We start from the raw sequence: 72,089 nt of genomic DNA on the forward strand, positions 1-72,089 counted from the left end.
ATGGATAGGCAATACATCAGTTTACTCTTCTGGTGTGATATTAGCTATTAGCTCTTACCTGCAGTAAAGTTGTTTGTAACATTGAACTAAGTTTTTGTTGATTTGTTTGATTTTTATATTTATGATTTCATATGTATCCTGTTTTTTAAAGTAATAAAATGGGGAAAAAAATGACTGTTTCTTCGGTGTCAGCCGATCAGACTTTACCCTGGGTTTTCAGCAAATATAAAGACAAACGAGTGAAAAACAGTTTTATATTTATTATGTGCATGTTTTGGGGATAATATATTGGTTTGTAAACTATGCGTGAGGCTGATAATATATACATGGATGTGTTATATACAGTAGCAGCACAGTACAAAATCTTTAAACAAAAAACATAAAAGCTTCAAATTTAAAAATAATTTTTTGCTGAAGGGGTTACATATACACTACTGTTCAAAAGTTTGGGGTCACAAGATGTTTTAATTAAAGAAGTCTCTTATGCTCAACAAGGCTGCATTTATTTGATCAAATGCCACAGTAAAAAAAGTAATTTTGTGAAATATTATTACAACTATTTCCTATTTATTCCTGTGATGCAAAGCTGAATTTTCAGCATCATTACTCCAGTCTTCAGTCACATGATCCTTCAGAAATCATTCTAATATGCTGATTTGATGCTCAAGAAACATTTATTGTCAATGTTGAATTCTTTGAGGAATTGAAAAAAAATTGAGGAATATATTATATATAAAAAAAATTAAAGTAAAAGCTTTTTATCAATTTAATGCAATTTAATTGCTAAATTAAATTCATTTCTGTAAAATTTTGACCCAAATCTTTTGAACAGTGGCATAGTTGCATATACGCATCTGTGCAAATATGTAGGGCCTGGACATGCCCAATACTGAGCTCAGCTGCCCCTACTGATAAAAATGATTGACCCTTTTATCCAAGCCATTTGTGCATTGTCATTGTCACAAAATGAAATTGCCATAATTTACTCACCTTCATGTCTTCCTGATAAAACTTTTTGGTTTGTTCCTCATGCAACCTATTATATGACTTTTGAAGACATGGAATATAGTGCATATAGAGTTTATAGAATAGGGTTTATAAGAATAGACTTATATGGTGCTTTTTAGGACAGAATCCATCTCCATTCACTTTTACTAAATGGAAATGGCTGATCATATGAGTTTGGAACAAAATGAGGGTGAGTAACTGATGAGTTCTTTTTATGTAGTGTTTCGCATTCAGCATTCAAGGCGTTTGCACATGCATCGAGAGCTTATGTTTGGACTACTCTATACCTCCTCTTCATCTTCACTAGCCAGGGTGTCCAGCTCTTTGTCTTTGCACCGGACGTGTTCAGCTTTGTATGCTTTCTGTAAGTTCTCCAGCTCTCTAATCTCAGCGCGGAGGTGTTCCAGATGCACGGCGCGACGGTTTCGTAGCAGCTTCATGGGCAGTGGATTCATGTCATTGAAGGCAATGCTCGTCAGCTTTCTGTGGAAAAGGAAGATGAGGTATATCAACATTATATATAAGAAAAACTATACAGTAATGAACTAGCTGATATGTTTATTTCCTGCAGAAACATGATTTGGAAAGACTCCCAAAGCAAGCTTTTCTTTGTGTTTTTTAAACGATGCCAACCTAAAAGCAGGAATGAGCCGATACACGGCAGGCATACATAGTATCGGGGCGTATGTTTAAAATAGCCACACCACAGAAGCATCTGACCCATATTCTGTTTCTATTTGTGTGACTGCTGCTCAGACATATGCAGGCTGTTTTGTTTTACTATGACTCAATGAATTATATATATATATATATATACATACATACACACAGTGTATAGCAACACCCATGCTAAAGTGGACTAAAAAGAGGAATAAAAAATCATATTTTGGAAATTGATCTTAATGCCTTAATTTAAAAAATGAGGAAAAATCAAGCCTTTAATGACACCAATTTTCTTTGTGAATGAATAATGTATCATAAATAAATAAATGTTCTTCCTTAAAATACAGGGTGCATAAGTCAGGACACCCCTATGTTAAATTCCCATAGAGACAGGCAGATTTTTATTTTTGAAGGCATCCTGAAGGCATTTTTGTAGGCATACTATGCATCCTGATAAAGTTCCCTTGGCCTTTGGAATTAAAATATCCCCACATAATCACATTCCCTTCACCATATCTAGAGATTGGCATGGTGCAATTTCATGTAGGCTAATAGCTGGTATGATTTGCATTGAGAGATGATCTTATGGAAAGTGCCCCATGCCAATCTCTAGATATGGTGAAGGGAATGTGATGATGTGGGGATATTTTAATTCCAAAGGCCAAGGGAACTTTATCAGGATGCATAGTATCCTGGATCCATGAAATATTTGGCCTTTAAAAATAAAAATCTGCCTGTCTCTATGGGAATTTAACATAGGGGTGTCCTGACTTATCCAACCTGTATTTTAAGGAAGAACATTTATTTATTTACGATACATTATTCTTTCACAAAGAAAATTGGTGTCCTTAAAGGTTGTTTTTTCCTCATTTTTTAAATTAAGGCATTAAGATCAATTTCCAAAAGAAGTTTTTTTATTCCTCTTTTTAGTCAACTTTAGTCAACAATTTTTGTGTGAAAATACTAACATGCCTTTTGCACAGTGGTATAATATATATACTGTATATGGTGATGTCTGACTGTGGTGAAAAAAGCTTCACTGTCACTGTCTACAATACCAGGAGCTCTTTTGAAATTAAATGGAAGAGAGAAAGAAACAGACTATATATATATATATATATATATATATATATATATATATATATATATATATATATATATATATATATATATATATATATATACCACTGTGCAAAAGGCACGTTAGTATTTTCACACAAAAAAGTCAGTAAATTATATATTTTGTGTGAGTAGCATTCATTTTGACATTAATTGTAATAATCCAGTGAGATTTTTGTATGCACAATGAGCCTGACAACAGCAGGTATGATCCTCACTGAGATCTGATCTCCGTTGAAGATTTCTTCAAGCGTCTTGGAGACGTTTTCACAGTTCTTCTGGATTTATTCTGTCTTCGTTTTTCTCTTTCTTCATGTAATCACAGACAGCCTCGATGACGGTGAGATCAGATCTTCGTGTGGAGCACCGGGTGTTGTCAGACTCCTCGTGAATACAAAATCTCACTGGATTATTGCAATTAATGGAAAAATGTATGTTTGGAAATGCAAACTGATATTTCCTACTGACAAATAAAACACATTTTTGGGGTGAAAATACTAGCATGCCTAAGACTTTTGCACAATAATATATATAAATATAATATAATATATATATTATAATACTAGCCTATATGTTTAAAGAGAAAAAATGCATTAAAAACACCAAATGTAATGGTATGTCGTGTTATAATTCATCCTTAAAAGGTGTAACCATGAATACTGTTATATGGTATAGTGTAAGGCTTTATAAAAACATACATTTATTGTATAATGTCTTAATACTTTTAGAATGCATCAACTACAGAAAATATTACTATTCTACACTGTAAAAGAAATTCCTTTGCTGTACATTACTCTATATTCACTGTATATACACACTCAGTTTATAATACTTCATCTCACCTTCCATCTGCAATGGTCATGGGGAAGATGCGGAGATACTGGTACATTTCGACACTGTCTTGAATCTTCAAGATGTCTTCCTCTCTGTATTTGAAAAGAGCCAGTGCATATCGAAAAATCACCTATGGAAAAGATGAATGGGGGATTTAGTCCACAAAACTATAGCAGAATGTCCCGCAGAGTATTCAGAAACGTCAAACTATTATTAGTTTGTAATCGGTTCAGTAATTCAAGAGAAACCCAGTACTGATCCATACACTATTTCCAAGAATGCTCTGTCATAGATCCAAGGTACCTTGACGCCTTCATACAGGAAGGTGTCCCATACTTTAAACAGTATTCGGGTAGGCAGACTCTCAACGAACAGCACCAGGAACCATTCAACAGTGATGAGTGATACGTCTACTTTTAGCGCTTCCAGATGGGCTGTAAGTCGAGGCAGTTTCTCCGACATGAGGTCCTTTAGAACACGCTGGTCAGCCTGGATAGATGAGAAGAAGAAAGATAGAAGTAGTATGTGAGAGAGACAGTAAAATGAAGACGGGCCATTTTAGAACCATGGGTTATTTTGAGGAAAATACATTACTGCTTTAGGGTCAGTTTTTTGTTGTCGTTGTTGTAAAAAAATAAATAAATAAATAAAATAAAATAAGAAGCAAACTGACATAATATTACAGAAAATGACTGGTTTTACATAAGAAACTTACCTCAAACTATTATAAAAATTAACAATCTGAGACCACTGAAAATCTACCATTGAAAATCAAATTTAAACCCGACAATAAGCATCAAGTTTTAGGATTAAGTATTAAAGTAAATTTTAAGATTCACATAGATATTTAAGATATTTAAGAAGTTCTCACCTGACAGCCCAGCAGGTCTTTAGTGTAGTAATTGTGAGGCATGATGTACTCCACCACCACTACCAGACACCAGAAGGCATCCTCCTCATCCTGCAGTACCAGCAGAGCAATGGCCGCCAGTCTGAACACAGTGGCATAAAAGCTGGTATTTACCTTTCTTTTTGCATATAGGTGTCATGGTAAACCTACCCCTAATCTGATGAGCCTGAAAGTTGTTGATCAACAAATGACCACTAGATGTCAGTATATCACATGACTTGGTCAATATAAGGTTAGCATGATGTTAGAGCTAAATAGCTAGTTGGCACTTCAGTGTTCAGCATGGCAGACAAAACAATAAACACTTTACATGTAGATAGGGGTGTTAAAGGGGTGTACTCAATTATGACATTAAATGTAAAATTAAGCTTGTAAAAAAAACTTTTTTTATAAATTAATAGACATTTTTAAGTAAATCTGGCACTCTTTGGTTTAGTAATGTGTTATACACAATTCCTCATTTTTTTAAATTTACATTTTTTTTTTAGGTGTAGTGGCCAATATTCAGCTAAAAAGTTATTGTGATGACTGCAACAATCAAAGCCATTTCTTTCTTTATCATGTCTATTGTGGCTCTGCACCAATTACCATTTGTCGCTTGGATTGTGATTACCTGTTGAGTCCCTGCACGTAGCCGATGGTGGGGTTTTGCCATGAGAACGCTTGCAGAACTCTCTCCAGCTTCTGAATCAAGGGGCTCGAAGGAGGGGAAAAGTATTGATTGGTGGTCAGCGTACGATCCAGGTCCAGCTGGATCTGTCTGGGTACCAGGTGAGGCGAGGTTCTGCTCTTCTCGCACAGCTCCTGATAGCGGTCGGGATGACGCTCTCTTAACGTCTTGGTTCTAGTCTGTATCATAAAACGCCAAACCCTCACGCGGTATTCGCGTGGCAAGCCTGTCCGGAGTAGACCTTTCAATTCTGTTGATGAAGAGAGTTCAGCTTCAGGAAGTCCGAACAGGAGCTGAGCGCAACGAGCCAACAGCGGCCCATCGCATTCCTCGTGATTCAGCAGGTTTTGGGATCGGATCTCCAGGGCCTGGATCTTAGCAAGGAGCTTCAGGTCCTCAACTTTGTAGTCTACAGCGATCTTAAATCCATATTCATCGTACTCACTGTAGAATTTTGGGAATTGTGATTTTTTTTCCAACATAAACAGCATTTCGACAAACATTAATATGGCAAACTGTTCTATGACTGTTTACACTAATACATGTTATTTAATTGAAGCTCTACATTCTTCTAATATCTTTTAGCAGAGGCCTTATCTAAGCAAAAACTGAGCTATCTCTTTATAAATCTCAGTATGTCTGTGAACCGGAGTCATTTATCTGGAATGGTTTACTATTCCAAGTGTGAATGAGAATTGAGAACTCCAAAGAAGATATGAACAGGTGAACTGATGGGACTGTACCTGATGGGGTTTATTTTGATGGCAGCTTTCAGGTCTGCCTGAACTGCCTCTTTAAGCAACTTCTTGATTGCTTCCCTCAGCTCCGGATTCAATTCCTCCCTCTCCTGGAGTTTCTGGAGGATTCCCAAATATCTGCTTTCCATCTGACAGTTATTGGCCTCTAAAACAGCACACTGACACACACAGTAAAGCTATAGTAAATCTGGTTTTAAACATGCCATAAGAATGGAAATTTCCCTTAAAGTTGTATGAGCACACTCTAACTTTCAAAACTCAAATCTCTCAGTTCATAAAGACCTACTCAGTGTTCAGATAAAGAGGTTAGCCAAGCAGAACAAAATGTAAAGACGTCTTTAAAGTACAGCAGCAAGAAAATATGCCAGTTTTGGTGCAAGAAAACTTGACAGAAAAAAATTCACCTTTACTATCAGACTTTGCTCCTGTTCTGAACTTTTTCTCCAAAGAGTCGTCAGCTGGTAGATCTCAGAGTTTAGGTACTGGTTCTGGGTTTTATATGCTTTCAAATCATCCTGAAATAGAGATATGATCATGCTTGTGTTTACAGTAGAGCTGTAATCATGCTTGGCACAGCCATTTCAGAATCTGACAAACTATTCATAAATAATGCAGATTTAGAGTATAATATATAGTCCTGTCATGGCAAAGCCATATTTGCAGCATCATTACTCGAGTCTTCAGTGTCACATGACCCTGCAGAAATCATTCTAAAATGATTATTTGATGAAAATAAAGTAAAAAACTAAAAACAAACAAAAAACTGCAGAGTAGAATATAATTTTTTGTATCAATGTCAAAGTCTTTCCTGTCACTTTTGATCAACTGAATGCATCCTTGCTGAATAAAAGTATTAATTTATTCAAAAAGAAAAATAATCTTACTGACCTCAACATTTTGAATGGTAGTCATGTTTGGAAGAAAACAAGACGGAAAATAATTCTGCTTAATATTTTTGTGAAAACCTTAATACATTTTTTTTCAAGAATATCAATGAATAGAAAGATCAAAATAGGAAACTTTTGTTACATTGTAAATGTCTTTACTGTCACTTATATACAGTATGTGTGTGAATGGAAAAAGAAGCCATATATATCTATACAGTAAATATAGTGAAATGTTTATTTTCTCACTTTCAAATGAATGTTCTCCAGTGTTAGCTGTTTGAAGGTCTCAGTTTCCAGCCCATTGGTGCAATGCTGGTCTTCCCCACAGGCTGCTAACTTCTCAGATAGTTTCAATATCACTTCCTGTTTGGCCTGGCTCTTGTGCATCAGGAGCTGGACGCTCTCTTGGAGTTCAGCGATATGAGAGTCCCTCTGGTTCAGATCCCTCCGTAGATTCTCGTTCTCCTGCTGCAGGGACTCTATATGGTCTCTCAGTTTGGCTGCGCGCCGTTCACCGTGTCTGAGGAGCTCCAAGCGCTCCTGCTCTCCCTCCGCAGCCAGAAACTGAGCACAGGTTCGTTTCTCCAGCTGAGCATCTTCCAGCACTTTGTGTAACAGCAACACCAACTCCTGACAAATGATACATATGCAGCTTTTAGTAGATTATAATATTTAGTAGAGTAAGTGGTGGTTAATGTCCTCACTTTACCTTCTGTGCTTTGACCTCTTCAGCCAGGGAAAGTTTTTCATGTTGAAGTTGAGATCTGTCTAGTTCTAAAGGTTGGAACTTTTCTTTGGAACTCTTCCTGTTTTGTGACACTGTGGATAGATGATTTTTGTGCAGGTCCACAGACCTGGCATTAGAAGGGGATTCTGGGGTTTGAGAAGATCCGGGTGTGGGAACTGATAAAGCTAAGGAGGAAGGTGGCCATGAGCATTTGCATTTAAAATAATTGTTTATTATTGTTTCTGGTGAGAAAGTAGTAGCGCTTACTGTGTGTCTTAGATGAGGGTGTTTTTTGGGTGTCATTTGGGTCCTCAATATGGAAAACACTTTGTCTAATTTCCTGTGACTGCCGTTTACGGAAACTGTGCATTGTGTTCCTGTAAATCAAACACATAGACACCTCTGAAGAAATTACTCACAATAACAACTACATTTTTTGAAGAAAAAGGCCAGTGTAGACATTGCAACATGAAGCTAAGCGTGTTGTGGGTGGTTGCCAGGGCCTTGTTATGTGGTTGCTAAGGTGTTCTAATTGGTTACAAGGATGTTATTAGGTAGTCGTTAGGGTGTTCTGTGTGGTTGTTTAGAATCAGAATCAGAATCAGAAAGAGCTTTATTGCCAAGTGTGCTTGCACACACAAGGAATTTTCCTTGGTACTGAGGCTTCCAGTGCACAGATACAACAAGTAATAGTAATACAAATAGTAATAGAAATTCTACAAATAAAATTATAAAAAATATGAAAATACTATAAAAATATATGGTCACAGTTGGGTTTTGTCAGAATGAACATTTACAGATAATGAACATATTTACAGTATTTTGTATAGTATGAATAAATATAAATATAAATATCACCTGAATTTTTAAGATATTGCACTAAACAGTGGGAGTATTGCACTTACAGGCATATGCCTTGGGAGATATGTTAACTGTTCAGAAGGGAGATGGCCTGTGGGAAGAAACTGTTCCTGTGCCGACATGTTCTAGTGGCCAGTGATCTGAGTCGCCGTCTTGACGGTAACAGTTCAAACAGGAGGTGTCCAGGGTGAGTGGAGTCTGTGATGATTTTACCTGCTCTCTTCCTCACTCTGGAAGAGTACAGGTCCTGGAGGGATGGCAGGGGGCACCAATGATCCTCTCCGCAGTCCGGACTGTCCGTTGTAGTCTCCTGATGTCTGATTTGGTAGCTGAACCAAACCAGACAGTGATGGACGTGCATAAAACAGACTCAATGACGGCTGAGTAGAACTGAATCAGCAGCTCCTGTGGCAGGTTGAACTTCCTCAGCTGGCGAAGGAAGTACAGTCTCTGCTGGGCCTTTTTCACAGTGGAGTCAATGTGATTGTCCCACTTCAGGTCCTGAGAGATGGTAGTGCCCAGGAACCTGAATGACTCCACTGCTTCCACAGTGCTGTTCATGATGGTGAGTGGGGGGAGTGCTGGGCTGTTCCTCCTGAAGTCCACGATCATCTCCACTGTTTTGAGGTTGTTCAGCTCAAGGTTGTTATAACTACACCGGACAGTCAGCTGTTCAACCTCCAGTCTGTAAGCAGACTCGTCACCGTTTTGGATGAGACCGATGACAGTGGTGTCGTCTGCAAATTTCAGGAGCTTGACAGTGGGGTCTTTAGAAGTGCAGTCATTAGTGTACAGGGAGAAGAGCAGTGGGGAGAGAACGCACCCTTGGGGGGCACCAGTGCTGATTGTGAGTGTCTTGGATGTGTGTTTCCCCAGTCTCACTCGCTGCTGCCGGTCCGTCAGGAAGCTGGTGATCCACTGACAGATTGAGGATGGTATGGAGAGCTGGGTCAGTTTGGCTGTGAGAAGTATTGAATACTTCTCACAGTATTCAGAGATTCAGAGATACCAAGCATGATGGTATTGAAGGCCGAACTGAAGTCCACAAAGAGGATCCTTGCATAAGTCCCTGGTCTGTCGAGATGTTGGCGGATATAATGCAGTCCCATGTTGACTGCAACATCCACAGACCTGTTTGCTCTGTAAGCAAACTGAAAGGGATCCAGCAGGGGTCCAGTGATGTCCTTCAGGTGGAAAAACACCAGTCTTTCAAACGACTTCATCGCCACAGACGTGAGAGCGACAGGTCTGTAGTCATTAAGTCCAGTGATTTTGGGTTTTTTGGGGACAGGATGATAGTGGAGCATTTGAAGCAGCAGGGAACTTCAAACTGCTCCAATGATCTATTGAAGATCTGCGTGAAGACCGGGGCCAGTTGGTCAGTGCAGGCTTTTAAACAAGCAGATGAGATGCCATCTGGGCAAGAGGCTTTCCTAGTCTTCTGTTTTTTGAAGACTCCGCTCACGTCCTCCACACAGACCTTAAGCTCAGGTTGGATGGCAGGAGGGGGGAGGAATGGGAGTGCAGGAGGTGATGGTGAATGTGTGAAGTGCAGATCAGACCGGGTGTGTGGTGTGAATGAGGGCTTTTCAAACCGGCAGTAAAATGAATTTAAATCGTCAGCCAGGTATTGATTGTCCATAGATAGGTTGTTGGATGAAAACTGTTTTTTCAATTTATCAGAGTAGTTCCTTTTAGCAACTCTGATCTCCTTTGTCTGGATCAAATTAACAGAGCCCACTGAAGTATCTAGATACAGCTTGGTCTCTTCAATTTCATTCTGAAGGTTTTCATTGCCAATTTAATCAACCATCTGGTAAAATGTGTAAGTCAAATCTCTTAAAAAAAGTAAAAGCAAAAATCTCATGATTTGGATCAAGTCATGCTGGACAAGCAGGACAAGTTATGCTGAAGTTTAATTCTTAGTATTGATATTGAAACGAACCAATCATAAGTATGAGCTATAGTAAAAGATTGCCTTTCATATTTCATTTATTAACATACTCCTTTGTGTGTATATTATGTAATCAAATTAATGATTTTTGACATTGCAGATGATGACGAAACAGTGTTTGCCATGATGTGTTTTATTCACAAATAGAAGCAACTTACCACATCCTTATTGAGACAGACGTGAAACTACAATTACTTCCTAATCTTATATTAGATAGACTATACGTTCCAATGCCTACATAATTCAGTAACCAAACAAACAAGCCAATTTTCTTGGTTCATTTTGTATCTTATATTTTTTACTTAATACGTTAGTTTATGAACCCCTCATAGGACAGCTTGGTCACTCTCATACATATAAAATGTGAAGAAGTATACGTGTGTGACAGAGTAATGATTGCTTCCCTAAAATAATCATTCTAGAGAAATTTAGATAACACCACTTTTTTGGAAATTCTACACAGATTTTCATTGTGACGTATTTTTCATTTTACTCTAAAAATGTGCCATGATGCCAGTATCCATTTTGTGATTTTTTAGAACAGACAGAGACAACATAATAAGTAAATGTACTCACTGCAGCTCAATTAGTGGATGTTTGATTGACATATTGAGGGGGTTGTTTAATCCTGGTGCGGGCAGACTGGCAGCTTCTTCACCCACCAGGCCAGAAGGAGTCTTCACCATGGGCAAGAAGTTAGCTGTGTAAAAGAAAGCAGAAAGTATGTTCAACAAACCCATTGTGTTAAATACATCTGACAGTCCAGTATAACAAGATGCTTTCAGATAATGAAACTTCCTTGTTTTGTAAGAAATTCTTTTTTTTCATGTTTTCAAAAGAAGTCTCATGCTCACCAAGGCTACATTTATTGAATCAAACCAGTATTTTGTGAAATATTATTACAATTTAAAACAACTGTTTCCTATTTAAAGATATTTTAAAATGTAATGTATTCCTGTGATGCAAAACTGATTTTTCAGCATCATTACTCAGAAACCATTCTAATATGCTGATTTGGTGCATATTGTTGATCTTGTTAATACCAAAAAATAGTTGAAAATAGTTGTGCTGCTTAATATCTTTATGGAAACTGTGATATTCTGCTCTTTCTTGCTACACCTAGTTCTTTTCTAATGACACAGCCACACAATGTACATTTATCACAGGGTGAGGTACATGTCTTAGCATGCCTAAAATTCCTGATAATAAGAGAAGTGCTGTTTAAAAGATCCATATGCTAACCATAGGTAGCACAGAGTAAAACAAACAATATGATTTCGGTCTCTAAGAATACTTTTATGTTTTATTTGGCTGGTGGTGCAATATTTTAGACTTTCTACAGATTCAGCTGCTCAGACATTCAATTCCTCATTTCCTGCACTTGACTCTCATCCCACAGCTGTTTCCTAATGGCTGGATAACAGAGCTTGAGGTTGGAAGGGGGTGTCCGTGTAAAAGGAATGAAAGTGCTTTTAGCGCAATGACAAGCCCAAACCTACTTGTATTCCTGGAAATGATGCATTTAAGCATTGTAAATTAGAAGAGATGGGGATAAGAAGGGAAGTGAGCAATTTGCAATATTAATAAGTCATATACTGTAGCAGATATACATTTTAAAGCAATTTTCTATCAAATTACTGCTGCCACATTTCTACTGTAAATCCCAAAAGGTTTCTGTGCCTCAATAAATCAGTTTAAATTAAATGTCAGACTATAAGATAACTTATTTTTTGATTAATTTAAATGTTAGTACATATTAGTTCAAGACACTTAATGTAAAGCTAGAAAAGCTAGTAAAGTTTTGAATTAACTTTTATTTTTGTACTTTCAGTTTTCATTTTAATTGTAGCTTTAGAATATTTTGTTATGTGCTTCCGTCATTTAATATTTCATTTTATTTCATTTGAAATTCATTTCATTATTTCTTTTGAAATTCATTTCATTTTTTTTTTGGATTTATTCTTTATATTTTATATATTAATTTATATTTTATTCTATTTCTGCTTTATTTCAATAAATGCAAATGAAATCGTTTTAGTTAAAATAACAACACTGCAGCAAAAATACCAAAAAGCTAATTTACATGTGAATATGTTATAAGTTTGTCACAGGGGTTTTCACACAGCTCTATATTTTTGTAACTCAAGATGTACTAATGTTTCTGGTAATACTTTATAAGAAGTATATATACTTCTATATTTGTGTCATGAATAACTGATCTGTGAAAGCATAGAAACAGAAAAGGTTTCTCTCGCAGATGAGAGTGGATAATGGCTTTTAAATGTCTCCTCTTAGGTTAAGTGCACAGGGAAACTGAGCTCAGCAATCATTTTGTGTTCAGTTCAAACCCCAGATTGTTAGCTAAGTGATACTGCCTGCAAACCAGAGTAAGTTGCATAGCTGTCCTGCGAGTGAATAAGATGTATATCAACATCCATCCCACCCTTTTCCAGAATTACTAAATGTTTAAAGCTTGCAGATGATTAACATTTCCTTTCCTGTCACACCCTCCTGCTGTGACAGATAACAGAGTGAGTAGATCTGCCAGACAATACCTGCACAAACATAGTTGGAGACTGTATGTGTACTGGTTAGCATACTACAAATAAGCCCCTTGGGCTAATGATGACTAAACTAAAATGCAACCAGCTGAGTAACGTGCTATCTGATTGGTCGCTCTCAGCTGCTCCCTTTGCGCTAATCTTGTGCTTTCCTCCCTCTATCCTTGGCTTTTCCGTTCTCTGTCTCTGGCCTGTGCTCACGACCAGAGCCTATGGTTTAGTTACATTGTTTAGTAACAATTGGGATGTTATCTTGAACACCAAATGTACGTAGCAAATAGTAACACATAATAGACTCAGATTATCATCTGAATGAAGGATTTATTATAGTTTGAAGGTGAAGAAACTCCTCCGTCAATAAAACATTATTTTGATGCACAGATTCCAAGCATTCTGGAATAATCCTCAAGTTCTGACTGGGTTGATCTTTCCCTTTCTATTAACTTAGTATCACATGACTAGCTAAAAAACTAGACTTTCCTTTGAAAAACGAAGTAAATTCCCCCTCAGATCATATTTCATAAACTGTGTAATTTCCAAGGTGCAGTAACTGCTATTTAAATGTAACTGTTTTCAAATGAGGAATGCTAGGTTTCGTATAGTCTTCCTCTTACCAGGGCAGTTTGCTGATGGTGTGCTTTCCACCGTTAGGTTGTCTGGTCTGGGCATGGACTGATGTTCAGCATGCTGCTCCCTGAATAGGGCACGTCTCAACTGCAGCTGTTGCAACCAGTACATCTGAGTATCCCTGTTAGCTGCCTGAAAACAGAATGAGGTTTGAAGACAGACCGTATGGGCGGATTGCAGAAACTTCTAAGGCTAAGCTTACAAGTTACACATCAATTTTTTTTCTTTAAAACTGCTCATAGCTTTTTTAAATCAGTTAAACGTAGATTAGCCTTATTTGATACCGAAAACTAAGACTGACTGCCCCTGACTAACTGCTAGTAGGTCACACCTTTTTTAACATAATGGCTGTGTTTATGCAACTGGTCACTTTTTAAAGTTTTCTAAAGCATTGTTGTCTTACTCAAAATGCTCGTCCTTTATTCCTCCACACTTTACCCCAATGTTAAATAATCAAGTGAGGAGGAGAGACTCTTTCAGAAGTGCCTTTTATGGAAGTACCACATTATTCGATATTCCGGCAGGCCATAATTTAAACATTTAAAAAACAATTCTGTTCAGAACACACTTTATCAAGATATGTACTGCAAGCAGCTTTTTCTCTCTGATCTAATTTCAGCACTGTTGATTCTCAAGAATGTGATGTGTAAGGACAGTCTGACTCTAATGATAACAACAACAAGCTTTTTGGAGACAAGAAAGAAAGAAACAGAAAGATAGAAGAAAAAATAATAAGTAAGGCTTTATATTCCTCCCTCATTTATTCGCCTGAAGCTTGTTTTTAGAACAGCAACTGACATTTAAAATCTCCAATGTTTTAAATCATGAACTTTCATTAGACAATGGTTTCACTTTTGTTTTGTTTTTTTCTTTCATTTTAGTCCAATAGATGTTTACGAACATTCCCAGGACCTTAACCTAATAACATTTCATATTTATCAGAAGATAGAACACATGAAATGCATTGACATTTATTCATTAGTTTCACAACCACATATTCCCTCCAATTTCATATTATTTCCCCCCCTGTATAGTTGCCATGTTCCTCTCATTGATTTAGCCTCAATTACCATCCCATCCCTAGCAGCTCGTCCCCCTTTTTTGCTTCAAAAATCAGTTTATGGAAGCCTGTTATCTCAAACCAAACCATGTGATAACATTACCTTGAGAATGAAAGTGCGCTCTGATGTCTGTATATGAAAGGTTCCCTCCTCTCCGTGCAATGGGTAACTGAATGTGGCCCGAGACAGATCCACCTTACCCAGAGGATTGATATCCTGTGCCATGCGGTAGTAAAACAGCTGACAGCTCTTCTCCTCGTAGGCAAACCAGCGGGACTTCCAGGCTTTGAGAGGTCCACCCTGCTTGTTGAGGTAGCCACACAGTTTACTGCCGGTCTGAACGGGTGTCCTTCTGCAGGTGGCAGAGGTCCCATCAGGCTGAGAAGCATGGATATTGGTGTCCTCTTCAGCCTGTGCTCCATCTGAGAGACCCAAACTCTGCTGTTGATTCTCCTCAGCGCCGACACACTCATCCACAGCAGATACGTGCATGTCTGGTGGTGGAGGTAGTGTGCTGGAGCTTCCCTTGCTCTCCATCTGCTGATCTCAACAAACAGAATAAGTGACATCAGACAAAATGTTGTCCAAGTAATTAAATTATGTCCATCAGCATAGCCACACCAGAAGAATATGATCAAATAGAGCTTCAGTAAAATATATACATACTATACTAATACACTAAACCAGGGGTAGGCATGTTAGGTCCTAGTTTGGCTCCAACCCTGAAAAAAAAACCTCACCTGCCTATAGCCTTAGTGATCCTGAAGACATTGATTAACTTGTTCAGGTGTGTCTCTGCAAGACAGCGGCTCTCTAGGCCCGAACTTGCCTAGCCCCGCACTAAATGACCAATTAGGTTAAGAATCATTTATAGATTCTTATTAATGTATACTTGTTATAGTATACATTAATATATAAGGAGTATACTTCTTATATATATATATATATATATATATATATATATATATATATATATATATATATATATATATACATAAAGAGATTTTCATTTGAACGGTAAGTTAATTCTGTGTTTAATTGCCAATATTATCATTGAAGATGTCATAATAGCAACACTGAATTCAAATTGAAATTAATTAGCTTACCTTAGTCTATAGTCTATAAGTTTTAATGAATTGCAAAGATGTCTGAAATACATCCAAGCATGGAATTTAATAATAACAACCCCATTAATTACTAAATATTTTTACTTCAAAATAAAAACAATATTTTTCTTCATAAATCTAAAAACATTAAAGGACAAGTTCGGTATTTTACAATTAAAGCCCTGTTTTAAGATCGTTTCTGATGAAATAGAATGGTTAAGATTGAAATTTGGACAAATGCTGCTGTCCCGAGAATTGCATTCCCGAGTTTCTGTATTAGCACCCCCCTGCATCGCCCCTTCCCGTGATTGTGTTTTGGGGAGTGGTGCCAACACAGAAACCGAAAATTCTCGGGACAGCATTTGACAGCAGCAAAGATAGCACACTTCTATTTGATGTGATATTTACATCTGGAAGACGTATTTTTAAGAGTGTTTGCTCATCTGCAATACGTCTATAGGACGTTTCCTGTCAGATGTAAAATAGACGTTTAGAAGATGTCAGTTTAACATTCATTCTAAATCATTACATCTTGAAGACATCTTCTAAACGTCTATTTTACATCTGACAGGAAACGTCCTATAGACGTATTGCAGATGAGCAAACACTCTTAAAAATACGTCTTCCAGATGTAAATATCACATCAAATAGATGTGTGCTATCTGGGTAACGATCTTAAAACAGGGCTTTAAGTGTAAAATACCGAACTTGTCCTTTAATGTGTTCATGAATCCCTAATTAATACATAGACACAAAAAACTTTGATATTCAATCTAATGCAATGTCACATATAATTTTCCAAAGACAAAAAATCAGAACAAGTAACCGTAAAACTGTTTTGACTTAGTAAATCTTACAAATTGTTTTATGTATGGTCAAGGGAAAATATTAATGCGAGGTTATCTTGGGACATCTTACCCCATATTAGAATTGTTCGTCATAAAATTCCACTTTCAAACGAATTGCACAATACAGTATGCTAGGTTCATTTCAGTTTCAACCTAAACATATTTCACAATTAACGTTAAATATTACCAACATATACAACGCTAGGTAATGCTTTAAAGTAAACTGTATTAATAATTTATTAACAAACATTATGCTTCAGTAAACCACACATTCATAGGTTCGAATTGCAAGCTACATGCCATTTTTTTAAATTATTTTAATGTACATTAATAGACTGTTAAACATTATATAATGTATGTTAATGAAACAATGTATAAAAATGGTAACCCATCTCTTAGGTAGGCTAGTTAAGTTACACGCGAGCATGGTTCGCGCTGTCAGTTGGAATAAATGAACTGAAACAAAACACACTAACTTAACCCAGCAGATGATAATAATTATATAAAGTTACCTTGTCTTTAAAAAGCTTAAAGGTTCTTTAGGTCCATGTGTTTGTCCAGGGTGCGTCTATATGGCACTATAAACAACTCGCACTCAGCAACACTTCCTTCGTGAGTGATTCATATTTCTCACAGAGACTCCCAGAATCAAGGATATCAGGAAATGTCACACATCAGGATTATGTAAATGTGGGTCGTATTGCGGACGTTAGGCAGGCGTGTCATGAGGCATCACCTTCATACAGTGATTTAAAGCACTGCTCCTTTCAAGCTGGTTTCAAATTCAAGGAAGACTTATAAATTACTGTTGTTGTCATTTCTAATAATAGTCAGGGTTATTTTGATTAGGCCTAAGCCATATAATTAAAGTCTACGGGAGAATGACCGATGTAACACTTTAAATACAATGTCGTTTGTTTTGTACATACAATGAAATACTATATAATTTAGTCCGACTCGTAGTCCGTCCGACTCGTAAACGAATCGGTTTGGTCGGATCTTTTCATATCTTTAATGAATCAGTTGAACCGGTTCACAAAACCGCATTTTCAATCATGTACAATAGTAATTAGTATCCAATTAATCAACCAATAAGTGAGCTAATCGAAAGAGCATTCATATTTACGCCTTGAATGAATTACATTTTTTTCAATATTTATTCACAAACACACACGTTTGCATATTGAACGTTGAACAATTCTTTGAAGAGCACAGTTCATAAGAACCGATACAAGGAAATGAATCTGACATCTGACACAGTTTCCTCCACGCCGCTAGGGCGCGCATCTGTTCATGTCACCGCACAGCGACAGTTTTTTCTACGATGTCAGAGACTGCAATGACAACAACGTGCGTGTGTTGTGAACGTGAATCGATATTCCACAAATTATAATATACCTCATATAGAAAGAATAGAAAATACAACAAGGTAAGTATAACTTATTTTAGACATACGCTGACTTGATTATGTGCCATAATAAAGACAAACGTTTACTTTACGTTTTATAGACCTATAAATGATTCTCAAATTGAAATCAGTTATTTATTGGATAAATAAGGGCATGTTGTCTTAAACATATCTATTTTATCCAATTTAGTGGCACTGCATTGAGAAATTATGATACAACCATATCTTGTATTTGCACCATGGCAATAACGTGTTTTTAGACATGTTTTTTTTTTCTCGAGTTACCTTGTAAATACCATGATGCATGAATATAGTAATCACTTACCATGGTATACACTACCAGTCAAAAGACAGACTTTATTTTGTTAGTAAAGGGAAGTGAACAACAAATCTCAAGCATAAATAGGAATGTGTTTTAAAAGCATCCCAGGATGCACGTCATGAAGTTGAGGTGGCCTTTTCCACTATGTCATGTTAGAACATTTCTTGTTATCAAGTTAAATCAATCAGTAATACAAAAAATAAACTATTGTTTCAGATCTCATCTTGTTGAAAGCATCCATCCAAAATGAGAAACCTCAGCCTGCTGCAGCGCTTCAGATGTGTGGATCTTCCTATCCCGGGATCCCCGCAGTGTTTCACCATCAGAAGCGAGGATGGAACAGTGCTGGTGGCCTCCGAACTTGCCATCACAGAGTACGACCCACGGACCGGAGAGGTATTTCTAGATTAAATTTAAGTTTCCATATGGGTTCAAACCCCAGAAGATTGAGAGACTGACTGACTTAGTGTCTAGTACCAAGCAGCTATACATTAATCTTGTTGTATAATGTACTTTCATAGGTTTATAAAGAGGTTTCACTGACGACAGATGACTATCTCCCAGAGGATGGTTGCGGGCTTGTGGTGGCAATACAAGATCTGCCAGATCAGGAGTCAGTGTGTGTGGCCACTGCCAGTGGTGATGTCATTCTCTACAACCTCAACACCAGTCAGGTGATCATTCATTTGATCTAAATGGTCTTACATTAAAACAAATATTTTATAAAACACGTGTGCTGTAACTGTGCTTCAATAATTTCTCTCTCACAGTTGGAGTGTGTTGGCAGTGTGGACAGTGGTCTAACCGGTATGACTTGGAGCCCAGACCAGGAGTTGGTGACTCTGACCACAGGCCTGTATCTCTAGCAATGTTATTTTAGAATCATTTACCCCTTTTCCACCAAAGCATTTTGAGAGCCGGTTCGGAGCCGGTGCCTACTCGCGAACCGGTTCTTTGTGTTTCGACAGCCAAAGAACCGGTTCTCGGCCAGGAAAACTGGTTCCAAAGCGGCACCAACTCTTTGCTGGACTAGAACCAGAGAACCGTTCTTTTACCACCGTGTCATGCTTACGGCGGGGCTGGAGGCGGGTTTAGATGTGTCCTAAACATATTTTATGACCGCAAAGCCAGGAGAAACATTTGCAGAAACACGATGTAGTCCACCATTGTAATTATTATGCTTGAAGTTGGCGCAAGCGTTTCTAGCTTTTTTTAAATTTTATTTTTTATTGAAAACATTATGTAAGCAAAGAAGAAAACAGTCAAAATATAGAACAAATAAACGGAAAGAAAAAAAGACACAAGACAGAGGTACATAACTAATCAGAAATGATTACATATCAAAGGAAAAGATTAAAAGACTTACTTATTTCAATTGTTTTTAAAGCCTTCATGGAACACAAGTTAGAGATAATCCCAAAATAATGTACTTGCTAGCGTTTCTGTATGGCGACGTACACAGTGACGTAACGACGTCGTTCGCTGGGCGCTCTAGTCAGTGGGAAAACAAACCGGTTCTGAGAAGGTTCGCAAGTTGAACCAACTCCGAACTAACTTTGAACCAGCACCAGTTCCGAACCCGTTCTTTTTTGGTGGAAAAGGGGTAATTGAGATACTCTAACAATGTAAACTATGGGTTTAGTTAACTATAATAACCTTACCTCTCTTCAAATTTTTGTGTAACTCAATTAGTTCTGTTTAGAAGTGCATAATAATGACATTTTGCATTGTGTCCATTTGTGTCTTATACGGCATATCAGGTCAGGAGACCATTATCATGATGACCAAGGACTTTGAGCCAATAACGGAGGTTGCAGTCAATCAGGATGACTTTGGCCAAGGTATAGCTAATAAGTTTTCATTTAACGCTCAATATCATTAGGACTGGGTATCGTTTAAATGTTAACAATGATTCTTCTTGTCGATTCCTAATTTAGACCCTAATTTAGGTTTAAAAATACCATAGCAAAAACAACTAGCCTAACTAATATAAAAGTCAAGCATTATTAAAGACAAGTAATCACTCAGTATTAAAAAAGAACAAATAAACAAATTAGCAATCGCCCATAAATACAACTGAACAAAGATAAGATTAAAATAAACAGTATTTTAAGATTTTCAGAGATTCAGGTACAGAAAATATAATCAAATGTAAAATAAAACTGCACTTAATAAATACAAAAAAATACTTTTGTTGTTTCATTAGCGTTATTCTAGAGACGGCAGGAGGAATTTTAAGCTGCTTTTACTTTAATAGCTGCACAGATCCAATATAGTTACACATGTGCTTTCTTTGTCAAATGTTTACGTTCACTTTAGACATAACTGACTGTTTACGAGGATATTTTTTACATATTTATTTGTGTGTATTTGTCCATTCAAGTGAAAAAAGACATGGAAGAGAACTCAGTTCAGTATCATACACTATTCCATATGAGAGGCGGCTTTCTGTGCGCATGTTTTTGATGTGAAAACAGCGTGTGATGTTTTTGCATATTAAAATGACTTTTTTTGTCTGCTTTGGATGAGTGTGCTGCACAGAAAACAGTGCACAGGTCTTCTTGCGCTTGAATGGTTTCAAGTCATTAAAATGCAGACAAAAGAATCAATAAGAGGAATCAAAATTTTTATTTTATTACGAGTATCCAGTTCCTGACCTTAAGTATCCAATTGCATATGAGCAGATATAGTGCCTGATTTCACTTCTGTGCATCAGATAAGTTCATCACAGTTGGTTGGGGGAAGAAGGAGACTCAGTTTCATGGATCTGAGGGCAAGCAGGCCGCCCAACGGAAAGCAGTAGTAAGTTTTTGTTCTGTTTAGTTTTATTCTGCTTTACCAAACCAACCCACTGCATCCAGCAAGTATTATACTGAGCTGAGGATCACCAGGAGACTATTGGCATTTCGACCTGCCTTGAATATGATCCTTCTTTTCACCTAGTTCTGGTCCACTTTCACAGGAAGTGCAGCCTGCCTTGCCGTGGGACGACAGGAAGCCAAGGGTCACTTGGCGAGGCGATGGGCAGTTCTTTGCCGTCAGTGCTGTTTGTCCCAAGGCTGGTAAGAATTTCCCTTTTTAGGGTTGTTGATCCATAAAAAAGTTTGTGACTGTTAAAATGTAGCTGCATTTTTGTTTCAGGTGCTCGAAAGGTTCGTATCTGGAACCGAGAATGTGTCCTGCAGGCCACCAGCGAGGTCGTCAACGGTCTGGAACACCCTCTCTGCTGGAAGTAAGACACCCTAAACGTCTTTTAACTTTTCAAACCATTTTCAGAAAGTAAAATTATGCCCTTTTACCCGTCATTTACGTTTCTCTCTGACCTATCATTATCAATTAAAGTGCTGTTAATATTGAAGTATATTTTTCTTGTAGACCCTCAGGCAGCCTGATCGCTTCCACACAGCGACACCCTAACAAACACAGTGTGGTGTTTATGGAAAAGAACGGACTGATGCATGGAGATTTTACACTGCCTTTTGGAAAGGACCAGGTCAAGGTAGATATTAACTCCTCTAGTGTTGTTAAAAGTAACGACTTCGGTACCAAGTCGGTACTGAAATGTAAAAAATTTGATGATACCAGCATTTTGAGCTTTGTTGAATGGATTCTTTTAACACCTCTGATTGGCCATTGTGTTCACACTCTCAGCATATGTGTCTCTGATTGGCCTCCGAAGTCAGTACTTTTGACAACACTAAACTCCTCTCTATATGATTTTTTTTTTAAATAAATCATGGGGAATAAATATAATAATAGTCTGTTTTTTTTAGGTGAAGGAGCTGCTGTGGAACAGTGACTCTACTGTACTAGGGGTTTGGATGGAAGACTTGAAGCCTGGAGAGATCAACCATCCCAACACATACAGTAAGATACAAATCAAACTGCTTTGCATATTTAGTGATGAGGTGAGTAATAATCAGTGGTGCTGATTAGGGCTGCATGATTAATCAAATTAAAACTGAAATCGCAATATGGCTTTCTGCAATTATCAAATCATAAAGGCAAATATAATTAAATAAATATGTTCTGTTTTTTCATGTTACTCATTATCCGCCAGTGTTTTCATTCTCACGTCGTCACTTTTGAGTCACTTTTACATGCATTTGGGAAAATAACATGTTCCAACCAATCTTCCCATGCTTGTTATGAAAAGAGTTTATTAACAAAAGAGTCAGATGTCCATAAATAATAGTTTTGTTATGTAATATAAAATTAATAGTATTATTATTATATTTTTTTAAATCCCTGTTTTTTTATATATTATATTTCTTATTTTGTTTTTATTTACTATTTGTATATATTCAATAAAAAAAGAATTATTATTAATTAGTGGTGCTTGCCAAAGGCAAGGCATCACTATTGTTATTGTGTATACTTATTATTATACTTATTCTTATTATTCTGGACAAAGTTTGGCGCGTAACTCGTCCCGCAAATTTTGTCACAGACCCCTGAGTGAGGCGTCAAATCGTGCGGCTCATTGAGGAGAGGTGAACTACATCTTTTCTAAGAGATCGGGGGTATGGTAATTGCCCCAGGGGCAAAAAAGCGCCCCAAAAAATCCCATAGACTTAACATTGCAACAAACTTTGACGAGTCATAGCTCAGAAATCAGATTTCACAGAAACGTGTGATTTGCCACATTTGAAGAGGCTGACAGACTCTGTAAGAACATACCTCACAATGGGGTAAAAGTTTTACCCCTGGGGGTCAGGAGCTGCTCAAAGTTGCCCCACTGACTTACTATGGTGTAGGATGGCCCATGAAATGGGCCGTTCTACACATTGAATAGGGATTTTGTATTGAACATAGCTCTGGATCACAGTGTCATAGAGACAAGGGGACGGGCTCATTTTACTCAGATGACCAATCAGTCTCTCAGGATCATTGTGAAGCTATTAAGCCATGCCCTAGCAACCATTTAGAGCACCTTAGCAACAAGTCCCATAGACTTCCATTGAAAGAGGTCAAAAGAATATCTCCGCATAGAAGTGTCATAGAAACACAAGGGTGGACTCGTTTGACTCGGGGCAGTAAACAACCAATAATGAATCACCTCAACACTACGTAGTCCCTCCCTAGCAACCATTGTCGAGCACCTTAGCAACCAAAATCCATAGAGGGACATCTTCCATTCTGAATGTCACAGAGGCATGGGAGTTGGTTTATATCATTCACACGGACAATCAGCCTTTTCAGTTTCATGACTGGCAGCTGCCAAGCCACTCCCTAGCAACCAAACAGAGCACCCTAGCAACCATTTTGCAAGACCTATATCTCTGTATCAGAACATCATATAGAGATGGGGTTAACACAAGTTTGACTCTGGGCAGCAAACAGCCAATCATGAATCATGTCAACACTTCCTTGCCCCTCCCTAGCAACCATTGTTGAGCACCTCAGCAACCAAAATTCAAAGAAGGATATCTTCCATTCTAAATGTCACGAGGCATGGGAGTTGGTTTATATCATTCACACTGACAATCAGTCTTTGGAGTTTCATGATTGGCAGCTGCCAAGCCACTCCCTAGCAACCAAACAGAGTACCCTAGCAACCATTTTGCAAGACATATATCTCTGCATCAGAACATTGTATAGAGATGGGGGTTGGTTCTTTTGACTCATGCTAGCAAACAGGACTTCCAACATGCTACACATGCTAGCTGTGAATAGCTACATGCTAATAGCAATTAGGTAAGTGCTAAATCATGCCAAGAAAATGCTAAGAACTCCAATAGTAACCATCTGTGACAACTACCAACCACCTAGTAACATCATAGCAACCACCTAGAATACCTTAGCAACTGCCCAGAACACCCTAGCAACCACCCAAAATACCCTAGCAACTGCCTAGCAACACCATAGCAACCACCCAGAATATCCTAGCAACCACCTAGCAACATCATAGCAACCACCCAGAACACCCTAGCAACCGCCTAGCAACCACCCAGATCACCCTAGCAACCACCTAGCAACCTCATAGCAACCACCTAGCAACCTCATAGTAACCACCCAGAACACCCTAGCAACCACCCAGAATACCCTAGCAACCGCTTAGCAACACCATAACAACCACTCAAAACACCCTTGCAACCGCCAAGCAACCACCCAGAACACCCTAGCAACGCCCTAGCAACCACCCATAATACCCTAGCAACCACCCAAAACACCCTAGCAACCGCATAGACACCACTCTGAACACCCTAGCAACCACCTAGCAACCACCTGAACAACATGAATAAGCCATATCTCAGCACCAGAACATAGTACAGACATGTTTGTTGGCTCGTATGCAATCATGTACCACACCCTAGCAACCGAGTGGCGAGTTTTGCCACTGCAAGCACCACTTCACATTTTCTTCTGGAAATGTTCATTCTAGTTTTATATTATTGTATTGTTTCTTTATTATATTGATATATAATCACACGATTTTGGCCAAATTGTGCAGCCCTAAAAAACAAGAACAGCATGCCTGGAATTTTTTTTTTTAATCCCAATAAATTTTTTTATCTTGAAAATCCCACTTACATTCTCCCACCCCGTACCTAACACCCCCCCATATTTAAACCTCTGACCTATTTCTTTCACAGTTCAGCTGTGGACTGTTGGGAATTATCACTGGTATCTGAAGCAGAGTTTGCATTTCGGCAATGAGCCCCTCAGGGCTCCGGCGTGTGTGTGTTGGGATCCGCAGAAGCCCTTGCGTCTCCACATCCTGACTCGAGGATGGGCCAGCTACACCTACGACTGGGGCTGGAGCACTCAGCGCAGCCATGGCAATGATTCCCATGACAACGCCAATGTGGCAGTGATTGATGGAGGTAGGTGTGGCCATTGTCCAACTCTTGAATAATTGACGAATCTCTGATATGTTGTAAACAATGCACTTTTTCTCATTTGTGTTGTAAATAAGGCATTTTAACAATTGATGATTGAAGTGAATGTTTTCAGTGTTTAACTAACATGTGTTTTGCAGATAAAATTCTGGTGACAACATTCCGCCAGTGTGTGATCCCTCCACCTATGTGTGCATTTGAACTTCAACTTCCTGTTCCTGTCAACTTGGTCACCTTCCATTCTCAAGCCCAGAGGACCAATGAGCTCGCAGCTCTCACAGCCGATGGGCATATTTATGTATACGGGGAAGGTGAGTCACACTCGAATTTGAAACTTTTATCAGAATTTAAAACGTCAATATCATGTTATGTAGGATTTATTCACTTCTGTTTCCTGTATTCAGGTGGTGGAGTTGAAAATGGAGGTGTACCCAGGATTCCTGGCTTTAAAGTCATCTCAGCACCATTAGTCTTAAGAAAGACATACAGGTACAGGATGATTTTGAGTTTCTCTAATCTTTATTTAACACGAAGATGCCGCTGACTAGGGAATATTTTTGATTGTCTTTGATTGCCATGTAGCTGTAAAAGTTTAGGGTCGGTAAGATAAAAAAAAGATTTTGAAAGTCTCTTCTGCTCAACAAAGCTGCCTATATTTCATCAAAAATACAGAAAACATACAATTTAAAATAATTAATTTCTATTTTAATACATTTTACAATGTAATTTAGTGATGCAAAGCCGAATTTTCAGCATCATTACTCCAGTCTTCAGTGTCACATGATCCTTCAAAAATCATTCATATATGCTGATTTGGTGCTGAAGAAACATTTATTATTATTATTATTATTATTATTATTATTATTATCAGTGTTAAAAAAAACTTTCCCTGCTTAATGTTTTTTTGAAAAAATTCTTTAATGAATAGGAAGTTCAAAAGAACTGTCACGTTTTATCAATTTAATGCATTCTTTGCTGAATAAAAGTATTTTTTTCTTTAAAAAAAATGTTTTGATGGCAAACTTTTGAATGGTGCTGCAAAATATATTGCATTTATTGTACATTTTAATGCAGCTCTAATAAAATAAAATTGACAAATTTATGTGAAATAACCTATATATATATATATATACAAATGTATATATATGAAATGTCTGTTTCAGTATTTTCTCAGAGACATGTGCTTGTGTAGAGTTTGAAGTTTTGGCATTTTCTCAGTCAGGCAAGCAGATTGATTGAGCACTACTGTGTGACTGTGACATGCAGCCTGTATTCGGTGTGCTGATGCATATGTGTGTGCAGGGTCGCCGTGGATCATGGGGAACCTCTAACGCTGCGCTTGCTGCTGTGGTTTAGTGAAGATTTGTTTTTGGCTGTGGCCCACGGAGTGTTCTTGACACGCCTGCTGAAACTGACCCCATCAGACAGCCAGGACCCCAAGGACACACTGGAGATCAGGTACTGCCACTAAAATAACGAACCCCTTCGGTCTTGTTCACATTTGTATTTAGTGTAGCTCACACAAAGACAGACTGATCTAAGGAGCATAGACATGAGCTCGGGGGCTGAGAATTGTTCAAACTTGTGAATTTTTTAAACTCTGCACTTTTGGCAGTGTCTCTTTTTTTTACATTCTTGGTGTTGGTCATTTCTCAGGTCAGACGTTCCTGTGGATGGTCATGTGATCAGCTTGTGTCACAGCCTCAGAAATGGCACTGTGGCCCTGCAACTTGAAGATGGACAGATCCGGAAACTTCTTATGGGTCAGTCAGTTCATTCATTGTAACAGGAACTGAAAATGGCTACAACACAATTTATGTTTAATCATGTTTTAAGTCTTTTAAAAAAAAAAAGTTTATGTAATCTAAAAATGACTAATGACATATATGAAGGATATTAATGCTAGAATATTCCATACAGACTCTTCAGGGCTCAGTCTAACAGAATGGAAGGATTCAACTGGCAATACCATCAACTTCCCCCGGCCTTGTGTTCAGACGGCACTGTGTTCTCTCAGCGGAGAAGTAAATATATATTCTCCAGACCTAACTGAGTTGTCGGTCATGCTTTGCCCTTAAATTACAATAAATGCTTCATATGAATTTGTCTTTTAATAGGAATACTTGATAGGCCTCACTGAGAGATCGCACCTCTATATTGGTGATTCACTGGTAGGTGTGAGGACCCCAAAAATGAGGACAAGGATATAAATTACATTACATTTGTTGTGTTAGTGACAAAATCTTGGTTGTTATGCTCATTAGAGTTTCTCTTCCACAGGTGGCTTCCAATATATCTTCATTTGTAGTGTATGATGACTTCCTCTTGCTCACCACACACTCTCATATGTGCCACTGTCTCAACATCAGCACGCTTTCTGTTAAAGGTACATGTGAACGCATGGAAGATATTAAATATGTAAATATCATATAAATATACACTACTGTTCAAAGTTTGGGGTTGGTAAGATGTTTTGTTTTGAAAGAAGTCTCTTATGCTCACCCAGACTGCATTTATTTGATCCAAAAAAATCAGTAAAACATTAATATTGGGAAATAGTATTACAGTTTAAAATGAATGTTTTTTTATTATTGTAAAATGTTTACAAATTTTTAGCATCATTACTACAGTCTTCAGTGTCACATGATCCTTCAGAAATCATTCTAATATGCTTAATTGCTGCTCAAGAACAATTTATTATTATCAAAGATGAAAGCAGTTTTTCAGTATTCTTGAATAGTTAAAAAATTATTTTAAAATATAAATGTTTGGTAGCATTATAGATGTCTTTACTGTCACTTTTGATCAATTTAATCCATCTTTGATGAATAAAAGCATTAAATTAAGACCCCAAAACTTTTGATCAGTGTTTTATCTAAATATAGGTATGTAAATATACATGTATGATGTTATTGGTGTTCCTGCATAGATCTGCAGTCAGCTCTGAGCTCAGATGCCAATCAGAATGATGAGACTGTAAGAAAGGTGGAACGAGGCTCTCGCATTGTTTCTGTGGTTCCCCAGGACACCAGACTCATACTGCAGGTGAACAGAAAGTCATTAAGTAATTATCTTTCTAGGATTTTTTTTTTAAATTGGGATCTGAGCCACATCCAAGCATCAGAATGACATATATTTCGAGTCGTGTTGGAAAGATTGTATTTACGAGTTAGACTCACATAAATGCCGTAGATACGAGTGGGAAGCTCTGGATTTTCTTTAAGCCCTGATCTTTATGAGTTGGGGGCATGTCAGTGAGAAACATGGTGGAATACCACAATATGTATAGGTATTTATTTAGCAGTGACATTGTCAGGGTTTTTTATTTATTACAAAATAAGCTAATTCCTTGCACAAAATATTGTAATTGTAATATATCAATACAATATGTAACAATGAAGTTTATTGTGACTATGTGGCTTCATAAATGTATAAAGAAAAATTCTGGCAGCATCCTGGCATTGTGGTGTTTTTCATAGTTTTCATAGGAAAGCACCGTTCACATTTTCTCCAAAAAGAAGAATATTTGTGGTTGTTTATTTCAGAATATTTGGTGGTGTGTGTTTATATATATTTTTTTCGTTGTTGCTTTTTAGATGCCACGAGGGAACCTGGAAACCATCCATCATCGGGCTCTTGTACTTTCTCAGCTCAGAAAATGGCTTGATGGGTATTTTACATTTACAAAAACTACGTAAACAAAAAGCATACTGATCTTTTTAAAAAATATTTGTATTTCCACATCGAAATATTTATTTAATTTGTATTGCATCGTATTAGTATTTTAATATGTAAATATATTTTATTTTACATTTCTTATTCTACATTTCTTTATTTTCTTTTAAAAAACAACTTAAGATAAAAAAGATAAATGAAGTGAACCTGGTTTGAATTGATTTGAATCATTTTAATGTGTTGTTTGTTTCAGGCTCAGATTTAAAGATGCTTTCGAGAGCATGAGGAAGCTGAGGATCAACCTCAACCTCATTTATGACCACAATCCCTCTGTGAGTGACCTCACTCTGATGTCATTTCCTTTTACAGTAACATCTAAATGCATTCTTCTACACCACGGATTGCATGTCCTTTCAGAGAATAATACTAAATGAATAACACGACTGCCGTCCACCTCCATCCCATGAATCCTCTAACAGGTGTTTCTTGACAACATTGAGATGTTCCTGAAACAGATTGACTCCATCAACCACATCAACCTGTTCCTCACTGAACTTAAGTAAGTATTAATGCAAAGGCACTGATTAAATCTATTTTGGTGTTTTCATGAATTATCTATTAATTGAAGTATTTTGTCATTCTTAGAGAGGAAGACACCACCACAACAATGTACCCGAGTCCTTCACGCTCAGCCTCCAGTACAGCTTCAGGTAAAGGAGGAAAGAAGGTGGACATCGTGTGTGATGCTTTCCGGTCCACAATGGAGACTCTCGACCCACAGAAGTCAGTTCCTCTGTTATAAATGTGTTTAAATAAATTTCAGGAAGTATAGTATAGCCCTTCTACTTGCTTTTTTTTTCGATTACAAATAAGACTAGATTAAATTTCACACACAAGCCAAGCCCTTTTCTTCCTCCTCTGACATGCTTTAATCTATACACAGATATTGTTTATGTGTTCTTACATCACATGTGAGAAAAACTACACCAGAACTGGAAATCGCTCTACAGAAGGTCCATGAGTTACGAGGTAAGCCACAATAGACACATAATTAAACATGTTTGTTTTTCTGGGCTTGTGTCGGTTACATCTGTGTGCTTTTGTGCTTAGTGAACCCCCCCAGCGGCTCCAACAGCGTGAGCGCAGAGGAAGCTCTGAAGTATCTTCTCTTCCTCGTCAATGTAGACGAGCTGTTTGAGCATTCCCTCGGCACCTACGATTTTGACCTAGTGCTCATGGTGGCTGAAAAATCTCAGAAGGTCAGTCAGAAGATCCCCACTCTGATATATCTCAACTCTTAGTACATATTATAGTATATCTTGTTATATTTTGTATTATATTGTAAAATGAACAAATGCAATTCTTTAAACACATTATGAATAAGATTCACCTTTTCACAAATAAGCAGCCATTTCAAATATTTGTATTACTAGATTACATTATTTTATATTATAAGAACAAATTCAATTATGTAAATACATAATGAATACAATTCATTATTTCACATTTGATATTTATAGTATATTATAGTCTATGATACTACACATAATGAATAGTTTACCTTTCCATATATAAGCAGCCATTTCAAATATTTGTACTACTACATTACATTATTTATTATAAGAACAAATAAAATTATGTAAATACATAATGAATACAATTCATTATTTCACATTTGATATTTATATTATATTATATTCTATGATACTACAAATAATACATAGTTTACCTTTCCATATATAAGAAGCCATTTCAAATATTTTTTAATTACTATATTATGTTTTATATTATATATCAGAAGCCATTTCACATATAATATTTACATTATATAATAGAAAAGAACAAATACAATTCTGTAAACATAATGAATATAATGAATCATTTTTTTTAAAAGCAGCCATTCACATATTTGTATTATATTACATTATTTTATATTAAAAAATGAACTAGTTCAATTCAATTAATGAATAATATAATACATAATAATAATAATAACAATAATATATAAATACATATTTGTATTCCTATAATGTATCTTATTATTATATTACATTTTATATTATAAAATGATGTTACACAACAGGCAGTTCCAGCGTTTTTGATGATGAGATTGATCTAGTTTTGGCACACGTCTGTTGTAGAAACTGTTTTGCAGTGGTTTATAGGCTTCTTCTCAAACATGTAGGACCCTAAAGAGTACCTGCCCTTCCTGAACATGCTGAAAACCCTGGAGCCAAACTACCAGCGCTACACCATCGATAAACACCTCAAGAGATACAGGAAGGCCTTACATCACCTCAGCAAGTGTGGTAAGGGCATTGTAGAACGTCCCAAGTGAATACAACACAAAATATTCACTGTTGTCTCCATGTTTATTTCTCTTGTTCTACCTCATGTTTTCCAGGTGAAGAACACTTCACAGAGTTGTTAAACTTGGTGAAAGATCAGAAACTGTACAGTGATGCTCTTGAGCTCTATCCTTCAGACAGTGAGCAATACAAGGCAAGTTTTATAGATGGTCCACATTTTTATATTTGTAACATTTATTTTTCCCTGAAGTCCACTTGGCAAGGTTTGTCTCACCAATGATTATACAGGTACATTTACACTGCCGTTCAAAAGTTTGGGATCAGTAAAAAATTTTAATGTTTTTGAAATAAGTCTCTTATGCTCACCTAGGGTGCTTTTATTTGATTAAAAATACCACAAAAAACAGTAATATTGTTAAATATTATGACATAAATAATATGAAATATTATGTTAAATGTTTTTTATTTGAACTTGTGATGCAAAGCTGAATTTTCAGCATCATTACTCCAGTCTTCAGTGTCATTACAGAGACACCGATACCAGCATGTTCTCACTCTCTTCTCTCCGATGGTGAATTGACACACACCCGCTTCCTGTCACTCGTCTCATTCGCTTCGGCTGAATAGTGCTTGTTGTATTGGGCATAATTTTAGTCATTCCCGCAGTGGGCATAAAGCTTGCACATAAAGCCGCCTCTCAAACAGCTCGCGAGTAACAAAATTACCTCTTTTTCATGGCTTATTGCCCTTAAACGTTTAAATACTTACAAAATTAGGTCAAATGCCCATCTTGCCAAGTATTCAGGTAAATACAGTCAGTTTTAGAATGTAAATGAGAAAACACACATTGTGTAACAGTGTATTAGATCTGTGCATAAGCTCTTAAAGTATCCATTTTGTAAGTTTATGTAAAAGACAGGTTGATGAAAGAACTGTAAGCTCAACTTCAAAAGCTTTTGAAGTCTACTTCATTAAAGCATGTTTACACACACACTTACTGTACACTTACTACAGGCCTACTACACATGATTTTAAAAACAGTACCATTGCAGTTTTTATGTTATGATTTTAAATTGGTATGTGACCTAAGAACGATCTTACATTAAAGGTACATAAAGGTGCTGAGGTCTGACTTTGTGGTGCTCTAGAATTAAGTTATTTTAATATTAATATGTGATGAAGGACTTTGAAACAAGTTTAACAGATTTCAGTGCTGAATAAGGTTAAAACTACCCCGTTTATTTGAAAATGGTTAATATTGTACAGAAATGTAAAAAAGTAAACAAATCAAATGTAATATGTAACATTACTTTAGTAAATTCATTGAAATACTGTAGTTACACTGCTCATTATTATATTTTAAATAAGGAACTTGTAAAGAGTAATTTATGAGCTAACAGAAAAACTAGTAACTTGTACATTTAACCTACTATGGCTTATTGGCTTTGTATGGCAGGCAGTAACGTTAGCCAACTAGTTTACGGTTAGACTAGGCTAGCTATCGATAACGTTACACTGACACAACTTTAGTTAATGCTCTGAATTCGCAGCTAATATCAAATCCATAACTTTTTGATCAAGTTAAAATTTCCAGGTTAACCACAAATAATCCCACTACCTTTTAATATCATCCGATAACTAATTCAATGCCGATTTGTTGCTTTGCCCACTTACCACTTCAAGACCATCTGTAAAACATTGCCAGCTCAACGTGCAAGACGAGTGAGTTGCTTGAACATACACAGCAAAGATTCTAGAGCGATACACGTGTAGCGCTCTAGATTTGATATACACAGACACCATATTAGGAAAAAGGGGCGGGCTGATGCTGACCGATTTATTACACATTCAGAAGAATATTTGAGTCGTTATAGGCTCTGGTATTATGGAGCATAATAGGAATAAAGTTGTGACAAAAAAAATGACCAGGGAGGAAAAATCTGAGGGGGCACGTGCCCCCTCACTTTGAATGGGCATGACGCCACTGCACACATACGTAACTCGCACTCGGAGATCGTGCTGCGCACAGACAGAAACAGGAGAACAGAAACACTGTGTCTTTCATTAATCAATTAACTTAAAATAGCAATGCTGACATGATCTTGACCCTTGACCCCTGTGATGTCATCAGACCCTGAGCGTGGCTTATGCAGAGCATCTAGTTGAGCAGCAGCAGGCGGAGCAGGCGGGACTGTTGCTATGGAGATGTGGAGAAACGGCCCGTGCCCTGCAGGCCTTCGTCAGCTGTACGAGCTGGAGGCATGCCCTCGCCGTGGCAACACACATCCCGTTGCCATCCGAACAGCTGGCACTGCTCGCCAGAGACCTGGCAGGTAAAACTTTTCTGTTATGTATCTATGTTTCCTACTGAGATTACGAATGTCCGTAAGCCATCTTGTTTGTGTGATGTTTTCAGAGAAACTTCTAGAAGCCAGAAGGCACACAGAAGCCGCCCTGTGTTTGGAGCAGTATGCTAAGGTACACTGCATATTTCATAGTCATCATTGTTATGCTCTCCAAGAATGTGCTGTGCTAATGTCTGTGTGCTGTCAGGACTGTGAGGAGGCGATATCCGCTCTGATACAGGGAGCTGCATGGGAAGAAGCGCTTAGATTGGTGAGTCTGTTCTTTTATGTGTTTCTTTCTTTACCTGTTATTATTATCAGGTTATAATGTTTATTATTGTTGGACTGGATTACTTGATTCTGAGTGCAGCATTGTTGCTAAGCGATTTTTTACATGGCTGTAATTAACAACATACTGTATACCAACAAATAAAACATTAACTACATATATACTCATTCAAGTATCATCATTCTAGGTTTGGGGTCAGTAATTAAGAATTTTAGAAATGGTTTTATTCAGCAAGGATGCATTAAATTGATCATTTAAAGACATTTATAATGTTACAAAATATTTCTATTTCAAATAAATGCTGTCATGGGATCATGACACTGGATCATGTGACACTGAAGACTGGAGTAATGATGCTGAAAATTCAGCTTTGATCACAGGAATAAATTACATTTTAAAACGTATTCAAATGAAAAAACTAATTTTAATAATATTTCACAATATTACTGTTTTTCTGTGGTTTTTTAATCAAATAAATGCTGCCTTGGTGAGACTGAGACCATCTTATCGACCATACTCAGTAGAGTACGATATATGAATTATATACTGTACACTACTGTTGAAGAATATGGTCGATAAATTTTTTTTTAAAGTCTCTTAGTCTCTTATGTTTATATGTATCATAACTTCATTTCTTTTTTATTTCTCATTTCAGATTTATTTGTACAACAGACAGGACATCATTGAGACAAATCTGAAGTCTGCTCTTTTAGATGGTAAACCATCATATTTTACTTGACTAGGGATTGACCTGTTTATTTTGTATCAAATTTTGTGCTGCATCTTAACCGTACACTTGCTTTGCCTTTAGCTCACAGTAATCAGACGTCCTTCCTGGAGTCCCAGAAGACTTTGTTTATCCGCCACAAAAACCGTCTTGCTGTGGTCCGAGAACTTAAAGCCAAGGCCAAACTTGAGTTATTTGGTAAACAGGAAGTTTTAATTATATCCATTTCACATGTTTGATCTCATGTTTGATGTTTTGATCAAATAATTTAATGAAGAGCTTTAATGTTAGTGTACATATATTTTGATGATTTTTCTGTCAGGACCACTATCGTCAAATACGATTGGCCATTAGCATATAGTTTAGATTGGTATGGTTCTTTTCTGGGCAAGAACTCCCTGCGCATCCATGCAGCCTAGCGTGGATAAGAGTAGGGAGAGCAGCAATAACCCCCCTTACGGTAAACAGAGCAGAACCAACATGAATGTATTGCAGATATCATTAATTCAAGATTTTAAGTACAACATAATTTGAGAATTTATTCTGATTCAAAGGGCACTCAGAAGGCCGAATACTGACTGCACGAGAGGAGGAGCTGGGGAGGGAGGAGGGTAATTAGCTCCTGAGAAACGAGATAGGTGCTGATAATACTGAAGTCAAGTCACATTTATTTATATAGCGCTTTTTACAATACAGATTATTTCAAAGCAGCTTTACAAAGATAACCGGAAAATGCTAAAAAATTTGTTTCCAGAAGAAAATGGCATCACAGTCCAGCTTAAGTAAGTTCAGTGATGTTCCATTTTGTTGTAAAAAAGTTATAAATTAAGTTCATATATATATATATATATATATATATATATATATATATATATATATATATATATATATATATAGCCGCTCTGGAGAAAACCGTGATGTCATCGTCCAGCTCAGTTCTCATATAGTGGTGTCAATGCAGGCAGATCAATATTATAGTTGAATATTAAATTAAATGTAAAATTTTATGTCCCCAAATAAGCAAACCAAAATCCAATGGCAACAAAGGTGAAAAAAGGCAACAGTGGCAAAGAATCAAAAATCCATCAGGTGATAGGATGGAGAAAAAAAACTTGGGAGAAACCAGGCTCAGTCGGGGGGCCAGTCCTCCTCTTTTCGTCTTTCTCCTCAGTTCTGATTTTGATTCATGCTGCATTATAGGTCAGGAGTCAGATTGGATTGGAACACTCAGAATAAAGGAGCTTATATACAGTGAAAGGCATCGTATTCCTATAGGTAGACGTGGATCAGCTGAGAATCAGCTGATGCGAGCTTGACTAACGTGACCTGCCAGAACTCTACGCTTATTATTCCTTAGTCACATGCAATGTTTATCAGTGCATTTGGTTTTAAACTATTTCCTGTTGCTCACTGACAGTCTTTTCCTGTTCTATTTAAGATGAGGATGGTGCTGACTGTGCAGATGCTGAACTCTACTCTGAGGCCAGCAGCGTTCTGACCGGCAGCCATCTTGGCTCAAAATACTCCCGCAGCAACTCTCGCATTTCATCGTGAGTGACATCACTGCTACCACAAATACAGTTCACTTAAATCGGTGGTCTCAAACTCAGCTCCAAACCTTATTAAAGAAACCTGAACCAGTCAATCAAGGTCTTCAGGATTACATGGAACTTCCAATAAAGTTTGAGACCACTGATTGAAATGTTTCAGCAACTCAAATGTCAAGCCAAGTCTGATGCAGAGATTGAAATGTGTCTGCAGGAGGTCGTCTAAGAATCGTAGGAAAGCAGAGGGAAAGAAACACAGTCTGAAGGAGGGAAGCCCATTTGAGGACATCGCCCTCCTGAACGCACTTATTCAAATGATCACCATTGTTGATAAGATGAGAGGTGAGCCGAAGAAAAAAACATTATACATGCATTTATATATGTGCATGGTTCAAGTAAAATCTGGCATAAACAATAAGTCAACAACTGTAAGCAATGCATAAGATCAGGCATCAACAAATGTATGGTAACAGTGTAATGTTGAGTTTGGCATAGTTTGACTCAATGTATCTTTAAAACTGTACAGAATTGACATGAATAAGATCATTTTCATTATTAAGCTGTGTTCTGTGTGTTTGTGTAGAACATGTGATTCACACTGATGATTGTTATTGTCTGAGCCTGCAGAGGAAGTTCACAGCCTGCTGAAAGCTCTGGTGCTCTTCCAGTTTGACGGTCCGGCCAGCAGCCTGCAGAGAGACTACAGTATCCTGCTGCAGCTCATGGAGGCGGCCCTTGCAGAGATCTGGAGTGAGAACCTGCAGCAGGGCCAAACTCCAGTGAGTCACACACAGGCTCTCCTTAACAGTTTTAGCTGGGTTTTTTTTAACAGCTTAGCTCAGAATTTGTTTTTTCGTGTATTGTTTAAATACAAAATATTTTTGAGGTTATTGGAATATTCTGATTTTCCTCAAAGAATATTACATTAAAAAAAAAAGTCATTTTTTTAAATCTATTTACTATGTTGTTGAAAGTTACGCATCTCATTTCTCTCCGACCCTTAGAATTGTGGTCTAAAATGCACTTGTAAATCATGTATCTTCTCTCTCCAGCTCACGGGTCCTAACTCAACAGCCAATAGCATTACGGCATCATTTCAGCAGCAGAGACCCGCTGTGCCTCAGCAAGGTAAAGAGTAACTCTGTACTTTCATTCATGTCATCTGTTTTAAATCTACAATTATCCTGTTCACTCCTCAGACGCAGAAGCCCTGACTGCTCCCAAGATGAGAAACACCAAGTGGAAACTTAGCATTCTCAAATAGTTTGCATGTGTCTTTAGGCCTTTTTTTGTTTGTTTTAATTATTGTATTTTACTCAAATAAAATGTTTGCATTGTTTTATGGGATATTATGGATGAATTAAAGATTATACATTTTTTTGTCTTGTGAGCTTGATTGGATAGCTGTAATTATTTTATATATTTATTCATCGTTTACAATATTTGGTCTTATTTTTGGTATATAGAGTATTAGACATATTCATTATAAGAATCGGTGTAATTAAAAAAAAAAAAAAAAAATTCTTGTAATTAAGCACCATAATCTATTTTAAACTAACCAATGTTACTTTTGTCAGGTTAAAATAAATTTGATCAGTTTGCATTAATCTGAAAAATAACGCTTTAATTTCTGCAATTAACATTTGTTTTAATCTAGGACTGGCTTATAATTTTCCTGTAATGTTAAATGGCTATAATTGCTCATTTTATATCTCAGTATTGCAATCAATGATACTGGCCTTCATTCATGGCACTTAAAAAAACATATTAAACAAATTTGCTGTCTTTGTGTATTTCAACATGAAAATATTTTTATGATTACAAATTTTAATGCCACTTGAGATTAATCACAAATTTTGGTTAGGCTATTCTTTTAAACAATCTACATCTTTAGCTTTTCAACATTCAAAAGATACAACTTCTTGCAGGCAAAAGTTTTAATGGACAGAGAAAAAAATGACAAGAAAAAATAATTGCAAATGATCTATTGTTGGATAAAAAAAACAAAAAAAAACGTGTTACTATAAATTACAGATGCTTCCATTAACCAAATTTGACACTGTAGAAAAAAATGAAAAAGTTATCCACTGCACTTAAAAAAAACAGGTATATACACAAAAAGGGTTAAAAATAGGCAACATATTCTAATTGTATTCTCCCTATCAGGATCCGCATATTGATGCCACATGTGTTATGGCTTCCAGAGTTTGAGAAGCCCATCCTCACTGTATGTGGCGATTAAATTCTGGTGTGGGTGGTGGGCAATACCAATAACATCCTTCTCATGAACCTGTCAAGACACAGATCAAATAATCAGCATCTACAAATCCTTTTGTGCAAGTTCAATGTGATTTTTTTTATATAAATATTTTTAAAATAAATATTGATTTTTTTTTAATACTTCTCACTTTTGAATTAATTTTTTAATCAATACTTTTGGAAACGAATATACCAATATATATATATATATATATATATATAGATATTATTTTTAATGAATGAATGAAGAGAGAGATGGACTGAAAGAGGGCTTACGGTCAAGGTTCTCTCTAGTTTGCCTGTGACTGTGCTGAAACAGTAAAGCACAAAGTCCTCTCCGACGCAGTAGATCCACTCGCCACGCGGAGACAAAGTACAGCACACAAAATCACCTCCCTCTCTCTTACCAGAGCTGAAACTCCTCACAATCTGCAACAGGAAAACCATGAGGATTCTCAGTTCTGTTCTCAGAGATTCATAATGCACAGATGGACACAAATCATTTCAATTCTGTCATCTCTTTCATTAGCATTCATGAGTCTTGACATCCTCACCTGGCCTTGCATGTTCATGATGACAACAGTGTTGGATCGGTTACACACAACAAAATGCTCTGGGTTTTTGGGGAGCTGGATGACATTGTTAACAGTGATGTCTGTTCCCGCAGAGGTGCCTAGAGACTTAAATGTGCTGGTGCATTCTGAGGTCTTCACGTTCCAGATCTGGGAGAAAGAAAACACAAAGTCAGAAGTTAGATATTCACCTTTACATTTTATGAGATCTTTACTTGAGAGATTTGAGAAAAGACTTGACTAACCAGGTAATAATTTCAACAACATTACCTTCACAGTTCCATCAGATGAGGCGCTAAGGACGTGATGTCCGTCAGGAGTAAGTGTGGCTTCATTTACAAATGAAGAATGACCTCTGAACTCCTTCAAAGACTTGCCTGATTTTAACCCATGAATCCTATTCAGAAAAAAACAAGTTAATTTTGCTGTGATTTTTGTGTAAGCTGAGGACAGTGATAACAGATGCTCAACCTGATAGTCTGGTCGAAGGACGCGGAGAGAATCTGAGTGCTGTCTTTACTGAAGCTGAGACAGGTGACGCCTTTACTGTGAGCGCGCTCAAACCGCCGCAGACACTGACCGCTCTGAATCTTCCATACCTGGACAAACAACACAATCAGTCCTTCAAAATAATCAATACATCAGCCTTCCTACTGTAAAAACAAATTACATTTTCATCATGCTCAGAATTGGTTCTTGTGGAAGCTTAACAGGTTGCGTACCACAAGAATGAACCTCATTGGTTCTTGCGGAAGCTTAAACGTGTTGGGTAACACAAGAAAGAACCTCATTGGTTCTTGCGGAAGCTCAAACATGTTGCGTAACACACAAGAATGTCTCTCGTCAAGCACGCATGTCTCTTAAGACGACTTGGATAACCATTAGATTCATATGGATTTATTTTACAATCTCTTTATGAATATTTTGAACAGTTAAGAGTTTTAGGTGAATAGACTTTCAATGGAGGGACAGAAATCTGTCAGATTTCATTACAAATATCTTAATTTGTGTTCTGAAGACAAATGAAAGTCGTGTTGGTTTGTAACGACATGAGGGTGAGTAATTGATGACAGATTCATTTTTAGGTGAACTAACCCTATAATGATTGTTTTATTTATTTGTCCGATTTCAATAAAGTGTGTATGAGACCTTAATCTTGCCGTCTTGGGCTCCTGTGGCCAACATCTCAGTGTCCCGACTGAAAGACATGCACAGCACTGCGTCATCCATCATCATGAAGTTATCCTGAGCCTGATACTTCAGATCCTGTCCAACAGAGACACATGTTCCATTATGAAAAACATGTACATAAACAGTTATTACAAATGCAGATGAATAAGTCTCAGGGTAGATTCACAAACCTTTCTGATTTTTCCAGTAGTGAAGTTCCATACTTCAATAAACCCGTCCACAGATCCAGTGACCAGATACTGGCCATCAGGAGAGAAGCGTGAGCACTCAACGTGAGACTTCTGACCAAACTACAAAAAACAAAGAGTGGTGTTACAAAAAAAGGTGAGTGACAAATTCATCTTTTGTCACCGTTGAGGACAGAAGCTGGTCAACGTACCTTGATGTGTCTGGCCAGCTGTGTGGGGAATCGCTCCTCCTCTACATCCTTCACAGCTGCTTTACCTCTGAACAAATCAATGGTCATACCAGGAGGCAGAAGACCCTGATGCTGCTGCCACTTCAGAGACTGAAACAGACAATTACCAACAATTTTAGTAATATAAACTATTCTTTTAAAGGTGGGGTATGCAATTCTCCTTTTTGTCCATTTTTTTTCAAAATAACTTGAAATCCTATTCCTAACCCACTTACAGCCACTGAGTTAGAAGCACTGAAATGAAAATGAAGCAATTTAATCATCTGTGGAACGGGTAGGACTCGAAATACTCCAGCCAATCATTTCCAAGACCACCTGGAATCATTGGACAGTAAGTTCGTCAATCAAACGGTCGTACCGCACCCCCCTCCCCCCAGCGTGCGTGACCCCCTTCGTGCGCATACTCAAAGCTCGTGACGCATGCGCATCTCGCCAGTAAAGCCGGTTCCATGATTAGTAGTAAATCGTCATTACAATCTCTCGCGCATCTGAGTTTTCGCTCGTGCATGATTGCGCGTCCATGTTCTTCGAATGGGTGGAGTCAGGGCCAGCGTTGGAGAAAAGAAGGTAGGACCATTTGAATTGTATATTTTCAAAATCTGCAGGTCGTTTTCCAAATCACATACCCCACCTTTAAGTGTAATTCTCAGATCAGTGTTCGGCAACATGATAAAGGGGAAGTTTTGCTCACCTGTCCAAGCAGAGCCATCAGACGTGACGGCGGTACCACACTGACCTCACCAGCGAGAGCCTGAGCTATAGCTGCTCTACGCTTCTCCTTACTGCTGCCATCAGGATAGGCCTACAAATAAACATAGCAGGTCACAAATCATCCAGAATGGAGGTGGCTATCGTTGCTGTCAGGTGGAAACCTTATATGTTCAAAACTGCTACTTTTCAGAAAAAGAAAAAAAAAACTATTTTTTTAAAAATAATTAAATACTGTATTTTCAAAGTTGTTTTTCTGACCAGCGAATGTCAGACTTGTTTTTTTGTGTAATAAGAACGGCCATTTCCCAGGCTTTTAGTGCATCACATTACGTTTTCATTAACTTACAGGTTATAAAGTTTATTGTACCAAAGTGGCAGCTCAGTTTTGTCATTTGGCCAAAATCTCATGTTATTAACAATGAAGTTAAATGCACAGGCTATTCAAGACACTCTTCTCCGCTCCTCAAATACATAAAACATTAGCCATATATATATATATATATATATTGCTTCTTGAGAAAATAATTTCAGTACTTATTTACTCTTGCATTGCTAAGCAGAAACGGTCCAAAATGTGTGCGGCAATTCATTCACAATAGAGGCGGGGTGGAATTATAAGGTTTTACCGACAGTTCGAGGATCCAATGGGTCACAAGCTCTTTTTAAATACTTTTCATTAGTTAGATATTTGTAAAAACCCCCAGAAAAACGTAAAGGGTGACCAATAGTAATGATTCATGAAGAAAATAGAAATACGGAGATACAAGGTTTCTGCCCAACAGTGACGATATTATGGTGTACTGAAGAGAAGCCTGAGGCCCATCACAGTTTCAAAATGAACCGAAAATATGTTTACAATCATAATATAAAAGCTCTCTAATGTTGTGTTTTATACCACTGCTTTGGTAGCTAGTAACTAAAATCAAAATCTTGATATAACAGTGATTTAACAAATTGCAAAAGGCTGTGATTTAATTAAATAATTATATTGTCTGTTGCGTGTTTCAGAGCAAAGTGCGGCACTGTGCTCACACGAACAGCTCATGTTTTCAGTGCATTGTTTCAGATCCATCACCTCTCTGGGGTCAAAGTATGAGCGAGCCAGAAGGTTCTCCAGGTGGATGTATCGCTCAGGTTGGGTCTGTTTGAGCATGATCATGGGGTCCGTCTGCCTCAACAAAGATCTGGCAGCTCCCAACTCTCGGAGCTCAATCAGCTCAAGAACGACCTGTAAAAAGACCAAAAAAAAAAACATTTATGATGTGTCCAATTATTCACTGATCAATCGAGGTTCCAAACTTATAAAAGTCCTGATTATCTCTGCCTCTCACCTGTTCGTAAAGGTCAACGAGGGTCTTGTCAGGGAGTTTGAGGGACTGTATAGCCTGAAGTACAGTGTCCCAGTGACCGCTATTGATATCGGCCACAAAACTCTCAATACTGTCCACCGTGTTGAGGGACACGGTCGTCTCCTCCTGGAGTGTCACTAAAGTCTTATGCAAGTTGTTTTCCTTCAGATACTGCATGATCAGACGGATCACGCTGGAGAAACATCACAAAAAGGCATTTCAGTAAGAGTTACTTTGAAAGACAATAGTGAGTGTATATAAGTGCAGGGAGTTGAATTAACTAATGGTTTTGTCTGGAAAATCATAAGCAATGCTTACACTGATATGTGAAGAGGAATTTTTCACCAAAATATAAATAAATAAAACAACAATGTCTAGAAACATAACACACACACACACATACATACATACATACATATATATATATATATAAGAAAAAACATATCACTGCATTGTAATATTGCAAAAAAGACACATATGATATCTACAATATAACACTAAATTGCTCTTCTAAAATCGCATAGATCAAATGGTATTGCATAGCATATGGTCTGTTTGTTTCTAATAAATAAAAACAGAGAAATCTAGAGCTTTTTTGCTACTAAACCAAGCAAAATACTAAGCAGGCTGAGCTTCAATACTTTAAATACCAAAATATAAAAGAGAAACACTATTTAATATATAAACTTTGTGCAAAACCTAATCTCATTATAATGCTAACACAGTTAGCCAGAGAAACAACCCAACACCTAAACGGTGCAAAACTCAGCCTGCAAAAGAATGGTGCTCGTTTAAATTACACAATTTTGCATTCATATAATGTTTTGAAACACACAAATTTATTTACTTACTCTGCTGACTCTATTTCAATAGACATGGTTGAAAAATGCTACTATTGCTGTGCGGAAAGAGGCTGAAGACACAGGAACGACACACTCGTCTTCTTCTACGGCTCTGAGTACGTCTGAACTAAACACAAACAGCGACACCTAGCGGCTGCAAACATCCGCCACCAGATATTCTACAGACAATGACTAACTATTTATTTTGAAATTATAATATGATTAAATTTCATATTCACAAATGTTAATTTGATAATTAAATTTTTTATAGAGCGATTCAGTGAAACCAGGCAGTACATTAACACCGTAATATACTCATTTAATAATAAATAAAAAAAACATTAAAAAAAGTAAAAAAGGTATTTAGATAATTTCTTCCTTTCCTAAAATAAAAAAGGGGGGAGGGGAACATGTACTGTACATGACCCAGCTTGAACCTGAATTTGAAACTGAATCTCATTTAACAAACAATGTTCACAACAATCTCTTCAACATCAATCCTTGCCTTTAATTTGATGTGGGGCAAACCAGAGCTGTTTCATGTAAATTTATAAAAAATATTTTGTTTATTTTATTTTTTATTAATTAAATAAACCTCTTTACAATTATTATTTATTATGTGTATACCATAACAAATAAATGCCAAAAAGTTGTTTATTCTTCTTCTTCTTCTTCTTCTTCTTCTTCTTCTTATTATTATTATTATTATTATTATTATTATTATTATTATTATTATTATTATTATTATTATTATTATTATTATCATGTGTTTTTTATTTCAAATGACATTTTTGCTTATTGTATCATCACTACAATATTTGACATATCTCAGTCTGTCCTTTACATACAGTGTCAGTCAAAAGATTGAACACATAACTATTTTTAATGTTTTTGAAAGAAGTCACTAAATGCTCATCAAGCCTGCCTTTATTTGATCAAAAATACAGAAAAGAAATAGTATTGTGAAATATTACAATTTAAAACAATTTCTTTCTATTTTATAAGAAAACTTTTGACCGGTACTGTATGTTACATTATTGTTAAATGGTTATTGGTTCATTATGATGATGTCTCATCAATCCAATCCATACCATTTAATCTTTCTTTCACGCATAGTCTAAATGAGTCTGAAGTAAGAGTCCTCTATCTGAACACAGGCTCTAATGATCATAGGCACTTGAGAAATCCTGCTGTGATTGCATGTTTTGTATTCCAGGCTCTGTGTAGGGCCGGTGTGCCATTATCATCCTCTCCACGCATCACTTCTGACTGTTCGCGTAATGAGCTGCAGTTCTGTGTTTGTCTGTGGAGGGCGTCAAAGAGACGGCTTTATTCCAGATCGCTCAGCGAATGAAGGTCTCCCAAGGTTAAAGTGTTTATTGCTGCATCAGCCTCATATACTGGTCTCTTATGAGGGCACAACGCCATGGGCATTTAACTGCCCAGATAAAGCAACTCACTGTTGCAAATCTAATCGCCCACCACGAAACAGCACTTACTTGTTCATTCTTATTAATGTGCATAATTTGGACCTCCGAAAACAGACCTGCGTGATTTGCACCTAAGTGCATAGGCAATACGTTCTTCTAGCCGATTATAATTTCAATGCTTGCCATTAAACACAGAGACTAAAAGTAACAGGGCTCTGACAGTTTGCAAATAGCAACAATACCTCAATACCACATTATAGTCAATATGAGGTCAAATAGATTGAGGGCCACAAGCGAGCAGTTTTTTTTTAATTATGAGACAACAACACCAGAGGTATTGTTTCTAGCTAATATGTTATTCGGGAGCTTTTTCATCATTGATTACCACTCACATCCTGAGAAAAGATTATGTGTGGGAACGCAGACTTGTACATTATTGAGGGCCAATTGGCAGGTGTATTATTTCCATGGTTAATCAGAAGGGAAAAGAGACTTTAAATCTTAATTTGCTTATGAAATTCATCATGTAGTGTTTATGCTAAAAACATGAATGATTACTCAAATCGGGCAGTTTCACTCTTAAAAAAATGTGCAGGTGGGTTCTGTATGGAACACTAGGGTTCTTCACTCGACCCTTTATGCCAAAAAAGGTTCTATAAAAGGAGAAATGTGAATTCGGACATACTTCTGAATTCACTTTCAAGTGTAACTAAAAAATCTAGCCAGCATCTTATTTTCGAAGGCGGTTTTGTTTGTAAGCGTGTGATAAAGCAGTCTCAAAGACAGAAAGTGTGTTGATCTTCAACCACAAGCACTATTTTGTCATCTAAACACATAAAAGCCTAAAACGCTAAGCAAATGCTTTGCTCATATCAGGATCATTATCTTGAGTGCTGTTATTCTTTAAAAGTAGGTCATGTGTGAGTGAGACTGAAGAGTTTGTGAACGTTACTACACTGTATCAGGTGGTTTACTTGAGGACAATTTGTTCAAGATAAAAATGCTCTTAAAATAATGATTTATACTGTTGAATTCTTGATTCCGATTTGATGCCAGAGCTATTAAGTAAGAAATAATTGACGCTGGAACGCCGAATTGCTGATATAATAATTAAAGATTATTTAAATACTAACAATACAGTCCAGAGTCCATACATAAGCGCGTTTATCTTTTCTGACCTCACAAATATCAGATTTCACAGTGTGGCATTACAGTGGGGGACTTTTCTCAGCCAATAACTGAGATTGCACTTTTTGTCTTTTTCAACCACCATTGAGGGCTATGCTAGTGGTTATAATGACCACCGGCATTTAATTACGGGTAATTGAGTTTGTCCACCAATTATGTCTGCTGCCTTTTCACCTCTGTCATGGATATTGAGTTATAGTTCTCTTCATAGTCCCTGTTTGTCAGCATCTTGAGGCACTGTTAATTCCATTAATATTATTATTACAGGAAATTTAATATCCAGCATAAACTCATCAAGCACTTAGCGAACCCTGAAAGTCAGAATTTGAAAAAATAACTGGACAAAATATATCGAGAAAAAGTGTGTGTTTAAGCTTTGAAATGTGCTACTTAAGAACAGATATAAAACATCTTGAAGGTCCATAAATTAGCTGATGTCTTCTGGTTTTATTATACATCAGATGTGTTGCCTTTTCCTTTTCCAAAGAGCCCATTGATTTCCCTGAGTCTTTCACACTGCACCGGCAGAAAGGCGATAATAACTAAATCCATCTTCCTCGGGCCTCGGTGGGAGCAGACGCCTCCTCCTAATGGGGCACTAAACAAAGCACAGCAGCCAATCTGGAGTGGAAAGGCTGACACATCACAACACTGCTGAGAGTCATTCAGCGGGGATGTTCAAATTTCAGACTAATCAAAGACCAGCGGTTATTGTTTAAAGGAATAGCTCACAAGAAAATGACAATTCTGTTATTTACTCATCCTTATGTCTTGTTAGTGGCCGTTTACACAGAATGTATTTGTATTTATTTTGACAGCATAGCGAGACCAACTTGGTTACATCATTTGCGGTGCTTCATGAAGAGAGAACGATCCCTGTAAGATCTTTTGCCCCAATTTGCTCGCCGCAACTTTCTGATTGGTGGAATTTTCTGAACAGCATCATGGGTAATGTAGTTTTCTCATCACAAATTCAGCTGTTAATCACAGTTATTTTAAAAATAAGTTGAAATACATAGTTCTGTCATAAAACTCAGTCTAGATGGTGCAGGCTGATAGGTCCTTAACTCAACCTGCTTACATCATCATAGGGCACTGCTGATTGGTTCCTGCTGTATCAGTAGCCAATGAGCTCGCGTCCTCAACCTTCAAATACTTGGTTAGCATTTGCCTTAGCAGTGCAGCGTGCTTTCAGAAACCCTCCACCTTCACCAGCTCCACTTTTATAGATCTACCACGAGAAATTAAAGTACGCTACTGTACAGCATCAGCATGTCTTACTTGCTCACAGCAGTGTGTGTACAAGTCCTGTACTTACTCTGCAGCAGCAGCAATAACAGCAGCAGATCTATTCCACCAAGACCAAATATATCAACATTGTCATATCCATTAACAATCCAAAAGAGTTGTCATGATAGAAATAATTTGAACGGATAGTCTCAATAAAAGCATATACCATCAATAAATTAACAACTTCAGAACTCCCTGTTGGTCTATATGTAAAGGTTTATAAGTCACATTAAAAATCTATTTCCCTACAGAAAACATACACTGTAAAAAAAAATCCGTAAAATTTACAGGAACAAAATGGCAGCTGTGGTTACCAGAGTTTTCCTGTTAAAAATACGGTAGCAACATTTTAGTTTTTACAGACTTTTAACCGTATATAATTTTACAGCAATAAACCGTATTTCATTATCTGATATAATGTTAATTTACTGATCTTTTGAGGTATCAATATCTGTTTTTTTTCCATTGTAATACACTGACAGCCAACAATCACAGCAGTAATGAGAGTCAAATGATCAATCAAAGCTCATCATAAGCAGCTCTTCCACATGAAAGTTACAGTTTTTTTTTACAGTCGCTAGGACACATTTCTCAATACTTAGGTCACTTTTTCAAAACTCTTCACACAGTTCTCAAAACCAACTTTCAGGTCGGCACAGCAGTTCATTTCACTTTCAAAATGCACTAAAACTACCAAATCACTTCATACATGTCTCAAATCAACATATTCTTCCATCACACTAGCAAAGGTTGACAGACAACAAACACACTTTGTCACCCACAAAACAATGACTTAAAAAACACTAACAACAGGTAGCATTATACAATGTTTTCTTCTGTAAAACAAGCACACCTCTCTACTGTTTAGAATTCACTGCAATATATTTTACTGGAATGAATCAGACATGATGCAGTATGCTTCAATATATTTTATGTCTTTTTTTTGTTTTGTTTTTTGCACAGACTAATTACAAAATACAAGAATTTGTACACACCATCCACCGATACAGATACAATAGAAATCAGATGTGGTTGGTCCAATTGTCCAATTGTTTTTATAGCATTTCATTTTTAGATTTGAAATATATTTCATTACAATATTACTGTAGAAACGTAGCAAATTGCTGTCATATTCAGTTTTGTATTATGTTATTGTTTTGAACATAAGTTTAACAGTTTTGAAAACAGTATGCAAGCATGTGCAAATTGGCCTGTAAGTACACAGAGTTTTGGTGGTTGTTGTGTCGAAGTGAGAAAAGAATTAATGTAATTTGAAAGATGTAGTCATTGAATACATTTTGTGCCAAAGCAATGATAAATGATCCACAGTTTAGCCCACATATACTTCTGTTGTGCTCACTGTGTGAAGAGTTTTGAAAAAGTGACCTAAGTATTGAGAAATGTGTCCTAGCGACTGTAAAAAACTGTAATACTAATATATAGAAGCTGCACAGTGTCATTCACACAAACATTAAACACCATCATGGTAACATGTTGAATTTAAAAAATGCAATAAGCATTAATTTAACAACATCATATGTAACATAAAAACCCTAATGTACATAACTGATTAGAAAAAAACTAAGAAAATCACGCAGGGAATTGTGGGAATGTCAATTTACATTTTTTCACTGTAAATTATACAATGACTTGTTCTTTTTCACTTCCAAAAACTGTAAATTTAACAGTATTTTACAGTAAAATTACATTAAATGCACCATTATATATATATCACAGTTATTTACCGTATATAGTAAGGAAACTTTCTGTTAACCAATTAACAGTTTTTCACTGTAGCATTTTTACAGTATTTTACCATTAAAATCACGATCATTTTTTACAGTGCACTTGTGGAACCGGAATGTTGCGCTATTGTTTTTCTATGTAAACATGAACACATTTTAGCGTTAAAAAACAGAACACGATTTTGCATTAGAAACGAGAGGCTAGCAGTCAAAAGTTAAAAAAGCGAAGTCTCCGGATGCGTTTTCTAAAAGTTGGGTTTATTTTAACTTGATTTTTAGAACGATCATGCACAAGACGCTGCAAAAGATGTGAGATCCAAATGCAACAGTTAAATATGTCCGTAGTGCATGTTTACATAGAAAAAATGGAATAGCAGGGAAGTGAAATGCACAAATGCGTTCTATGTGAACGGCTCCAGCGTTGTAGCCTATTGGTATGTATAACTCACATGATTTGCTTAATTGCAACTTAATACTTTGCATTTGTGTAATTTTCCATTATTTGGACATTACATCTTAATTGATCATAATCTGTCCTTGAATGTCCTGATTTACTGACACCCTGTCTATAGGCCATTTAATAATAATAGGCCTATTATAAATTTGATCTGATTTATGTTTTGAGAATAATCATTGATAAACTGTATCTACATTAATACATTTTAAAGTATGATATTCTTATGAGAACAGTAAATGGGTTTCCTGGGTTTAAATATTAATTTAATCTTACTCTTTTTTTGTGTGCAATTCTTTGTGCAATTATGGTAATCACACGATCTGGATGTTATATAACTTATTCTGCATGAAAAGGAATTTGCCTTTTTTATTGCTTTGATATTATACAGCTCTCAATAAAAGTACACGAAGAACTTGAAAATCAATTTTCCTCCAAAACTTTGAGGTTTAATTTCCTCTTCAGCTGAGCAGCCGTATCTTAGTTCATGTGCAGCGTCTCCTCAAAATCAGGCCATCCAATCAAATCTGTGCAGGTCCCAATACAGTCTGCTGTTGATTCCAGTAAAAAGAGGATTGAATAACCACCCATCCCTCAAAACATCTGCTGGTTCTGTATGAGCAAAACATTGGCCTGCTGTCATTGTGCTAGCAGTAAACAGCCGCATCGATCAGTGTTTCTGGTGCTATCTTACACACGCACTTACGATTTAGTAGATTATGTTTCCATGTTCCAGACACAACTATTCTGATTTACAGGGTTGTTCCACACTGGCGTAGTCTAGAACCATTGATCCAGTCAATTGAAACCAATATCCTTTTCTGCTTTACACTGGTGTTTACTTAAACTAAAGTCTGATAGAATTCTTTAGACATAAGTTAAACTAAATCCATCCATTATTTGGAAGTTTCCAAGAATATGTAACGTCAATAAGGGTGGAAAACCCCATTCTAGCTGAAATAAAGTCAATGTAAAGTGACATTCTTTTCTGGTATAAAGGCATATGATATATCAATCATGGACTGCATTACATAAGGTATGAATAAATCATTTTTAATGTGGTTTTAAAAACGTCACAAAAGAGAATGATTCATTATCAGAGCCAAGGGTATGTGTACATAAATGATCATAATTTGATTGTTAAGTCCCATAACCATGGGACATACAGTGTGACTGGGGCTATTTGTCGCATGGGCTGTATCTCTGTAAAAATGCAATGGTTTTGCAAGTTGGTTTCAAACACCTATAGTGCAAAACGGTCTTTTACATTATTTTTTTTTCAATCCAATTTTTTTAATTCATATACTAAAATTCCAATATTATCATATTTCTGCTATATCTGCTGAATAACAAGTGAATGAAATAAAGAAATAAAAAAACAGGACAAGTATTTTTCTATAACTGACAGGCTGGGACAATATTATGTTAAACCAACTTATCTCATGAATTTGACTACATATTGTTATTGCCTGTAGTTTATGTGTGTTCAATTAACTGCATCTTTTTTATTGGACAAGACAGATTGTAAGGTTTTTCCTGTACAGAAATTGACTTTAAAAAATAAACCGGCTCTGGAAAATATTCATTGGAGTTAAAAACTGTGGTTTCCCCTTTGGGTGCCTTTTTTTTTTTTTTTGGTTCCTAACCTCTTTGAAGTGCCACCAAAGACAAATCATGGCCTTTCATGTTCATTAATTTAGTATTTTAAGTTTGGTGGTGCTGCGCTAACCACTGGCTCAACTAAACCCAGCAACACTTTAATTGGCATGTTCATGAAATCACAGTGTGGAAATAATTTGTTGCTGCTCTATTGAACCTTCATAGGCGAGAGCGCAGTTTCCGCAGCGCTCTTATGTAGCACACATTCATCCCGGCGACTCAGAATAGATTCTACCTGACAAAGAAAATAACAGTCCTCTAGTCAAACAGATTAGTTCATGGTGTATATGGGACATAAAGAACATCTCTGACTGAGAGGGCAATGCTCCATACTTAGCATCTCAGCTTCACTTTGTGATAAAGGGTGAAGCAAGCTGCTAACTTCATAGCATGTGATGTCTATACCGGGATGTATTACACGTGTCTGGGTTAAATCACAGTTTGACAGAAGCTCAGTAATTGAATTATGTGATGGAAAATGGCTTCAGTGTGAGAGACACTTTTCAGAGCCAATGACGATAAGTTCATGACCGTCAGAAAAGGACATCATGTGAGGAGAGTCAGATAAAAGAACAGACTGATTAGTAATTTTGTTATGTGCTTTCTTCATTTAATAAAAAAAATTAAAATTAATGGAATATTTTCCACCATTGAATAAAAAAAAGGTAACTGATTAATCTCAAAATTCTAACCTTTTTTTCATAATTGCGAATTTACATCTCACAATTCAGGGTAACATTTTTTTAAAAATATAAATTCTATAAATACTGTGGCTGAAACAAGCTTCCATACAATTTAGCCTTAATTTATTTCTATTTAAATTTTAATAAATTAAGTACTAGTTTTAACAGTTTTAGTACAACTTTTATTTGAGTTAATTGCCAAGGCAACATTTACAATTAAAATGTTTTAATAGCTTGCTTTTTTTATAAGATTTATATTTTATTCTATTTTATTTCAGATTTATTTCAATTAACACAAACATTTTAAAGTTTTAATACTTTTTTTTTCTTTTTAGTTAAAACTCTTTTAGGAAAAACAATCCTAAAATGCCCTTATCATAAAGATGTTGCTGCTGTCTTAAAAACATCACTAATAATATTTCATGCTGTGATATGTGGCTACTGGCCATTTTGTTAAAAAAGAAAAAAATATATAAAAAATATATACATACATAAATATATCTAAAAAAAGACAACTGCAGACGTGGGAAATGAGTGAAAAGACTTCAAAAACTTTTTTTATGCTTGACAAAATGGCACTTAAACCAATCAATTAATCTGAACATGGGTTTTCTGAGTAAACAAGGCATTTTACATTTAAGTTAAGAAATTAAGTAAAGTTAACTAAACAAGTGTTAGTTAGAGCAACTGTTGGATTTTATTGTACTTGTAGCATAAAGGTTACTGTTATTATGGTTGCACTTTATTTTACAGAATGCGTACTTGCAGTGTCCAATAAACTACTGTAATATAACAATATAAGGTACATGGGTTAAGGTTAAGTTTAGGGGTAGGTTCAGGGTTAGTACATATAGCCTACCAGTTTATTGTAATTACTATAATAAGTACATATGGGAAACAGGACTGTAAAATAAAGTACTACAATTATTACTATAGTAAGTACATGTAGTAACGTGTAATTACATAACCTCAAAATAAAGTGTTACCCTTTGTGCTTATAAAGCTGTGAGACCTAAACTCTACTCTATAATCTAATATCTGTAATATCTGTCATATTTCTTTTTTTTTCATTTGAGACCTTTGAGAATGTTTTTCATCTGACTTCCTAAAACATACATCCCATTACCTGAAATGTTTTGAGTCCTTCAGTCTATCACCATCACTACCCTTTGCTTTGCTCCGAGAAGTGGGCCTATTTCCCACAAGCCTACCAAAAGATGACAAACAGAATTAAAGCGACTGGAGGGAGTTTCGGGACACATGGCTGCTGATATTAAAGGCCAACAAATCTATCTCAGATGATCTCTCGCACTGAGAGCAATAAAAAAAGAGGGATTCGGAGATGCCTGGTGCCCTGGAGCAGATAGGTTTTTACCTACAGACTTCTGTCTCCTCATTGCTTTGATCTTGATGTGTATTTAATTCATGCGTTGTTCTTTGAAGTGAACTTCCAAGTCCTGAGATATTTTGAGTTAAGATGCTGATTATATCCACTACTTTTACCAGCCTATGATGTCTTCTGATCTATCTGTGAGATGTGGACTGAATTTTCAGTCCCTCTGTGGAGGAATATTAACAGAAATATTTATTTCTCAAACATCGACTGCAGCACATCGTACATTTACTGGGTTAAATTCCAGTTTTCTCACGGTCTCACAGGAAACAATCAATAGCAATTTCAAGACGCTTCAGTTTATGAGAGCAGACCGAGTTTTCATTGCTTTGACTGCTGAGTTTCTGTTTCAGGAGAGTGTCTGTTTTTAGAAAAAAAGAGGACGCTAAAGACTCTAAAATGGATTGGCCTGGAGTTTTTCCTACTATAAGGAATTAGTGCAACTTAAGAAGAATGAAGAAAACGATGCTGTGACATTTTAAACAGACGATATTTTGCAAAAAAAAAAGTAGATGCCTAGAAAAATATAAAAGCAAATAAAATAAAAATAGATAAAAAAAAATAGAAGATAAAATACTTTAGATTTTTACATTTTTGTGAAGAAAATACAAGTGCTTGCTTGTGCTAAACTCACCACCATTGGTAGGTTGCCAGGGTGTTGCTATAGGATATTCTGGGTGGTTGCTTAATGGACCACGTTAAAAGAGCTTTGAAGTGGAAAAATATATAATAATCTGTGAATGGAACAAAATAAAATGCACTAATATTGTCACAGCTGATGTGGTAATTCCCAGAATGAAGATCAAATGTTAATTTTCTTTAATAAACACAAATATAATACATAGATGAAGGCACAGAGAATGATCACATCATAGACTACTCACACAGAGACAAGAACCAACAATGAACTGAATGAGACAGGGAGTATAAATACACATGGAAACTTAATGAAAGACAGCTGAATGTAATCAGTAACCAAGGAGACTAACTTGGAGGTAATTAAGACTAAAGTAAACTCAAGCACATTAAACACAACATCCTGACAATATAGATGATACCGTTCTAGTTACATAAACATATGTAATTCTCTATTTAAATATTTTGAAATTGAAATCAATAATAATAACAATGATGATAATAAATGATAATAATAATAAAATAGAAATTAAAAAGTTCATAACATGAGAAAGAGCTATTAGAATGAACAAACTTTTCAGCATCAGATCATTAACACTGGTATGTTGCTTAATTTTTCTATTGGAAATTTTGTCTTTTGTTTAAAAACGATACATCGAAACAAAAATTAATAATATAAAAAAAAGATTATCGAATGTTTTATAATATTAAAAACAATATAGTTTCTACACTGCATTATAATAATAATAATGCTTTTAATAAATAATTTAATAATAATTATTATTCAGTAGGTCTGAATGAAATAGTTCTGAATAATTTTTTTTTTAAATAACACTTTTTAACAAGGTTCAATTTGTTAACATCAGTTAAATATATCAGTTAACCTGAATTAAGGAAAATACTTCTGAAACATTTATTAATCAACATTTACTAATTTATTGAAATCAAAAGTTGTATCTGTTAATATTATTTAATAAACCTGAGCCAAAATTAACAACAAATAAAATGTACTTTTATTACCTAACGTTAACAAAGATGAAAAAATATTGTAACAACTATATTGCTCATTGATAGTTAATGTTAGTTAATGCATTAACATTAACTATGGAGCTTTATTGCTACCAAAATTAGGCAGCATGTATTTTACCCCGTCAGTGAATGCTAACCTAAAGTCATGAAGAGATCTGATGCAGAATTGTTGGTTCATTCTTTGGAAGACGCTGCTTTTCACAGCAGGTCTGTAAATCTGCGGCACATTCTGTTTGTGTTCAGTGTTCCAGTGCTGTGCATTAGCTGAGCTTCTGAGAGCTCTTTCATGTTTCATGCGCATCTTTTCAAACTACTCGAGGATGAAACAGCATTCACTAACAACAGTGGACGCCATGATGTCCTTGAAACCCATTTCAGATTTTTGAGTCATTTCTTTTGTGCACTTATTACAGCAAAAAAAATCCTATAAGAAAGACAAATCTTATCTGGATTGTTGTGTACTTATTCCATTGATCCAAACAGCCCTGAGAACAGAACACATGTAGTATGTTGGAATAACATGTGAATGTATTGATCATGCTGTTGTCTCTGTGTGTATTGTAACATACATATGGAAGATGGAATGCCGTGGGTAATTCCGCAGGCATGCAGCAGCTCTATCTGTTCAGATTAATCCGTTTGATTGACAGCTCTTGTATAAAGAGAGACTCAGTGCATAAGTAACATTTCCCTGAAGACAAAACAAGGGTCTAAATGAATGGTAAAGGTCAGCAGGTCAAAGTCATCTTTCAAATGTAGTTTTGCTTCCTAGGCATAAATTGTTGCTGGAAAATAAGATACCAAAAAGACTGCATTCCCTTTTAAAGGGGATATCTGACATTAGACGTGACATTTTGTAACAGGGAAAATACAAATAAAAATCACATAGACTATTAAGCAAAGCTAAAAATGTAGATTGCAAATTAAATTATGCTTCGAATAAATACGTGATACAAAATATGAATATATACAAAAATAAATAAAAATTTGAATTTAAGCAAATGCATTAAGAATGCCTTATGCAACAAAAATAATGATCTGCCACACTCAAAAATAAAGATGGACAATGAAGAAAGGAAACACAAAAGCTATATATACACAGAGGAGCTAACAAGACAACAAGGGGCTAACATGAGACAGGTGTGGGTGATTAATCGTCGTGGAAAAAAATAAGGGTAACTATGGGAACAAACGATGCACAAAGCAAACAGGAACTAAACACAGGAAGTGAACATAGAAAAACACTTTAACATAAAAGTCCTTAAACACAAGAGCATAATCATGACAAAAACAAGGCTATGAATTGTTAACAAAATGAGTATATATATATATATATATACGTATGCTGAAATGCTGTGTAAAGTCTCTTCTCCACAGTGTCCACCACTTTCATCTTGTCCTATATATATATATATATATATATATATATATATATATATATATATATATATATATATATATAATCCTTATTTTGTTAATAAACTGAACTAGCGAAAAGAGTTTTGCATCATATCTACTTCTGCTGCATGATTATAAAACATGGAACTGGCCAATCAGCAATCAGAACCTGTTAAATAGTTTTGTTTTTTAATGGAACAATGGACACTTTGGGGTTCTGTGTGATTTACAATAGACAGACTTCACAGAGATTTTGATGAGGTCCTAAAAATGACTCTACTGTATGCCACCACAGACCAATGATCCTGCCCTGATCTCTAAAAATAAAACCTTCATCAGTCAAAATGATTGAAATTCAGACCTGGCGGAAATTACACAGTCGGACATATTTCCTGAAGAATGTTCTAGAATGTGAGAAATTCTATTAGCATAATTTAACATGTATTAATAATGGATCAATTGGGTACAAACGAGTTCTGATACTCCAGGGCAGAATCTGGCTTTAAGAACACTTAATCACAGACTTTGGCTCAATCTGTGCCACAGAACTACTGGCATGGGAACTTTATAACACATCGCAGACCTTTGACTGAAAAATTTTGGATGGATGTCACAATACACAATATTAACAGTGAACACAGAGGCCATAAAGCAGTTGGTCCCTGAGCCAGCAGTGCTCATTCAAGTCCTAGAGCAAGAGGTAGAATAATACAAAAGCTCTGTGTGTATGCTTGTGCCAGATCTGCAGTGAAAGAGAAAATGGCATTTTAACAAAGACACTGGTCTGCTTGGGAAGGTCTTTTAGCTCACTCGCTGTCTCTTCCGAGTTTCTGCACTGCTCCAGGCTTTGATCAGGGATGCCATGCTGAAGGTATAATGCTGGGTAAAGTCTCTTCTCCACAGTGTCCATCACTTTCATGTTGTCCTAACCTCTAGATCAGTCTGTCAACCTGCTATGAGGCCTTTGCTGTCTGATGAGATGTCTGATAGTATGTACAGGGTCCTGCAGTCACACATGTGATGCCTGTGATGACAGTCGGGCCGTGTATCTGTTGTATATCAGTTGTCAGGGCTACATATTCCTATGACAGCAGAGTTGAGGGAAAGCATATGTGAAGAATTCATTTCAAAAAGCCACATGCAGAGATTAAAGAGCTCTTTATATAACATGACAAGTATGTCAGAATTAATAAATTCATACATTAAAATGCTGATAAATGTCAGAAAACATTTTCTTTACATTATATAAATCAGGCAATGAAAAAAACAGCTGAATTTAGACTGCAAAATTGAAGTAGGCATAATTCATATTTATCTTCAAAACTATTTTCAAGAATTTAAACATTTAACCCTTTTTAGATCAAAAGGTTTATGTGCAACGTACACTGTCAAGCGTGTCTAAACTATTGACTTAAAGAGTATTTGTTAGTAGGCCTTGGTATCAAAATTTGATTTGAATCGATTCTTAGTCTTCTTTCATTTAGATTCTTATTCAATTTGATTATAGTCTATAGCAACACACAAAAATACATGAAAATGTCAAATATGTCCAAAATTTAGCCAGATTGCATGGCTTCATTTTCCTTAAGCTTATGAACATAGTAAAATATGTTGCGTATGCTGAATTTAAATGACAGAACCCAGGCATGTAAACACTATTGCATGTATTCCACTCTGACCAAACTGTGCATGTGCTTATGGCGTACATGGATGATGCTGTCAGGCGCAGATTCAAAAACATAGCACTAAAGAAGGCCTCACATTTTTGGGTTGCACAACATGAATATAATGCATGGTAAAAAATATCAAAATGACGAAATTTTTAGGAGCACCACCCCAAAAAAAAGCAATACGTCCATAGAAAAGGTGGCTAGTAACACACTTACTGTATCTGAGATCATCTTTTGTCCTGTGCTTTGAGGTATGGTGGAATAATGGCGGTAAAAATGACCACAATTCTTATTGAACAATCAGAAAAATTGGTTATTGAATGGTTAATAAACAGAAAGCTAATACACACTAAGTCTGTCAATTTCTAAAGTGCAAGCTCACTGAATTTTGCAGTCTTGCGGAAACTCTCGTAATAATAAAAAAAGCTATCTTAATTGTAATAATCTCTGATTTACATAATGTTTACACTTTGATGGTTATAATGAAAGGATTTGCAATAGTGTGGCTCGTGTTGAACAAAACAAAACCTTTTCAGCGGTATACATGCATTTTCAACTTTTATTGCACCTCTTTGATTTCTCATTATATGATAGCATTATATATGTCTCATAAATCCTGCTCACAAAGGTTAAATTCATCCCACACGTCATGTGAGATTAGTTTATGCTAATGATCTGGGAATCATTCTTTGAGAATGGATGTGGACGGTTATATAATCTGGTGTAAAGTAATGCAGGGTCAATTTTCTCTGTGTAAAGTTATGCACAGAAAGTTCTTTCATGTAAAGTTGTGGAGGGTTTCCTCTGCCTGAAGTGATGATGAAAATCTTCTTATGACATTTCTAGATGGGGTTAATTCTATACCCTTTTAGTATTACCTTCTAGGTGCAAAGTTATAGAGCTTTCAATACTCAGTTCTCTTACGAGAGTATCTCTCGTACTGTGTAATATCTTATGCTATGGGGAAACCTCTTTTCCACGAGATATTGAAGCCAAATATTATCCTTAATTTTGAATTAATGTAAAACGCTGTGCGGCAGCATGCAGACATAGGCAAGACGGATCGCGCGCCTATTGGCTGCCCCGCGGCAACAGCAGCAGCCTATCGAGGGAGGCCCTGCGTGACGTGATACCCAATGGGGGCGCTTCGCGCCCATTTCGTCATGTTCCGCCAGAATAGGCGTGGTCTTGGCCTATAAATACGCTCGACAGGCTGATACAAACTGATTTTTATCTCTTCAGCGAAACACTACTGCATCGCTGGATCCGGAGTGAGAAGCTGCGCCATTGAGAGAAAGCCTTCTGCGGGTCGAGCCTTCGAGCCTGAAGCCGGTGGCCTTCACCTCGCCGCCTTCAGCCCGTGAAAGCTCGCCGGTTCACCCGCCAGCTTCACCAGCTTCACTCGAGTCGCTCGCTGACGGACAACGGCCACGCGCGCCGCCGCTTCCGCTGTTAATGACGACGAGATAGCTGCATCTGTAGAGAAGGCCAGCTGCTCTATCCTGGCGTCGGACAGTAAGGATTGGGCGAGCTCTGTGGACCTCTGTGGACCTGCCCGCGAGTCGTCAGGGAAACGGGCCAGCATCAAAACCGCGCGCGGCTAGCTTTCTTTACGTTACAAGAAAGCTACCCCAACCCCGTGGACATGCGTCACCAGCGAAATGAGGAAAGAGTGTGTTTTCTCCAATCTCCATTTCTCAAACATTTCTCAGCTCCTCGTAGTCTGAGCGGCTGAAAATGTCAATATTGCGGCAATGAGCTTGTTGTACAACACGCACGCTTGCAAACAAACGCCGAAACACACGAAACTGTGATGACGCTCTCAACCCGTGGGCACGCGTCACCGGCGAAATGAGGAAAGAGTGTGTTTTTGTCCCGCCGAGGCCGGACCAATCTCCATTTCTCAAACATTTCTCAGCTCCCCGTAGTCTGAGCGGCTGAAAATGTCAATATTGCATAGCCTGTTGTATAACACGCACGCCTGCAATCAAACGCCAACACACATACAAAACTGTGATGACGCTCTCTTATCTGCACGAGAGACCCGTGTTCGATCAAAGCTCGCGCAGCAGATTTGAAAAAAAACAAGTAAAAGTCTCGCCGCGGCCAGACTTCCATCGAACTTTCGCTCGTTCAGTTTCAGAAAATGCGTCTGTTCCAGTGTATTTTGCAGTAAACAAGCTGGTACCATGGCCCGCTTGCCTGCACACAAATGCCATTTCCACGGCGACCCAGAAAAATCATATAAGCAGTGTATTTTCTGGTATTCCGGCCACAGCCGATGGTGTTATGAGTGTAATAAAAATGCCCACAGCCCAGTGTTCATTTCTACACACAAACACAGCCCGCCACAGTGCGGGGCTCGCACAAATGAGGTCGACTCATGTCAATTGTGCATTAAATGTAGTGAATGTGCCCACAACCCAGTGCCCACAAACACTACACACTGCATGTACCACGATTTCTGTAAAACGAAACCAACACACATACAGTCAGCTAAGACCCACGGTGTGTAAGTCTCGCCCCGGCCAGACTCCACCAAAACTTCTCGCTCGTTCAGTTTTTTACTGTATTTCGCAGTACAAAGCCGGTACCACAGCCCGCTTGCCTGCACACAAACGGCATTTTTACGGCGACCCAGATAAATCCCAAAAAAGAGTGTATTTTCTGGTATTTCGGCCACGGCCGATGGTGTTATGAGTGTTGTAAGAATGCCCACGTCTCAGTGCCCATTCCCACACACAGACACAGCCCGCCACAGTTCAGGGCTAGCACAAATAAAATCGACTCATGTCGATTGTGAAAAAAAAGAAAAAAAATAATTGTAGTGAATGTGCCCATGACACAGTGCCCACAAACAGTGGCGTAGCAAGTCAGTCCCGGGCCCATATGCAAAAAAAATGTGTACGGGCCCCCCTAACCCTGCCCCCCAAGTACATTGAAGATTAATTTATAGACGTTCACTGTAGTGTATCAAGAAAATACCATACCAAACAATACCATAAAAAACACTCTACCCAACAACTTTTCACAACCAGAACGGAACAAAAACAAGTCTAAAACCAACCAAGGCTCACCCAATGTCAATAATAAACTACTGATCTTGGCACCGCGGCCCAAAATGTAAAAAACATAAAACTACTTACTCATTTAGTTGCATTCTCCGGGCCTTTCTTTCGGCAAATTTATCCACGAGCACGATGTCACTGGTGTTTAATTCATGGCTTTGTGCATTCTCGATGGAAATAATTGCCCGTCCCAATAGTCTGTTTATTAGCTTCAGTTTTGAAAATGAGGGCTCCGCTGAAGCAACAGAAGGGATGGTAAGAAAGAGAACTAAACCGGTCTATTTTAGTTCGTTTTTGTGTCGCAACTAACTTCTCCACCTTCTTTTTTCTCTTTAAGGCCCCACTTTTATGTTTGTATTTTTCCATCCTTTAATGTTCAATTAGCTAGCGTCTAGCAACCTCTCTCACACTGTGTTTTCTTTTTTTAATTTGACGCGGCGATGCCGTAAAAAATGACGGTACAGTTCTACGGCAGCCTCGGGGTGCAAAAAATAATAAACGCATTATAAATGCACACAAGAAATGACGGAGAAATTAGACATTATGGAGAAACAAGAAATTATTACACATGACATGCATACAAAAATATATTGATTGTGGCTACACTTTAAAAATGAATTAACCTGTTTTAATTAAAAGTTCCCCATGGGCGGGCCCCCTATCGGCCCGGGCCCATTTGCACGTGCATACCCTGCATGCCCAGACGCTACGCCACAAACACTACACGATACGCGTCCCTCGGTTTCTGTAAAAACGAAACCGACACACATTCAGTCAGCACAAACTGGTACGCACGGCGTGTTGCATTGTGTTCCCCATAGCGTAAGATATTACGCATTACGAGAGATACTCTCGTAAGAGAACGTACTCGGTTACTAACGTAACCTCGGTTCTCTCTAGAGAGGGAACGAGTACTGCGTATCTTGCCGTGCATACAACAGCGCTGGTTCGCTTCAGTGATGAAAACCAGTTTGTATCAGCCTTTCGAGCGTATTTATAGGCCAAGGCCACGCCTATTCTGGTGGGACGTGACGAAATGGGCGCGAAGCACCCCCATTGGGTATCACGTCATGCAGGGCCTCTGTCGATAGGCTGCTGCTGTTGCCGCAGGGCAGCCAATAGGCGCGCGAGCCGTCTTGCCTATGTCTGCATGCTTCCGCACAGCGTTTTACATAAATTCAAAATTAAGGATAATTTCTGGCTTCAATATCTCGTGGAAAAGAGGTTTTCCCCATAGCGTAATATCTTACGCAGTACTCGTTCCCTCTCTAGAGAGAACCGAGGTTACGTTAGTAACCGAGTACGTTTCCTCAATACAATTTATGAAATAAGGAGAATCAGGTGACTTATTCTTTTTTTGTATTACTGAAGAATTATATTGAATAACTCACCATATGTGTAGCACACTGTTGTTGCACAGTGTCCATCCATTTCTAACTGAAAAGGATAAAGAATGGATGATTAGAGAGAGCATTGTGGGATAAATGAAATGGGCTCGCTTAATTAGAATACAATTAACATGCTAATTACTTTGCTTTCATCTGAAGAAGGCACAGTGATATGGAGGGAGAATGGCCAGCAAAAGCCACACACACACACAAACTCACACAAACGTGCACACGCAAAAATAGAGGAGAACAGAGGTGGGTTTTGCTTGTCGGAGGTTCCCCGGTCAATATCTGTGGACACTGCTGGGATAAATAGTCACTCAGCATGGAAAACCAACCCACACATTTTCATTCAGTATGCAAGACACACCACACACACTCAACATGCAAGGCAAATCGATATGTCAGATCGATCAGCTTTTAGCAGTGTGCTACATCCGATTCACACACACACACACACACACACACACACACACACACACACACACACACACACACACACACACACACACACACACACACACACACAGACAGACAGACGTTTGCTCCAGCATTTGGAAGAAATCTTTAAAGGACAGTTGAAACCATGTCAGTTTTCACTGTTGGACGTTTAAGTGCTCCATGCTTTGAACAGTCTGTTCAATAGACATGTAGTACATCACCTAAAGAAAACACAAAAGAAAACATGCTTTGTTCAGACATGTCAACTGATGATTGGTAGGCTCTACTGAAGTACATGATTCTGGAAGTAGGTACATAGGCGGTTTATTCATTCTCTGAATCACTAATGACACACACATTTACAGTGTTTAACATTTACAGATTTACAAATGTTTAGAATGTTACGTGCACTTAAAGATTAATGAACGCGAATATATATTCTTGTATGTAAAGTTCTAGAACATGTAGTGAGGAAATCAGGAAGAAAGCTGGATAAATACAATTATTCCTAAACACCAGAACCCCAATGTGATGCAGACTTTTCATTGAGTCTATTATTGAAGGATGAGTCATTAAAAACTATACTGGACTCATTTGTGCTGTATGGGTCCATTTAATTCTAAGGGTCAAAGAGGGGAAATGGTAGAAAATGGTCATGAAAAACTAAATTACAATTTTTTCGGTGCAAAGAAACCTTTAATAATATAATATAATATAATATAATATAATATAATATAATATAATATAATATAATATAATATAATATAATATAATATAATATAATGAAAACATTATGACCAGTCACAGGAGAAGCAAATATCGTTGATCCTCGGCCACATATTTCTGTGTCTGTGTAGATAAGATGGTAATAAAACAATCAGTCCTCGTAACCAACGTGTTGGATGCAGGAGAAATGGGAAGGAATAAAACCTGAGCGACTTTGACAAGGGCCAAATTGTTATGGCAAGGCAGAGTATCTCTTAAACGGCAAGACTAGTGTGTTGTTCCCAGTCAGCAGTGGTGAGAATTTACCAACAGTGGTCCGAGGAGGGATAAACTACAAACCAGCGTCAGGGTGTTGGGCACTCAAGGCTCATCAATGCATGAGGGTAATGAAGGCTATCCCGTCTGCTCCCAGCCAACAACAGGTCTACTCTGTCACAAGTCACACAAAAGTTTAAGGATGGTAATGGGAGGAATGTGTCACAACAAAGTGTATCGCACTCTGCTGTATATGGAGCTGCATACCAATAGCTGCAGACCAATAAGAGTGCTTATGATGACCCCTGTCCATCATTGAAAGTGACTTCAATGGGCATGCGAGCATCAGAGCTAAACCTTGGAGCAGAAGGTTGTCTGAGTACCGTTTTCTTGTACATCACATGGACTGCCGTATACCTGGAGGAGAGATTGCACCAGGATGCACTGTGGGACAATGACAAGCTGGGAGTGTGATGCTCTGGACAGTGTTCTGCTGGGAAACCCTGGGTCCGGCCATTCTCGTGGACGTAAATTTGACGCTTGCCACCTGCCTAAACACTGTTGCAGAGCAGGTATACCCCTTCATGACAACGGTGTTCCCTGGTGGAGGTGGCTCTTTCAACCGAATAATGCATTCTGCCACAATGCACACACATTGTTCAGGAATGGATTGAGGAACATAATAAAGAGTTCAAGGTGTTGCCATGGCCTCCAAACTCCCCAGATCTCAATCCAATTGAGCATTTGGGATGTGCTGGACCAACAAGTTATCATTGTACAGCAACCTACAGGACTTGAAGGATCTGCTCATTTCTTTGTGCCAGATACCAAAGGACACATTTAGAGGTCTTGTAGAGTCCATGCAATTCCAGTTCCGACAAGTCTTTAAAGGGAGAATCAGTAAAAAAATTTGTATGTCTCTGAAGTATTAAAAAAACCTGGAGCATTCTGGGAAAATTACACAAATCTGCTGAGCAGAAACCAGGAAGCTACCGGTCACAAAAAAAGAAAATCCACTGCTCTGCTGTCCAGAAAAGAATAAGACCTAAATGCAAGCTGGGTTGATCCCCTGCATATGCTGAAGTAGAGGCAGATGAATGCTTACCCATGCATGCAGCAATAGCAAATATGGTGCGTGGGAGGAGAGGTTCTGGCTGAGCACAAGTGTTTATAACCCAGCGTGGATAAATGGTTTGTGGGCCGAAATTCTGCATTGAGAAGTTCTGCTCTTTGACATCATTTTATATTTATTGCACGTCCCTGGTTAGTTACTTCGGTTTTCATTTTGGCTGTATACTGTCAGCAAGTAAATGTCAGCATACCAAGCCACCCAGCACCCGGAAGTATTTGCATAATTTAAATCCCATTTTCAGGCATCCAACCATTTGTGAATTATGTGTCACCTTCAGTTAAATATGATGTGTGGAGATTCCTCTTCAAGAAAACATTTATTCACAAGGACAATTAAGAGCAAATGCACGGATGCACGATCTCTCCTAACACGCAAATGAAACCAAACAGAGTGTCATTCTGACAGGCTTCCCGGCATCACCCTCAATCACATACACAAAGGAAATCAATTTGTTTTTATGCAATATTTTATGACAACGAGACATCAAATGAGTAAGCTCTAGCAATTTGAATATGTCATTTGCTAGTTCTCTTTACACTGGGACTGACTGCAACATCCTAAAATGAAGATCAAACTTGTCAAGCACCTTATTTGCAAGCTGCTTATTGCATATATGTTGCTGATTCTTGGTATTAGTGATTTGAACAGCTGAACAGTAGATCAGCTGATGTGAGCTTGACTGACATGACCTGCCACAGCTTGAAAAATAACAAGTTGAGTTAACTTGAACAAATAAGGCAACAAAGCTGCAAAGCATTTTTGAGTTTACTCAACTTCAGTGTTCAAAGTTGTCCCAAATCATTTTTGAAAGTTTGCTTAACTTATTTAAGTTAATTATACCTTCCTCAGTAAGTACATCTACCAGTCTAACTAAAAAAAAGGAGTAAGCTCAACTACAGAGGCCTGAAGTTCAGTAAACTAAAAAAAACTTTGCAGCTGGTTGCCTAAATATTTTAAGTTGATTCAACTTTCTTTCTCCAAATATTTCTCGCAGATACTTCTATAGCTCGTCCAAATGGGAGAACAAATCATACTGTAAATACAATACAGTACAAAAGACATTGTCTTCATTACTGAAATTATTTAATGACAGCACATTTTCTGTCTGCATGAGGGACAGATACTCTACTCTTTACTCTCTACTCTATATATATATAAGATTATGCACTTAATAAGAGTACAAACTGGAAGAAATAAGTGCTCAATCTTGGAAACAGTTAACGTGTCGTCACTCAGTAAGAATCAATGATGCCACAATATTGCGCGGCTTCTGGCCGTGAAACCACCCAGATTTAAATTCCTGAATAAATGGTATAACCTTTCACAGGTGAGAATGTGTTGGTTTGCGTTTTTTTATGCATCAACTCAATATTAGGTTTTTATGGTAACTTTTCAATGTCGTGTTAGCTACGTCTTTGTCTTGTTTATTGTGTAAGTTAAGCAAAATCATCAGCTGAAGTCTATAGATATAATCATATACATGCATCTAACTACGGTTGCAGACGCACAGTCTTCAACTATTCCAATATGGCAGACGGCTTATGTATCGTGCATAAACAGACTCTAATGAGTATATTTCAATGGTGCTTGATTAGTGTGAACTCTCCAATTGGGTCATTAAACCAGGTAATGTTCTCAGAAATTTGGGCAAGGTTCTTTTAAAGTTATGAACAAACATTAAAGGTGCAATGTGTAAAAAATTTGAGTATCTATTAACAGAAATGCAATATGACATCCATAACTATGTTTTCAGTGGAATATAAAGAACTTACTTAATAAACCGTAATGTTTTTATTACCTTAGACTGAGACATTTATATCTACATAACCGCGGGAATCCCCTTCTATGAAGGTCGACATATTGTGACGTCATGTTTCTACCGTAGCCGAACGCTAACAAACAGCGCTACAGAGCGCGTTTCGTCACTACCTTGAAAGAGAAGCAGCAGAAAGCTAGAAGCTAGCCATAAACACCGTGAGTAATGACTTTTCCCTTGTCAGTGGTGTAAAATATGTAGTTGGATTGTTTCATGTAACTTAGTTCTTCTCCCTCGCTGTGTTATGGCTTTGCTATGTGGGGATAAATGTGCTGCACGTTCGTGAGACAGCTGATTAGTACTCTTGTCATTGACCGTAAAACAGTTACAGGAATCACCAACCCGTCGATCTTGGAAGCATTTTAAGTCGATCGCGAAGAGTTTTCAAAATCAGAGAAAAAAAGCCTATTGTGTGTAGTAAATGGTGTCTAGGGGATGCGAGGTGCGCGCGCTGTTACAATCATGCCATTTTTGCCGCGCGCACCTTTGGGCTCATGCGCACGCGTCGAGTTTAAACAAGGCTTAACGCTTTAACCAGCTCAGCCACAGTAACAGCTCATATTGAGCCAGCTAAACTTTTACTTTCCTGTTAGCAACAATATATAGTTACATAGTTATATGTGGTTCTTCTCCCTCGCTGTATTATGGGTTTGCTATGTGGGGAAATGTGCTGGTTACGTTTGTGAGACAATCAGCTGATTACTATTATTATATTATATATTAAGACCCTTGATCCTCACCTGACTATGGCTTTGTAAACTTTATCCATGATGTGGTTTATAATGGACTGTGGTACAGAAACAGTGACAATGTTACACACTCTTGGCTTACTCTGGCTATTCTCTGCTGTCTCAGACGACGATATGTTTGACCAGTTTCAGGCACCGTAGCTTCTTCGAAAGGGAGGGGTGAGCAGTGGGCTGAGCCCTCAGTGCAACTCGCAGCCGAACCGCTAGATGTCGCTAAAAATCACACACTGCACCTTTAATAGAATGTTTGGTATAAGTTATCTGGTCTTTAATAATTATATTTTAATATTTTTAATAAAATTAGCACAAAAACGTTATTTCTACATTGTTAATACAATTGTTCTGAGACGTTTAATAACAAATGTTACTTATTTCAGAATGTTCAGAGAACATTCAAAAGTAACTTTACCATAATGTTTGCATAATAATAATAAAATGGAACGATTGCGTAACCAAGGAAAAAACGTTTTGAACGTTAAGAGAACATTTACAAATAACGTTTTCATAACTTAAACATTAGCGAAATATTCTTAGAAGATATTTTTGTCAGCTGGGAAGCAATCACTTCATCCAACCTGAACATCCTAGCAACCACACAGCACCACGCTTAATCCATGCAAATTAAATATGAATTCACAAAATGACATATGCCTTCCCAAATGTGCTGTGAAACTAAAGAAAAATAACAAATGTGATGTATTACTGAATCTCAAACAGCCATCATTCACATTTTAATGCAACATATCTGGGTAATTTTCGACTCTTCGAGTGCGCATGAGAGTGTTTGCACTGAAGGAGACAAAAGAATGTGCAAATATAAGATTATGCTGTTCCAGCTCTGTATTCAGGTATAGAGATGAGATAAGGTAGGTTAACATGTCTAGTGAGTCTGAGTAGTTTTAACAAGCAAAGTACATATATACTGTGGGAAAGCATAAGCAGGATAAATAATCAAAGTGCTTTTATATTTTGTACTTATAATAAAAGTGTTTTCAAACAACACCAACATTGAATCAAATGTGCACAGGTCATGATCAAAGAAATATTTTTACAGAGCAGTGATATTTTTCTGCCTCTCCTGTGGTTCAGCAAGTGCCCGGGCATCAGGGCATCAGCAGGATGAGAGATGGCAGATATCCCAGGAGAGCTGCCCTTTAGCTAACATCTCAGCGTCCATCTGGGGGCACATTTCTCTGATCCCAGACCAGCCTCAGACACCGATCCATCCGTCTTAAAATATCACCACTATACACCATAAAACTGATTTCATATCAGCATCAACAACCTCTGCCCACATTGACATGCTATGCTGTGACATTTTCTGACTGCACCACTCCTTTCAAAACTGTCACTATGAGAAAAACTAAATGTCACTGATGGAGAACTAAAGCAGAAAAGTGACTTTTGTGGAACTGTAGTTCATTTCCGTTAGATTTGAGGTAATCTATCTGCTATAGTGTTCTGCTAAAATTAGACAATTACTTATAGCTGAATTACACTAGCGTTCAAATAGGGATGTTACGTTTTTTAATGTGTTTGAAAGAAGTCTCTTATATTCACCAATGCTGGATTTATTTGAGCAGATTTAAAAAAAAAATGATTATTGATATACATATAGATTTTATTTTTTATATTTTTATTTTTAATTTTAATTTTAGTTAAGATTTTAGTAATTTTGTTATCTGTTTCTGTCATTTTTAACAGTTTTTATCTTAAAAAGGTTTTTATTTTATTTTCAGTTTGAGTTATTTCAGAACATCAAGTTAAACTCAATTAAAATGAGAAATGTTGTCCTGGCAAATAGCTGAAATTAAATAAGCATTTGTTTTTTAATATTTTATTTTATTTCAGGTAATGTTTATTTTATTTCAAGTAACACATTTTTTTATGGTTTTACTTTCAGTTTTAGTTTATTAAACTATAATAACCCTTTCAAAAACAAAGTAAAAACAGTAAAATTGTGAAATATTATTTAATATAATGTTTTCTATTTTATTGTATTGTAAAAATGTTATTTATTCCTGTGATGGCATAGCTGAATTTTCGGCATCATTACTCCAGTGTTCAGTGTCACATGATGCTTCAGAAATTATTCTAATATATTTCGTGGAAACAGTGAGAATTTTTTTTATTTTTATGAAAATTAAACATTTATTTGAACTAAATATTTTTTTAAGCTTTAAACTGTAGTTGGCAGCCATTAAACAACAACAACAACAACACAGGCCTTCAGAGAAAATGCAAGAACAAATATCATTATGAACACGTCTCTCCTTTTCTATTATGATTGCAAGCAGATGTTTGTAAACAATAAACTATGACCTCAGCAGGAGTCATTTCTTTAGGGGATTCAGCGCTGGACTGTGTCTTTAAAGTGGAGATCTGTATTGAGTGCTCCCCCATATACACTGTGTCACAGGAGAGTGAAAGTGGGCCATACAGAACGGGAACATAACGTTACTGCAAAGGGAAAAAATACTGAATTACAGCCCACGTGCTTTCTAAAAATAATGCGGCTGATGTGAAGAAGCAAAGAAACAGAAATATTAGTAAATCGTGAGAGAATGTAATTACATTTCACCTGTATGAGAGTCAAAAGAAAACCGTCTCAGCCTTTTGAATTTATTTCAGCAATAAGGAATATATAGACATTTGAATTATTTAAACTAAGGAATAAAGAAAGCAGCTGTTCACACTTACATTCTGTGAATTTAATTAAATGAAAATGTGCCTGCTATGAAAGCACGTCCATAAAAGTCAGCAAACGGAAGTTAAGATACTCCTTTCTTCCCTTCTTTCCCGTTTCAAAAACGGAATTGATTGGATGGTTAATGCAGGTTGTCCCGCCCTCGCGCCAGTCAGAGAAGAGATGTCACTGCATGAGGGGAAGTAATGTTTACGAGGGCACACACATAAAAAAAAAAAAAATGATCTGCATGGATAAATTATTTTTCGATAAATACTTCAATATCTCATAAAAAAAACCTGATTTGTCAATTTGTATTTCATTGTAAATTTAACAAAACCTGCATGATAGGACAAAGTGGCACAAGAAAAGAAACCCCCCAAATTGCATGAATACATTGTTTCAGATAACACAGAAGTTTGCTTTTTTAAAAGAAAGATAGCATACACATATTTTTCAAGTAACTTTTCCCTAAAATGTGGTTTTAACTTTTCAATATAAACGACAGATATGCTGTTCACAGTGAATAATTTGACTCATAATGGTGGATAATGAAGTCAAACTTGCATTGCTGGTGCCATATTGCAAAAAAACGTATGTAAGAAAAGATTTTTCATTGTTTTTTGTTGTTGTTGTTGTATAATGCAATCATTTTTTCATATAATTTTAAGTGGAATTTTAGTGTTCAAATACTTTTTTGGGTCACTATGCTGGTTAGCCTTATTAGTTATTAGTGAAATTCACTTTTGTAAACTCACAATTTACCCATAATGTGCATTTAGGCTACATTCTTCTGTTCCTCTGAGTGTAAGACAATTTTATTATGCTGTTCATGCCATCATTTTAATTGCATGTTAAAACCAGAATTCTCATTCAGACGCGCTCTGCTAGCGTGATGCTGAGCTTGGGGGTAAATGCTTGTGTGTGTTTTTAGAAAGTCTGCAGACACCAGTAACAAACTTAAAAGAGGCTAAGGAAAAAAGACAAATGTATTAGGTGCAGAGATTACTGTTTATAGAAGATCTGAGGGGGTGATAAAAGAGGTAGAAGCAATTGTAGAGGAACGATTCCCGGGCGAAAACATCTTAGAAGGAGTAGAAGAGATCACTTTGATGCGTGATGCATAGCCTGTTTTATTAATGCATCAAGAATGTGTTTGCATTATTATGTAAATATTCAAAATATGATCTCATTTAATTGCCCTGACCACAATATTTATTTTACATTTATTATAAGGTTCAACTCCAAGGTGTTTTAGTCTTCATCATATTGTCCTTCTTTTATGTAATTACTGCCACCTGTACAGTGTGAATTGACCGCTGGTGCAGTAATTAGCGAGCGTATATATTTTGGCAGGTCTCCACAGGTGGTTCTTCTGCTGCTGATGTCCTGTGGGTGTGAATAAAGGCCAACATATGATCTCTAATTCCCTCCAGCAGACTTTTAATACCCACGCATAAAATTTATTATTCTGCCATTAAAAAAATGGCAAAAAATTACTCTTGTGTTGCGGTTGACATCATTTTGCTAAAGTGTCAAATCTCTGAAGAAAATAAGCAATTGTTTATAAACGAGAATGACATTTTACTGAAGCATGACAGTGTGCAGATGGTAGAAGTATTCTTTTCTTATAAAGTTTTGACATTTTCACAAGAAACATTTAATGATTGGAGCTTGCTAACCGCAAACATCATAATTATTTTTGCTTTAGTCTCCCATAGTCAGACTTTTGACTTACAGAATAAAGGTCATCTTTGCAGCTAGTCCTAACCAAAAACCGCCACTTATATAGGACGAGAATGTTTTGTGTTTGTGTCTTGTTTGGGTTAAACAGACATTTGAACTAAACCCCG

At 37.0% G+C, this 72,089-nt stretch overlaps 3 protein-coding genes across 5 annotated transcripts; 1 reads left to right on the forward strand and 2 right to left on the reverse strand.

Annotated features, from left to right (window-relative positions):
- Window positions 1–240: 240 nt before the first annotated feature.
- Window positions 241–17,571, reverse strand: tbc1d2 (TBC1 domain family, member 2). 2 transcript variants are annotated; one of them, XM_077247514.1, is made up of 14 exons: window positions 17,107–17,571; window positions 14,743–15,180; window positions 13,567–13,711; window positions 10,968–11,091; window positions 7,844–7,953; window positions 7,559–7,761; window positions 7,096–7,479; window positions 6,367–6,477; window positions 5,948–6,120; window positions 5,148–5,648; window positions 4,496–4,616; window positions 3,928–4,113; window positions 3,633–3,754; window positions 241–1,491 (listed from the first exon to the last, which is right to left on the reverse strand). In XM_077247514.1, exons 2-14 carry the CDS (start codon window positions 15,175–15,177, stop codon window positions 1,290–1,292), a joined length of 2,817 nt encoding a protein of 938 aa, XP_077103629.1. In that variant the 5' UTR covers window positions 15,178–15,180; window positions 17,107–17,571; the 3' UTR covers window positions 241–1,289. The 2 variants fall into 2 exon arrangements, with proteins under 2 accessions (XP_077103629.1, XP_077103630.1); XM_077247515.1 differs by having other exon boundaries at window positions 14,743–15,185; window positions 17,107–17,280.
- Window positions 17,358–37,448, forward strand: elp1 (elongator acetyltransferase complex subunit 1). Of its 2 annotated transcripts, none has more exons than XM_077247512.1 (37): window positions 17,358–18,023; window positions 18,541–18,720; window positions 18,846–18,998; window positions 19,095–19,176; window positions 20,085–20,165; window positions 21,041–21,126; window positions 21,287–21,386; window positions 21,466–21,556; window positions 21,700–21,823; window positions 22,098–22,191; window positions 24,921–25,151; window positions 25,307–25,477; window positions 25,571–25,655; window positions 26,469–26,624; window positions 26,823–26,929; window positions 27,087–27,190; window positions 27,284–27,337; window positions 27,447–27,552; window positions 28,096–28,211; window positions 28,763–28,836; window positions 29,095–29,173; window positions 29,321–29,400; window positions 29,487–29,624; window positions 29,785–29,870; window positions 29,952–30,100; window positions 31,027–31,150; window positions 31,246–31,343; window positions 33,282–33,483; window positions 33,567–33,628; window positions 33,704–33,766; window positions 34,440–34,500; window positions 34,596–34,709; window positions 35,950–36,061; window positions 36,273–36,400; window positions 36,686–36,837; window positions 37,111–37,186; window positions 37,258–37,448. In XM_077247512.1, exons 2-37 carry the CDS (start codon window positions 18,571–18,573, stop codon window positions 37,320–37,322), a joined length of 3,954 nt encoding a protein of 1,317 aa, XP_077103627.1. In that variant the 5' UTR covers window positions 17,358–18,023; window positions 18,541–18,570; the 3' UTR covers window positions 37,323–37,448. The 2 variants fall into 2 exon arrangements, with proteins under 2 accessions (XP_077103627.1, XP_077103628.1); XM_077247513.1 differs by having other exon boundaries at window positions 17,896–18,023; window positions 37,264–37,448.
- Window positions 37,449–37,980: 532 nt separating this feature from the next.
- On the reverse strand, window positions 37,981–43,529 carry smu1a (SMU1 DNA replication regulator and spliceosomal factor a). The gene is made up of 12 exons (XM_077247522.1): window positions 43,410–43,529; window positions 42,541–42,751; window positions 42,285–42,437; window positions 41,190–41,300; window positions 40,460–40,588; window positions 40,251–40,370; window positions 40,039–40,155; window positions 39,361–39,488; window positions 39,160–39,286; window positions 38,872–39,039; window positions 38,594–38,746; window positions 37,981–38,348 (listed from the first exon to the last, which is right to left on the reverse strand). The coding sequence occupies exons 1-12, from the start codon at window positions 43,433–43,435 to the stop codon at window positions 38,250–38,252; spliced, it is 1,542 nt and encodes a 513-aa protein (XP_077103637.1). The 5' UTR covers window positions 43,436–43,529; the 3' UTR covers window positions 37,981–38,249.
- Between the last annotated feature and the right edge of the window lie 28,560 nt (window positions 43,530–72,089).

This window comes from Siphateles boraxobius, unplaced genomic scaffold (assembly GCF_051911475.1).
Source record: "Siphateles boraxobius isolate OS27281-9 unplaced genomic scaffold, OSU_SipBor_1 3, whole genome shotgun sequence".
In the NCBI taxonomy this organism is placed as follows: Eukaryota; Metazoa; Chordata; class Actinopteri; order Cypriniformes; family Leuciscidae; genus Siphateles; species Siphateles boraxobius.

What these genes read in the sequence shown, in the direction of transcription:
- tbc1d2 (XM_077247514.1), bottom strand. Translation starts at nt 15,177, where the DNA reads ATGGAGAGCAAGGGAAGCTCCAGCACACTACCTCCACCACCAGACATG. An exon ending in AAGAGGTCAAAGCACAGAAG is followed by an intron (nt 7,480 to 7,558) that starts GTAAAGTGAGGA and finishes ATCATTTGTCAG; the next exon opens with GAGTTGGTGTTGCTGTTACA. An exon ending in ATCAAAATAAACCCCATCAG is followed by an intron (nt 5,649 to 5,947) that starts GTACAGTCCCAT and finishes AAAATTCTACAG; the next exon opens with TGAGTACGATGAATATGGAT.
- elp1 (XM_077247512.1), top strand. Translation starts at nt 18,571, where the DNA reads ATGAGAAACCTCAGCCTGCTGCAGCGCTTCAGATGTGTGGATCTTCCT. An exon ending in CTGTTCCTCACTGAACTTAA is followed by an intron (nt 29,401 to 29,486) that starts GTAAGTATTAAT and finishes TGTCATTCTTAG; the next exon opens with AGAGGAAGACACCACCACAA. An exon ending in TGGCTGAAAAATCTCAGAAG is followed by an intron (nt 30,101 to 31,026) that starts GTCAGTCAGAAG and finishes TCAAACATGTAG; the next exon opens with GACCCTAAAGAGTACCTGCC.
- smu1a (XM_077247522.1), bottom strand. Translation starts at nt 43,435, where the DNA reads ATGTCTATTGAAATAGAGTCAGCAGA. An exon ending in CTACTGGAAAAATCAGAAAG is followed by an intron (nt 40,156 to 40,250) that starts GTTTGTGAATCT and finishes TCTGTTGGACAG; the next exon opens with GATCTGAAGTATCAGGCTCA. An exon ending in TCCTTCGACCAGACTATCAG is followed by an intron (nt 39,287 to 39,360) that starts GTTGAGCATCTG and finishes TTTTCTGAATAG; the next exon opens with GATTCATGGGTTAAAATCAG.